Source organism: Arabidopsis lyrata (assembly GCF_000004255.2).
Source record: "Arabidopsis lyrata subsp. lyrata unplaced genomic scaffold ARALYscaffold_4, whole genome shotgun sequence".
Lineage (NCBI taxonomy): Eukaryota > Viridiplantae > Streptophyta > Magnoliopsida > Brassicales > Brassicaceae > Arabidopsis > Arabidopsis lyrata.
In genome coordinates this window covers 17,723,665-17,777,861 of record NW_003302552.1, presented here as the reverse complement: position 1 = coordinate 17,777,861, position 54,197 = coordinate 17,723,665, and the positions used below count along the sequence as shown (strand labels likewise).

The following is a 54,197-nucleotide window of genomic DNA, read 5'->3' as shown; positions in this document are numbered from 1 at the left end:
GTGAAGCGACGCCGTTTCTTTTATCATGTCCATGCTTAGAGCTACTACTGCTTAAAAGACTTTTATCCACCTAATAGATTTGATTTGTAACGGTATGAACATAATAAGTCGATTTAATCGTTATTAATCAAATTCAAAAGAACTAGTAGAACTTAAAACGGTATTACTACTAACTTTTTTTAACAGTTAACTCTGACCTCTTTAAACTATTTTGTTATTACCTATCGTTTTTTTTTTGTTAATAAACTTTTATCGTTTTGTATCATCGATTGGATAGTATAAATAGGATTTAATTAGATAAAGTTCTATGTGGGAAAAAAATAAAGCTCCTTTTTTTTCTAGAGAGTGTTTGTAGATAAAAGAATAAAGTAGCAAATGAAAGATGGTAGAATCTAGATATCGCAAATTTTACCACTGATCAATCTAGTTATCTCAACGTTTTAAATATACGTATAACGTTATCGCATTTTATAACCAAAATGTTCAAAAAAGAACTTTCAAGTCTGCCCAAATAGATAAGGTTCATACTTCATATAATAGTATATTTTAATGTGTAAAAAGAGTGACAGACTATATTATTCTAGGGGGAGGACAAGGCTCATGACACAGGACAAGAGAAAGGAGCATATAGATTATTAGGGTCGGTCCAAATGAAAACAACGTTTAGGTATGGGGCGGCGTGGCTAAGTTAAATTAACCATTAAACTCCATTATCTACCATAATTTTAGAATTAAAAGGTCGCTCTTCTTATTGATAGCCCCACAATCATTCTTTTAAATAATCAGAATTTCAAATAAGTTCAGCTTTAGTTTAAAGAATTGTAAATTTAATTGAAACCACAAAGAAATGTGAGTTCTGATTTCGTCAACAAAACAATAACACTATACATCAACTATCATCAGTTAATCTTACAATCATTTTGCTACGACAAATACTAATTGAGATGAAAAGAGTCTCTTTAATTTGTGCAGGAGCTAAACGTAAGGTCCGTAACTATATATCGTCAGTTAATTTTACTAATAACTTTTTTTGATCTTTCCTAGTATTTAGTAAGAAGCAAGAACTAATGGATATGAAAAAATCTGCTTTAAGAAAATAATAGTGGAAACTTCAGGAATATATTAAGCAAAATCAGTTTTCTAGTATTAATTATGAAGCAATGATTAGATTGGTTTAGATTATATATCATCAAGACAGCTAGCTAGGTAATTAATTAGTGAAAGCAAGTTCCCACGAAAATAATCATAATCGTCATTGAAACGAATAATAAAAACAACCATAAACCTACCAAAAGGAAAACATTATTGTAACATAATCAAATAATGAATACGTATACAATTATTAACGTATATGGATAAGCAAAATTAATAAGAGCACTCACTAGGAACTAACTCTATACTCTCTATATAAACAACTTTTGCTATGTCTCTTCAGTCTTCACAATCACACAACATATCCACAAAACACAACTTTCATAAACAAAAAGTATAGAAATGGCGAAAGATGTGGAAGGACCTGAGGGGTTTCAGACGAGGGACTACGAGGATCCGCCACCAACACCGTTTTTCGACGCGGAGGAGCTTACGAAGTGGTCTTTGTACAGAGCCGTCATCGCCGAGTTCGTAGCTACTCTCCTCTTCTTATACGTCACCGTTTTGACTGTTATCGGTTACAAGATTCAGTCTGACAAAACCGCCGGTGGAGTTGACTGTGGCGGCGTCGGAATCCTCGGTATCGCGTGGGCTTTTGGTGGCATGATCTTCATTCTTGTCTACTGCACCGCTGGTATCTCAGGTATCATATCGAACCGGTCCGGTTTTACCCGGTTTAGAATTTTGAAATTGTTGACTTTTCAAATCTGTCCTTTGGGTTCTTGTTTATTTGAATTTGACTCCAAAACTTTATGTAGGTGGTCACATAAACCCGGCGGTGACGTTTGGTTTGTTCTTGGCACGGAAGGTGTCGCTGATTAGGGCGGTGCTTTACATGGTGGCTCAGTGTTTGGGTGCTATTTGTGGAGTTGGGTTTGTGAAGGCTTTTCAAAGCTCTTACTACGTTCGTTACGGTGGAGGAGCCAATTCTCTAGCCGACGGTTACAACACTGGCACGGGACTTGCCGCAGAGATCATCGGAACATTCGTGCTCGTCTACACAGTCTTCTCCGCCACTGATCCCAAACGCAACGCTAGAGACTCCCACGTTCCGGTTAGTATTTATTTTTATCAGTTATAAGATCGTTAGTTGATTACATGATAACATTAATTAATACTTTGGGTTATGAATTATGAAATGAAAGGTGTTGGCGCCACTTCCGATTGGGTTTGCTGTGTTTATGGTACATTTGGCAACAATTCCGATCACCGGAACCGGTATCAACCCGGCTAGGAGCTTTGGAGCTGCCGTAATCTTTAACGAGAGCAAGCCATGGGATGACCACGTACGTTTCCATCTCTTAATTAACTAAAATTAATCAAATAGTGGACTATTGTGTAGTGGAAAAATAGTAAAATGTTTTTTTTTTTTCGTCTACTTAATAACAGTGGATATTCTGGGTGGGACCATTCATTGGAGCTGCAATAGCTGCATTTTATCACCAATTTGTCCTAAGGGCTTCAGGTTCCAAGTCACTCGGATCCTTCAGAAGTGCAGCCAACGTCTGAGTTTAAGCCACAAAAACAACAATCATAATAACAACAATTATAAAATGCTTGTGTTATTATGTATGTATGTACAAAAAATTGGCAACTTTGCTTGTAAAACTATGCCCTGTTATCTTATTTTGTTTTTTCTGCTTTCATTGTGGTGTAATACTTTGATATGTGCCAATGCCAAGGTTTGTGTACTCTGGTAAAACAGTTAATGAAACCAAATTGTTTTGCCTTCGCTCTCCCTCTCTTTTTCTTTTGACAGATAAAATGTCAGACAATATTATCAGCTAAAAGCATATCTACATTAATAGTTATAATTTCTAAGTTTCATGTGATTTAAGTTATCCTGAAGAGGATTAAGACAGAACTTTGTTTTATGTTTGGCACTTTGTTGTCCATCACCGAATTAAACTGGATTTGATGAAGCCTTAAGAGAAAAAAAAAACTAAACCACAAGTCAATTGGTGAGATCGTCTGAAATTCAATTAATCTACACCATAATTGAAATTTGGTGAACACTTTTTGTTTGAGTTGACTTTCCACTCACTATTTTATGCTCAAAGAATTTGTAATGAGAGCTTACGCAAGAAAGCTGATGGTTCAACTAATTTCCGTCACTTTAGTTAAAAGTATTCAAAGGTCATTTTCACAAATAACAATATCAAGAAGAGTCTGAACATATATAAAAACCTACAGATGGACACATGTTTGGAAGGATTATACATACAAATAAATACCGCTAAAGTTACTTTAATCCAATGTCGATTATCCAATATTCCAAAATGTGCCTCAAAAGTCAAAACCATAAATCGAAACAAAGAATAGGAAAATTTTAATTATTTTTATAGCAATCGTTGCAACTGCAAGAAAATCTTGGACTATTGGTTTTTGGTTAGTATTTGTTGGATATAAACCCTAAATCCAAAAAATCTGTTTTCTTCTAATTACATTTGAAAACTGTCTTCGTCTCTTTCATCTCTTTCGTCTCCAGCAATCCCCAGAAATGTCTCAGCCTCTCCCACACATCAATAGAGTCAGATTCAGTTCCGAGGAGAGATATTCAGAGGGATTCCTTTCGAAACCAAGACCTGAAACAATATGATTTAAATGGTGACGGAGTTAACTGGAACTACCGACCTTGCTGGTCAGCAACGGTTTGCTTGTAGTTGGATTTGTTGCTTCTGAGCTGCTAGACTGAGTGTCAGGTCGTGTCCATATCTTTAAATGGCCTTCTCTGCAAGCTGTTATCAATGATTCTTGCGTGAAGATCAAGCCCGAGAGGGGCTCGGTGTGAACACGGTGAGCCACTACTGGTGAGAGCTTTGGGACGTCGCGCATGCACAGCGCTGGCTGAAGAGTGCCCATTGGAACAATGTTGTCCCAGTGAGCGGATTGACTCCCTGTGCTGTAAGTGGGCGATCCTCCTGGAGGTCGCCGAAGGGGAACAACAATCTCATCCATTTCTAGGTCCCATAGCAGTAACTGTGTGTCCTGTTCGGCACAAGCAGATAGAATAAAGACATGGAAGGCGAGCAAAATCACACAAATGATCATAGGAGAAGAAACAGAAGATCAATGTATAAGTTATTAACACAACTTTCACAGGGCATGCCAAGTCAATGGAAATGCTCACTTTCTAACAAAATTTCTACAAAGCAGATTAACGATTATATGCCCTTTAATCTGGCAAATGCCAAAATGATACACTATATGGACAATGCTATCACCCGAGATGACCAAAAGAAATTCCCATCAAAAGATTTCATCTTACTTCCCTCACTCTTTATCGCTCCCATATACTAGAATCATTCTACAATCTTTATCCTGTTTATCTACTAGAAATAGAGGTATTAACACTGTTCAGCCAACAGAATATAAGTCAAGGCATACTCTCAAAGTTAAAGCAAAAAGTGTTTAGCTGGCATCACATAACAGAAAGGAGAACCCGGAAGAATGGACGTAGCATAACTGAATACCTGACCAACGGAACCAAACCGATACATGACATTCTCACCAGACCCCTCAGTATTTGGTGACGACCAATACGAATCAAACGCCACACCACTTACCTATGAGAAAGCCTTCACATTAGTCAAGTAGTGTTTGTCTTACATACGAAATTCACTATACTCCAATTTGAAAACCTTACCCACGAATTGTGTCCCTCACCCCACGCCACAACCTTTCGATCTTCCATACTCCACACTTGAACCAAGTCATCTTCACCTCCAGTCAAAAGGTACTTTCCATCCATACTGTCAGGCCGATCACAATGTTAATATACAATAACAATGCATGCTAAAAGCAACTTGAGTGAACAAAAGTTGACATAAAATATTATTTTCCTTCAAATGCAACAGGGAAGATCATTTTTCAAAGGATTTAAATCCAGTCACCTCCAAGCACAACACAATAGAGCACCATAATAACTTTTTACACCACACACTAGCTTTTGGGTTGAGAAATCAAAAATTCGAAGATAACCTGTACATGGTCAAAAGGAGAAAATTAATGCTCAACTGAAAGACATATATAGAGAGGAAGAATTGGAGCCGGTGATGAAAGAAAAACCCATCATACCATCTCTTCCAACAGTTGCCAAGTATGCTCCATCATTTGAAAATGCAATGCAATTAATCGCACCTTGCCCAATATGCCATCTTGCTACTGGATTACTCTGCAGGAATATTTGTGGGAGTGAACAAATAATAGAAGAATGCAAGAATTGTAGCATCACGATGTCTGAGAAGATATTCGTGTGCAGGTGTACAGAAAAGAAATAAGTATTCTCATCTTGCCAGAGCTACACATAAAGTCCTTGACCCAACATCAAATGAAAACACTACCAAAAAACTCAGGTACCTTGCTATATTTTGCTTTATCAACTGAAAATTGTGTAGGATCCCTTATAGCAGAAAATGAAGAATCAGTTGCACCTTCTTTATTCTGCAAGTATAATAATTACTCTGGTCAAAAATTTGACAAAATTAGGTAAATGAAAGGTCAATTTCTTTTTCAATATCTGCACTTGCCTTCTCATATACGTACAAATTTCCATCGGCATGAGCAGCAACAAAGGATCCATCACCTCCAGGCACCCAAGCGATACTAGTACAGCGGCTGTTAAAAGCAACAAACTTAATCTTATTCTTGAAGTGGACACGAAACATATAAAGTAATTTTCTTTTCTGAAAAGGAATTTCAGCCATGTTTCTGTTAAGTCCTTATCCAAGAAAAAGTGTTCTCCTCTGAGACTACATCCTATTCTGTAATCACAGTATTATAGATATCTTCTGGTCCCCTAGACTGACTAACTGGAGAGTTACCAAGAGCATACACCTAGTAAACTGACAAAAACGAAGATAACTGCGCAAGCTTGTGTCATTTGGCATAAATACACAAGTTCAAAGGACAACAACAAGTGAGAATACTGATGATTGTTACACCAACAAATGGGAACCAACAAGATTGATTATACAATTTCAAACAATGTTAACAAATACTAGAACAATAAAGCAGAGAGGAAGGAGAAAAAAAAACACTCTTGCCTGTTATTTACAGAACCATCTTTGTTATAATGCTGAGCACTAACAAGCTTCTTACCAACATCCTGCAACTGCTGTCTTAGTGATACGGTGTAGACTACAACAATTCACCAAAATAATAAATAACAAGACAAAGTTCGATCAAGCACAGAAGTACCAAACATGATTTCAAAGTTGTACATTACCATCCCCAGAATTCAGCCCAATAAGTAGATCATGTCCATCCTTAGCATCTGGATCAAATGCGTGGCACATAGGGTTCGAATTGCTGATATGTATAGACTTTACTGGATCCTACATCAAAGAATTTCTCTTAAGTGTGACAAGAAACCAGCACATCAAATTAAATCTTCAGAAAACAAAAGGGGTAAGAATACCTTGTCTTGTGAGTTCAAGTCACTAATAAAAATAGCGTCACCCACATTGAAGACTAAGTAAGTTCCTCTCCCATCGAAATTTGTATTAGTAGCCGAGGTACTAGAACTAGAAGCAGGGAAGGAGGCACCAATTCTTGAACTAGCACCCACATTTTTGGTCCCTCCATTACTTCCAACAAAACTAAGCGCACGGTTACCATTCCCACCACCCAACAACCTTGCTGTTGCAGACCGGAAACCGCTACTAGCAGTGTAACTTGACGAGGTACCAGTTGGTGTCGATGGAGCAGGTTTATCCTTAAGGTGAGCTAGAGTAACCTGACACCGAAATTTCCCAAATCCCATCCTCAGAAACATGAAAATGAAATGTGCATTTGATATTCTTACACAAAACCTTGTGAGGTGCAATTTCACATTGAGCAATGGTAGGGAAACAGCGATTCCGATTTCACAAAATTCGGATTCAAATTTCACAATCGAAACGCGATGAAATCAGATTGGATTAAACTTGAATTCAGAGATAAACACCAAAAAAAACGAATCAAAGAATCACCTGAGTGACAGTTTTGCCATGAGTATAGTGAAGAAGCCCAGAGGGATGCGTCTTCTCGTAGTGGAGCTTGTACTTCCCTTCAGGCGTCTTGAAATACGTTTTGATTCCCGGAGACTGAGGATTCGCAGACGAAGAAGAAGGCGCAGAGATCATACCATTCGAAGAGTTCATCATAATTGTTCACAAAGCCACTTTGAGCATCTGATCATGTCCCTCCCTCCCTAGCTAGGGTTTTCTCTTCTCCCACTACACAAAATCCAAAACTCTTCGATGCAAATTTCTCTAAACTCTGTTTATCGTCGCCAAAATCAAAATGGAACGTTAATACTCTGGATTCTCCAATGGCTACTGGATCGAAAGATTAATACAATGTGGATTCCGATTCGCTTCTTTTATTGCTTTCTTAATCATCATCCATCAAATTGACTATTAATGGATAAAATAAAAGTCATCCCTTGGATCTCTGTGATTCTCGAACACTTTCGATACGCACGGGATTTCCATAGTTGAGGCCCAAATATAAGCCCATTATTGAAGAAAAAAGACAGTGAACGGGTTTTACCGGTAGCCGGTGAAGTTGGTCAGAGAAGGGATTAATGTTCCGGCAACGTACTCAACCGCTTTAATTTGATTTCCTTAAATAATAAACCGATCCTCTTCATCGCCCAACAAAAAAAAAAAAAAAGCAATTCAATTTGTCTTCTAAACACATTTCTCTCTCTCTCTCTAAAACCTCTTTTTTTCCAAACAAAAGTCGCGTCATCTATACGAATTCATACGTCTCTTTGCTTTCCTCCGATCGGTCTCTCCTTCTCTCATCGCCGGAACGCTTTGGTAATGTTTCTCCTTTCTCCGATCCTTGTTGAGCTGATTATTCCGTGTTCTTATGTGTAAATAAAGCTGAAAATCGATTGCAATTTTGTCGTTATTTCTTACTTTTTTGTTACCGATCGTTGTTTGCTTTTTTCTTGGGATTGTGTGATGATGATTGTTTGCGTTTGTCGGTTTAATCCGGTTATTTCCCGGTTTTGCTGCTATATTTTCCCGCAATCTTCGTGTATGATCGCGATCATGTCCATAAATCGGAGTCGGTTATAAGGATACCGGACTTCAAATTTGTTTTTCTTTCACGTAGTTGTTAGCTTTTAAGATTCCGATGCTGAGAAGAGACCAGATCGGTGATTAGGAGATTTTGTAAGCTTTGTGTTGGTTAGCTTCAACGACGGGTAAGCTTAGCTAGTTTGGGATATAGTCTATTAGCATAACCTAGGCTTAGCTGGTTTGTATCCTGCAGGTTTAGGGGCAATGGTGGTTTCTAAGTCTCTATCATACCTTTCTCCACCACGAACCTCCTCGGGTAGTTGAGAAACTGGAGAAAAACCTTATCAAGTATTTGGGAGATTTGAGAACTAGCACGGCTAGAGTTTCAGGTCAGAATTCATCTTCCTCTTTGAGAATTTTTAGATTGTAGCATCATTCTCTTCGAAAACTGCATGATTAACACATTTCAAACAAATGTTAGTTCCTCATGCTAGCCTTTAAAACATAGGATCGGTGGCTGGCCTATCCTTGATGTATGCAGATTGTGTTGTGGACCTTCTTGGTTGATTGGGAAGCAAAGTGAACTTGAACTCAGTTAATTCATCAAGAATTTATTAGCGTGGTTAGTTCCACTCCTAATCTTATATGAACAATGACCAAAATTATGGTAGTATAGGCTTTGTGAAGTTTACTCGGTCCAGTTTTTAGTGGCGTAAGATTTATTCTGATCCATGGGCATAAGCAAATAACCACAACTAGTCTGCCATCACGTGTGTGTTAATCAGTTAAAGATGCTTTGAGGTCTGGTATAAGGTATCCATGAGTGGAGAACTTCAATCTTCCTTACAAGACTACATCTATCCTATAATGGTTTCTAGAATGACATGCTGTCACATACAAGCCTTTGATTTGGATGCACAATGATGTGAAACATAATGCTAATTTTAATAAAGCACCATTTCACACAATTGTTTTACAAGCCCCTGGGCTCATAAGTCCCGAATTCAGGAGTCTATTAAGGTGTGCTGGTGGGTTGAAGACAATAAGAGCGCATAAATAGTAATGAGGTAGTAAGGCTGGCTAGCACTTTTGGGGACTACACCCGTTTACCTAAGGAAGCTGTAGTGTATTCAATTTATGGATCCGAAGAGAAGCGATTAAATTTAGGTGTTCTCATTGTATTAGTGAAGTCAAGGCCCTAAGACCTTCCGGTTGGTCTACTTGAAAAGTCTGTGGAAATGGTGAATCAGTTTCTCAATCAAGCACGACGGCTTTTTCATTTGGATAGTGTAGTGTATTTGTGGTTGGGACTTCCAAACCTATATCCTTCTAGGATTATTTGCCTGCAGGTGCACTTTTGAGGGTTTTGGTTCAGAAAATATTCTAAGCTTATGTCCTGCTATTGGATTCTCCATGTAATTTTCTTGCTCATGTCAACCATGGTTTTAAGTTTAGTGAAAGATGTACAAGGCCTTTACTCGAGTCTCTTTTGTTTGAATTTGGAAGTCATTGTTGTTCGTGAATATAAACGAAGAAGTAGTGCATTTGTTGAAGCTGAAAAGATGATATCAAGTGTTACCTATTTTGCATGGACTTGTTCTGATACTCTTCTATGCGGATACAATATACGATTATTTGCCAATTGTGCCTTATTCTTCCATCATTTTCCATTTCCTAATTGGTTCCCATAGACTGCTTCTGTAACTTTTATTGACTTTCTGAAAGTGTGTAATCTAGAGAGATGCTTTAAATGAAAAGGCTTCTTAATTTCCCAATCTTGCTTGTTTTCTGTTTCTCTTTTCTTTTGGCTTAAGTAAAAAGAAGTTTGCCTGTTGATATTGACAAACTCTTATCTGTAAGTTTTTCTTATGAACTAATATATCTGTACTAGTTAAAGTTTATTTTTCCATGTATAAGCATCATGAACTTTCCTGCAGCACAAAGCCTAAGTCCACAAAAACTTATTTGCTTATGATTTTCTTGAGATCTGAGGTATAATACGGTAGGTACGGGTAACAAAGGTAATGGTACTAGAGCTGGAAACTATGGACTGATTTCTTATATATTTACTTAGGAAATTTGGCTATCAGACTGAAAGTAAACTGAGTTTGGTTGGTAATTACAAAAATATATATTTCTGAGCTTGCCAATATTTTCCTGGGATGTTGAATGGTGAGAGAACTTTTTGTGCAGGTTTAATGGGGCACCGAAATTTTCTTGGTTCGTCCCAATTTTTTGATGATGAACATGATCAAGGCTGGAATCATACACATCCAGAACATCCATATACGAGTCTAGGTAATTAGTCCTCCATTTCTATAGATCTTTAATCTGTGTTTGATTGAAATCAATCTTTCAAACTCATTCTCCATCTATAGAGATTGATATTTAAAATTTGGTTTGATGATACATGTTTAGTTTTAGGTTAAGATGTTCCATATTTCTGATTAATATTGTCCACTCCACATTTTCTCAGCAAGATCTGGGACCAGTGAGAACAGATCGCATGTATATCCAGCTGAAAACATGTTGAATGAAGGAATGCCAGTGTCTTCTCATTGGAACTCTTCTCCAGGAACAAATGCCTATACTGCCTCAGGTCATAGTGTGGAGAGACCACACTACAATCCAGGGGCTTCGGGGCCATCCCATGATCCTTTCGTGAATTCAACTGTTCCAACTTTCTCTGCTCCAAATGAGGATTATTTGACATTTGCATCTTCGTCGAACTGCAACAGCCAGGCCTGGACCAATGCTAGTTATGTTGATCAATCTATGGAAAATGTGAGAGGAGCACAAAAGCGAAAACGCCCTTGTCCTTCTTCCATCTATGAAATGGGTAGTTCAAGCCAATATCACAGGGACAGAACTCCTACAGACACCCATTTCCCCTCGGAATTTCACCTAGGAAAATCAATAACGCATGATCATGATCCTCATTACATGCCATGGCTTATGAACCCAACTTACAGTAGTAATAATCTCTCGATCAGGGGAGAGAGTTCTTCAAGGAATGTCCGTAGTCGTTCTACACTTGATTTAGAAACCAGCTTAGGAAGAAATAATTTGCCAAGAAGCTTGAGCCTTGATTCCCATTCTACACACCGCCACAGTGTTGATCATTCTGGCTCAGGTCAATTTGCTGGTCAGACCTCTCACGGAAATAAAGACTGGAACTGTGCTAGATTGTCCTCAGTTCCTAGAGGTATGCAAAGTTCACATTGTCTTGAGATCTGAATCTTTTTTGTTTCTATAATCACATTAATTCCCACCTTGCAGATACAAATGGCTTTAGTTCAGAGACAAATAATTTTCTTCCTGCGAGAAGTGTTGTCAACAGCTTATCTGTTGATACTTCCGGCTATCACCATGGGCTCACCGGAAACAGAAACCATACAGTTTCCCACGGTTTTCCTGGAACTTCAGCACAATCTACAAGCAGCAGCCGCTTCTCTCATCATAGGTCAACACCCACCTATAGAACTTCTTCACAGGGTTCGCGATTGGGACATGTAGCATCTTCTTCTGGAGATAGGTCTCATTTGGTCACTGAGACTTATCCTTCTAGGCATCTAAGGCCACCACCACACATTTCATGGCGTAGCGGTGATCGCCCAGGGAGACGCAGGAGTTCCTATGAGAGGTTTCAGCCTCCTTTCGATGAAGTTTCCCTCCATGAACGGTTTTCATCTGAGGTATAGTTTTCCCTTACAGCTGCATTCTTTTGGGTGGAAGTCTGTCAAAATTATATCAATCATTAATATAAAGATCAAGTCGAGATGATATAATACATATCTGAGTATTAACCGAAGGGACCAGCTCCACAAACATAGATTTGCAATTTTATCATTTTCTGCTGACCTGTTTTCTGTTATTGGGGGCTGTGTAAAAGCAGGGATTCATGGTCGTAGATCGCCAACCACACTACTACGAATCTAGAAACATGCTTGATCACCACAGAGACATGAGGCTCGACATCGATAACATGAGCTACGAGGTTAATAGCCAAACACTTGTGTTTTGAAGCCTCACATAGGCAAAACCAAAAGTTTTGTAACTGATATATATCCATCCAGGAACTCCTTGCTCTTGGGGAAAGGATTGGGAGTGTCAACACTGGTCTATCCGACAGCGCAATCTCCAGTTGCTTGTTAGCAACAACATATTATCCAGCGTATCAAAAAGAGGACCAAAGAAAATGCGCTATTTGCCTGGTAAGATTTAGTTGTCTGAAACATTATATGTGCAATATAAAGTTAGAAATAGGCTAACTTATGGGTGATGTGGTACAAATAGGAGGAATACAAGGAAAAAGAAGAGTTAGGGGAAGTTAAAGGGTGTGGTCATGACTACCATGGGAGGTGCATCAAGAAATGGTTGTCTATGAAGAACTCTTGCCCTATTTGCAAATCCCCTGCTTTACCTGATGCTTCTAAGAACTCATCATAAAATATAGATATCTTTTCTGTGTGTGCATGTTATATTATATTCATTTGTCTTTCTAAAGGAAAAAAATATGTGATAGAATATAACATATAGTTTTCTTAGTAATAGTTGTAAATAGAAGGAAGTCCAGGATCTTTCTTAAGGTTAATTATTGGAAAATCTGGATTTGTTACAGATGCAAAAAGTTACACAATAGTTCACACAAGAACTAAATTCAATTCACACTATATAGCAATTGATCTTCAAAGAGAAATAAGATTGACAAATAAAGAGGTGATATAGTCCTTGAATTTTCCTTGTGGATGGTCACACACTATACTTGAAGATGGTTTTCATATCATCCGTGTAATTTGAAGCCCATCTACGCATTGTTGGGGACCTTACGGTGATGATATATGACAATTATGTTGATATATTTTACTCTGTTTCAATTTACTTTACATTTTTTAAATCTCTAGGACTCATCAACCTCTTCATGTATTCAATTAAAATTTTACACAACAAATTACATTTTTTTATAATCAAAAATGAAAAGGAAACCAATGTTTTAAATGGAGTTTATTGCTGTGCAAATAAACAAAAAAATTATTCAAAACCGTGAGAACAGTGGAAAAGGATAATCCTTAATTCCTTATGATCATTTGAACTTCTATAATCACAAGATTATAAAATAAAAAATAATAAAAATAATTATTATTATAAATTCATAAATACAAATATAGCCATACAGATTAACAGATACTTGGTGTACGACACACTCCAAATTAAATACAATAAGGATATAATTAAATTTATGTACCGGATAAGGCCCTTTTAGAGATATTCATAAGGTCAACTCAAATAAGTCACATTCATATTCCGAAAAATATAAACTAACTTAAAAAGAAATATATTATACTTGAAATTATAGAGCAATAATGCATTACATGTTAACACATCTATTTTATTGAATTTTTTCAGAACGAAACGAAAGGAATTCAGAATTATTTCCGACACACTTGCTTTCGAGTCCAGCATTTCGCGGGAAGAAGCAAAAGGTGGGTCAATATTTTTGGAAGCCAGAATCCAGATCCAATTCCACATGCATCGTAGATTTTAAGGGCTAGCATAAAATAGTTTTTTATTTTATTTTTTTACACTAAGTAAATATAGTATTATTCTTTCTTTCTTTTTTGTTAGTCCATCTCACACAACACAAGTATAGCTTTACGATTTTTTCTTCAGAGGCCGTTTCACTATTCCAAGTAAATGAAGCTTCATTATAACAAAATTGTGTTTTATTTACAAATTATAAAAAAATAGTGACATTATATGGCTACAAATGACGTCATGAATGGATAATATGTAGCCATCTAATGTCTACTAATTATTTTTTTATTTTTTGGGTTTAATGACTACTAAATTTCCGTAGCCATTTCTTCTCCAGTGGCTATTGTTGTTATTCATATATATTAGCCAATCGTGGCTAACTGGCTATTAAAAACGTTTTAGTTATTCCATCCCCTACGTACCATTTAGTTATGAAATACGAATACCATCAATCACCAATTGGCTACGTATACTTTAGTCCAGTTTAATTTTTTTTTTTTTCTTGTAGTATATTTGTCGATTTTCATCTAAATTTTTTTGAGTTACATATGTTTGTAGTTGTGGGAATTCTTATGAAAGTTCTCCAAAATATCTATACACTTTCATTATTTGATACTATAGAAAATCAAATGAACCTCTTTTTCTAATTTCACCCCAGACATCATCACTAATTTGAAATATTACATAAAATTACTATCCTAGAAAGTAATGTCGTTTTTAGGTATCATAGAATATAAGTCAATGGTCATGATCATTTTTTTGGATCATACATCTCCCCAACTAATTCAGACTTTGCTGTTGATATAATACATGTGACAAATCGACAAATTTAAATTAATCGTCTCTCTAATCAAAACTTCTTATACGAACTCAAAATCAAACTGACTATTATTAATTTATTATCACATAACCACGTTAGCTTGAATATCTAATAGTAGTAAATTAATTGTGATTGATGAGAAAGAGGATCATATACTCATATACGCAACTAGATAAACCACATTAACTTCTAGATGTAGACTTAAAGAAAAATAAAAATCATTACATAAAGAATATTGAGGATAAGTGAATTGGCAACAAAGCATTATGTCTGCAAGTGAATGGATTGGACGGTAGTTAATGGCAAAGGAAGTGTACATGTATTTACAGCCGCCATAATTAAGAAAGTGGGATTGATTTTATTAGTAGTGAGTGGTTTTTGCCAATGCGAATATGCGCATGCGATTACGGAAATGCCTAAAAGGTCAAACTTAATGGCTTTCAATTATTCATATATATATATATACACCAAGGAATCTTAATTCTTCTTTGGATTTTTCTTCTTAAGAAGATTATCTTTTTTGCTAACATACAAAAATGTAACCTTTTTGCTTTCCAAACTAACTAAAACTTTACGATAATTTTAAAATGCATAACCAAATTGACGAAAGAATGATCGTTAAACAGCTACGTAAAGGATCTTTCAGACCTCTAGTTAACATTTCTATCAAAGATCGGATCCCCAGCCCCAATTCCCAACAGAATATTTAAATTATTGCTAAATATACTGTATTAAAAAAAAAAGCCGTACAGAGAGAGTCTTGAACTTTATCTGAAATAAACTTTGAAACATAATCTTAAAACTTTAAGGTTTTTATTCAAGAATTTTTTTGCCATGCATATAAATATTTTTATGAGTGGGCTAATTCTTTTGTTCAATTTTTGTTAAAATTTAACAACTCTAACAGTACTGAAAGACATAAAGTTTCTGAAGTGAGCTTATGATTCCAAATTGGCAACGATATCTTAAACGGAAGTAAGTCTGGTAGAACCTGTTATATATTGCGGTCGCAAAAACTTTACCAGAAGGAAGCAGCAAAGTATTATAAGATTATTTTTAAAAGTATATTAACTTAATTATATTCGTATTTAAAATTATATTCGTATTTAAGATAATAGGCCAAAAATAGTAGTATAAGAGATTAGCATTGTGGTGAAGTTAAGAGAGTTGGTTATGTAGACGTTGACGTGTAGTATTATTCATAATCATTGCAGGCAATTAGTTTTTTTTTTAATCTATAATTCTTTTATTTTAAGAACTTTTTCAAATTGTACACATATCATTTATGGTGGATCAGGAAATTGTTAATAGATTGCTAATTAATATATGAAGAAAATATAAAAGAGGAAATAGATATATACTTGAATCGGTTTGATATATAATGGAACAAAAGTGAAAAAGCCAAATTAATTAACTAGTGCTACTATCTATATATACATTTTTGGATGCCTTTTAGCAAATAAATCCTGGGGTTGGGAAGTATTTACAAAGAATGCCATTGGTTGGGTGGGTTTTTTGCTCCCAATTGACCCGAAATTGTGGCAATCGGATCTTTGCCAAAAACAAAAATTTTAAACGGCATTAATTATTCAGTTACCAAAATCTCGCATTAAACCTATATGGGGTCACTTTGTTACCGCATATCTTCCTCAAATCTTCCTCGAATCTTCACTTAAGCCTTTTGTTTCCCTTATGGATAGATCAATCTTTTATGGTAAGATTTTTCGTGATAAGGAGAGTAACAATGACGATTGATAATTGGCATATTCCTTACCTAAATTCTAATTCCTTTACATTATTCCATAATTGTGATATTTTCTTAAAGATTGTATACTTGCTCAACAAGATTTTCTCTACTCACTCACACATATCCCTATTATCTTCTTAAACCACTATAAATACCTCTCATTCACAGCAACTAAAATCACCAAATCCAAAAAAGAAGCTACTGTGTTTCAGATTCAACAGAGAAATCTGTTTCAATACCAATCTCTTATTCACAGACAATTTACGAGTTTGATGTTCAAATATAGATAAAAATCCTACATGAAGAACAAGATTAGCTTGGGAAGTCCTTACCTCTCCGAAAAAAGAAGGACGCTTGGTAGTGAAGAACCCAGTGGATTGGAATCAGACATGTTTCCTCAAGGTCTCTAAAGATGTTGCTGTTCAAACTGTAAACAAAAGACAAGAACTTTTGGGTATCAAGCTATCTCAGAGTCAAACCTGGACATTCAAGAAATTAATAAAGCTGTTGGAGACTGCATCGAGAATTTCCTCATGGAAGGGTGACGATCAAATTTCCATCTGGCACTGCACTATTTGAATAGCACCCAAAGGGCTAAGCTTGCTAACAATCTCACCAATGCATTTGATATCTACAAACACCAAAATTCAACACTTCAATTCCAACCCAATTTCAAGATTCATACTTTTTAACTGTATCAAACAATGTCTAAAGCTTTAGCCTTTATCCAATTAAGAGTAATGGGTCCTCACAGTGCACAAGCGAAGAAGACGATGAATAACGTAGTGTAATTCCTAGCGAATCGTTTGATTTACTCATGAACTCTAATTCTCGCTTGCTGAGAAGACGTTGGAAACGAATAAGAGTCACAATTGCCAAAGAAACCGGTGGTCCACGGTGGCGTATCTCCGGAAAAATCATCGGAGAGCTTGGAGAAAGGGTTAATTGTAAGAAGAGAAGAGACAGTGACGCGTCGAGACAAAAGAGAAGCGAAGAAACCACCGGTAATGGATGTTCATCGTCAGACGCCGCAGAAGTTGCGGCAGCTGAGGATGAAACGGAGGCGGAGGAGGAAGCGGTGGCGGCTGCAGCAGAGGTGCGGTGATCGAGGAGCTCGAGGTAGCTGGAATCTCGGAGCCAAGATTCGAAAGCAGGATCGAGGACGCTTAGAGAGAGAGGATTAGGAGAGAAAGCCATTGTTGTTGTTGTCGCCGCGATTATCCGTGCCAAACCAGTGACGATCTCCATCGTTTAGTCTCCTCGGCCAAATGGGCTTTATTACTAATATGGGCTTCTTACATTGGTTGGATTTTATTCGTATGGGATCTCTAAATATTTGGGCCCATAAAATTTTTTGCAACGCTTAGCAAAGTTTCGAGATCTCTAAATTATGAGATGTTGTGATCTGTGGAACCCGTTATAAAATACAATAAATATGCAATTTTTGGTGTTGGATATTCATAGTAAATTAAGATATGTTTTTAGTAATATAAATAATTTCAGAGTGACAAGGAAGAATTCTCTACTTTTTCTTTATCTTTAATTTCTCGTAGCGCTAATGTAAAAGCGGATAATCTGGCACGAAAAGTTCGTACAGAACCGCAACATATCACATATGTAAACAACATTCCTCAGAAATGGCTCTTTTGAATTTTAATTAATTTCGGATGACAAAAAAAATAATTTAAAATCTAATAGATATAAAATAAAACTTAACTAACAATATACACATATTTAGACATAATAACGAATAACATTCTTATACATTCAACAAACTATAATACTTTTTATTAAAAATATTCCAAATATATTTAACTGCGACAATCTTAATAAATTTCAAAGCAACTCAATCTATATCCTATAATATTTACAAAAGCATAAATATTAAAATAATATATTTCATAAAAAAATAGCCCCGCGGTACACCGCGGGTGAATTTCTAGTTCTACTAATATTATCGAATAAATTTTGAAATCGAGTCTCACTGAATATGAGTTTAACAACTATTGAGTTCAGATAGCTAGCTAGTGGTTATAAATTTGAGTATTAATATGAGTTTAGAATAATTAAAAAATCCCCCGATTATTGCAAAAATGAATAATTAATAGCGACAGCAACCACTATTACTAAGAAATAAAGATACTTAATTAGTATATATTACACGATTAGAGAGGTTCTCAAACTCTATATAACCCTACATTGGAATACATAGAGAGACACACCAATAATTTAATTAAGTAGAAAAAGATAAGAGAGAAGAGAGAGAGCAATGGCCAATGCGAAGCACTTTTGTCTCTTCGGCTTCTTTTGTCTGTTATTACAGTTATTCTCCATCTTCCATATCGGTAAATACATTCTTCACTGATGCAATCATGTTATGCCATGTGTCACCATGCTTCCAATTATCATTTACCTATAGACTAGTAATGAATTTCTTTCACTAATACAATTTCCACCGTTAAATATCAACATTTTTTTAAAATGTTAGTATTCGCTAGTAAACACACATCTAAATAAAGTAAATATTCTATAAACATTGTAGGAAATGGGGAATTGGAGATGAACTATTACAGAGAGAGTTGTCCAAAAGCGGAAGAGATTATAAGACAACAAGTGGAGACGCTTTACTACAAACACGGCAACACAGCCGTATCTTGGCTCCGTAATCTCTTCCATGACTGTGTCGTCAAGGTAATTAAATCTCTTTGATAGTTCTATAAATTCACCAAAATTAATACGACAAAACTATATGTAGTATTAACGTTCATGTGTGTGTTTTCTTATTGTGTAGTCGTGTGATGCGTCGCTGCTTCTAGAGACAGCGAGAGGTGTGGAATCTGAGCAGAAATCGAAGAGGAGTTTCGGTATGAGAAACTTTAAGTACGTTAAGATTATCAAAGACGCACTCGAGAAAGAGTGTCCTTCAACAGTTTCTTGCGCTGATATTGTCGCTCTCTCTGCTAGAGACGGTATTGTCATGGTGCGTTTAGGCAAATATTTACATGCATTTTAGTTGGGAATTTTTTTGTATTTGTGGTAATTAATATTTGGTGAAATTATTAGTTGAAAGGTCCAAAGATTGAGATGATAAAGACAGGAAGGAGAGATAGCAGAGGGAGCTACTTGGGAGATGTTGAGACTCTAATCCCTAACCACAATGACTCTCTTTCCTCTGTTATATCCACCTTTAACTCCATTGGTATTGATGTCGAAGCCACTGTCGCTCTCTTAGGTATACCATCTTTTATTTAGTTATTGGGTTTGGTATTGATTCGGTTCGGAGATAGAGACGGAAGTATAAAAACTATAACATAGAAATTTTCTTAGAGAAATAAATTCTATTTTCTTAATAAGAATGATATTTGTAATTGATCAGTCAATATATACTACTGTAGGTGCTCACTCAGTGGGTAGGGTCCACTGCGTTAACCTAGTGCACCGGCTATACCCAACGATTGACCCGACCCTCGACCCAAGTTACGCCCTTTACTTAAAAAAACGTTGCCCAAGTCCAACACCGGACCCGAACGCCGTCTTGTACTCCCGCAACGATCGTGAGACTCCGATGGTTGTGGACAACATGTATTACAAGAATATCATGGCACATAAGGGGCTTCTTGTCATTGATGATGAGCTAGCCACCGATCCAAGGACCGCACCGTTTGTGGCCAAGATGGCTACGGACAATGGTTACTTCCAGGAGCAGTTCTCACGTGGCGTCAGGCTCTTGTCCGAGACCAACCCACTCACTGGAGACCAAGGGGAGATCAGGAAGGATTGCCGTTATGTGAACTAATATTGGTTATAAATTATTATGTTGTCAAGATAATAATCATATACGTATGAAACTATGAATGTATGTATGTATATGTTTTGGATTCAATAAGAAGAAATACCAAAACCGTTGTGGCTTGAGTTATGTTTGGATCACCCCCCAAGGTTTCGATGGGACTCTTATATTTTGCTATTTGTGGGTATATGTTCGTGAGTGATTGAAACAACTACCGATCCGGACTTATTCTAATTTTAGTTCTAGTAGTACCAAACATAATGTACAACGATTAGTTTATAATTCATTCTAAAACTAGATCATCAAACTATCATAAATACAAAAAATATCACTTTTTTTGGTCTACACTACTGTCAAGCTATTTTTAGTTTATGTTTATCAAGTACTTGTTGACTCCAAGCCAAATCATGACCGATTGATCGTGTTTTGTTTAGTTGTGAGATGCCAAACGAGTTGGGTACTTCTCCATGTGTCTACATTGACTCTTTTTACAATCATTTACATTATTATAAAGGATTTTAATAAAAAAATATATTAATTATCGACGAATAATTTGGCCAGTCTCGTCTAGTGTCCAATTATTAGACCTGATTATTTGTATAAGAAAGTGGCAAATATTAGCGTTTATGATTACAAAGAGATAGATCTTGACCTCTATTATAAATTCATGTTTACTATTTGATTTCAGATGTTCAAATTCATGTATACAACGAGATAGATCTTGACCTCTAGGATAAAGAGAAGTTAAATCACATGCAAACTAAACTCACGGAGTCAAAGTAATTACTAGTTTAGTTAAATTATTACCATGGATCTGATGCAACTATTACCATACGATTAGTGTAATAAACTTACCTGTATAATCTATAGAACGTATAGTCACACATATATGCTCTAAAATCATAAAAACCTAACCAAAAGTCCCAATACATTATTTCAAATGAAATCATGAGATTACTATTAGAAAGACAAACTAAATAAAGGCTTTCTCATTAATTAATGAATGTTGTACAAAGTGAGATTATATACAAATCATAATGAGACTAAACCGTATAATTAATCTAACATAACCGGATAAAGGAAACCGGTAATGTGGTATACTGTATATATCTAATAGCCCTCCTCAAGATGGAGCCTCATAAAGGTTTAGGAGCCCATCTTGGATATCAAATAGGAGAACTGAGTAGGGTACAGAGGTTTAGTAAGAGGATCTGCCAGTTGATGTTCAGTGTGAACGTGCATCGTCTTCAAGAAACCAGATTGCACCTTTTCTCTGACTAAGTGACAGTCATTTTCCACATGTTTGGTGCGCTCATGGAAGACTGCATTCTTTGCGATGTGAAGAGCTGTTGTGTTGTCACAATAAAGCAAAGCAGTAATAGGAGAAGGAATAAGTAAATCCTTCATAATCTTGGCTATCCAAACGAGTTCCTTAGTACCATAAGACATGGCCCTGTATTCTGCTTCTGCAGAGCTTTGAGAACAGACCCGTTGCTTTTTAGACTTCCAAGAAACAAGAGCATCACCAATAAAAATGCAATAACCAGAAACTGATCTTCTTGAATCAGGATCAGTGTTCCAATCAGAATCAGTGAAACCTTTAAGAGTTAAATCAGGATCTGTTGAATAAAACAAACCCTTCCCAATAGTGCCTTTCAGATATCTGAGAACTTTGTGAGCAGCCAACAAGTGAACTTGTCTAGGAGCAGAGGCGAATTGGCAAAGTTTACCTACTGCAAAGGTTATATCAGGTCTGGTAGTGCAAAGGTATAACAATTTTCCAATGAGTCTCCTATAAATTTCTGCATCAGGTAGCAATGGAGTATCTTCTTTGTGTAGAGAATGATTAGGCTCCATTGGTATTGAAGACGGCTTGCTTCCAAGAAATCATGTATCTGAAAGTAATTCTAACACATATTTCCTTTGACAAATAGAGATTCCTGCAGAAGATCTAGCAATCTCCAGGCCAAGAAAATATTGTGGTTCACCAATATTTCTGAGTTGAAAAGCAGCTTCAAGCTGAGATACCAGTATAGGAACAACATCTCCACTATTGCTTGCAATGATTATATCATCAACGTACACCAGAATGACAATGAAAACACCATCAATGAATCTGGTAAAAAGAGTGTGATCACTGTGTGTTGTCTGAAAACCCAAAGCAATAACAGTGGATGAAAATTTCAGAAACCATTGCCTAGACGCCTGCTTTAGGCCATAAATGGATTTCTGTAAATGACAGACCATCTTATCTTCAGTTTGCAAACTTGCAGGAACTTCATAACCAGGAGGCAACTCCATGTAGATCTCCTCATCTAAATCCCCATTTAAAAATGCATTTGACACATCTAACTGAGTAAGAAACCAGTTAAGTTTTGCAGCAATACCTAACAAGATCTTCACAGTGGTAAGCTTCGCAACTGGGGAAAAAGTGTCTTTGAAATCAAGTCCTGCCTCCTGTGTATATCCTTTAGCTACCAATCTAGCTTTGTATCTCTCCACAGTACCATCAGAATTATGTTTGATTTTGAAGACATATTTGCAACCAATAGCCTTCTTACCTGATGGTAATGGACAAATCAACCAAGTACCAGTTCTTTCCATAGCCCCAAGCTCCGCACCAATGGCATCACACCACTCTTGCATTTTCTTAGCCTCAGAATAAGTACGGGGTTCAGTAGTAAGAGTAATATTTTGAATGAAAGAGCAGAAAGAAACGCTTAGTTTATTATAAGAGAGAAAGTTAGATATAGGATAAGGAGTAGTGAAAGAAGTATTATTCATATAGTAGTCCTGCAAATGTGCTGGGAGTTTGGTAGGTCTGCGAGAATCTAGTGCCAAAGGCAAAGGATTCTCAGAAGATGACACATCAGAATGTGGAGGTGCATCAGAAGATGAATGTGCAGAAGGCAAAGATTCATCGGGGTGTGCAGGGGAAGAAATATGAGGAAAGAAGGTCCGTGTATCTTCTGTCAATGTAGAAGATAGAAACGGGAAAATTTCCTCATGAAAAATAACATGCCTGGAAATAGAAATGACATTGCTCTCCAAGTCCAATACCTTGTAACTGTTGAAACCTGATGGATACCCTAAGAAGACACATGCTTTGGCTCTAGGTTGAAACTTATGCCTTTGCTTAGGAGAGGTGGACACATAACATAAGCAACCAAAAGCTCTAAGTTGGCTGTAATCAGGCTTTTGACTAGTGAGAATCTCATAAGGAGTAGCATTGGATAAGACTGGGGTAGGTAATCTATTAATAAGAAATACTGATGTAAGTATACAATCCCCCCCAATACTCTAAAGGAACCTGAGATTGAAACATTAAGGCTCTAGCAACATTTAAGATGTGTTGGTGTTTCCTTTCTACTACAGAATTCTGTTGAGGAGTTTCTGGACAGGAATGGTAAGCAACTATGCCCTTTTCTAGATAAAGATCTATGAATTTTAGTTCAGGAGCATTGTCGGATCTAACAGATTTTACTTTAGTAGCATATTGAGTTTCAATCATTTTCAAGAAATCAGGAAAAACAAACAAGACATCAGACTTTGCTTTTAAAAGATATATCCAAGTTGCTCTACTATGATCATCCACTATAGTTAAAAAGTATTTATATCCATCATGAGTTTCTTTTGAAAAAGGACCCCATGTGTCTATATGCAAAAGATCAAATGAAGAAGAACATATGTTTTGATTTGCATTAAAAGGTAAATGTTTTTGTTTTGCTAAAGGACAAACTGAGCAATGATGAATCTTATTCTTATTTATAGGTTTTGTTAAAGACAGTACATCAGTGAGCACATCAATTCTAGATTGAGATGGATGCCCTAAACGAGTATGCCATATATGAGAATCTACTGAAACAGCAGAACAAGTAGGAATAAGACTACCTGAAACTTCAAAAGTAGAATGTTGTTGACTAGACTCCAGAATATAAAGATTTGAGACTTGACTACCCTTTCCAAGCATCAATTCCCGAGTAAGATCCTGAATGAAACAGGAAGTTGCAGTAAAACTGACTATAGAATTCAAATGCTTAGTTAACATGCTAACACTCAAGAGATTAAATCGGAAAATAGGAATAAACAAAACATCATGCAAAAGAATGTTTTCAGACAATTGAATAGATCCTATTCCGACAATACTCACAGTAGTTCCATTTGGCAAATTCACATAGGTATTAACTAGATCCTGGAAAACTAGAAACATAGTCCTAGAATTAGACACATGATGAGTAGCCCCAGAATCTATTACCCATGAACTTGGAGAGATATCAGTTTCAGAGTTTTTTGAAGTAAGCATGTCATAATAAGTATTTGGATAAAGTGTCAGAAATGTACCAGATATCTGTGAAATACTTGGTACGGAAGTTGAAGTAGAAGCTTGAGAAACTGCAAGTGTAGGTGTGATACTAGAGGTGTGAATCTTTGAACTAAAGTAGGAAATGATCTCTTGGATTTGATCTGTTGTAAGGTTCTCCCCCAAATTCTCTGAACCTTTGAGATTTGAATTAGTAATGCCATGTAGAGAAGTCATGTTTGCACTAGGAGTTGTAGATGGATTCAACTTCTGTAAAACAGTAGTAGGTGTAGAACCAGAAGCAGGAGCAGAAGCATTAGGTGGAGTGAATTTCTTCTTTCCTGTCCAGCCTGGTGGATAGCCATTAAATTTATAACAGCGATCCTTAAGGTGTCCTACAGCTCCACAATAAGTGCATACATGTCGAGGTCTCTGTTGATGATTCATGGCATTAATACTTCCATCTGTGACCATAGAAGAATCATTAACTGCAACTTGAAATGCAGAAGGTGCAACATAGCCTTTTGTAGAAGATCCCACAGTTCTCTGACTCTGATCTTGATCCAACATGTTGTATATCTCACTCAAACTTGGTCTATTCTTCTTGTTGATGATTTGACCTCGAATGTTGGCATAAGAGTCATTCAAACCCATGAGAAATTGTATGATACGGCTTGTTTCTGCATCTTCCAGTAACTCTTCAACTTTTCCACAGTTGCATTTGCAGATTTTCTGAGATTTAGTACTTGCTAAGCGTTGCCACAGAGTCTTCATCTTGGTATAATAGGTGGATAAATCCATTGAACCTTGACGTAATGTGAGAATATCCTGTTCCAATTGATACTTGCGAGGTAAATTACTGATGTGAAAACGCTTCAACAAATCAGTCCAGATTTCCGCAGCATCGTTGAAGTAGAGAATACTGTCATAGATTTCTTGGTTAACCACATTAAGAAGCCAAGATTTAACCATACTGTTGCAACGATTCCAGAGTTTGTAAATCGATTCAGATTCATCAGGTCTAGGGAGAGATCCGTCTATAAAACTCCACTTGTTCTTAGATTCCAAAGCTATAGTCATCGCAACACACCAACTGTTGTAATTGGATCCATCTAGTTTATGAGTAACGAGAGTTAAACCTAGATGATCCGAAGCATGAAGATAGAATGAACTGTGAGAGCTGTCGAAGGATTCAGATCCTGAAGAAATCTTCACAGCTGAATCACGAGCCATGTAAGTTCCAGAACTTTGCTGATTGACCGGAATAGCTCGAATTTCATCGCGATGTGGAGAAGGAGCTGATCGGGAAGCAATCGGAGTGTCTGGATCCGGAGAAGAAGCTCGATTTCTGGTTTTGACACCTTTCTTCGCCATTAGAAAAAAGACGAAGCTAAGAAACCAAGAGAGAAGAGAGAAGAGAAGAAGAATGAGAACAATCGATGAAGAAATCGATCGGAAAAAGCCACCGGAGAGTTTGTTACGTTCACCGAAAAAAGTTTGTTACGCGGAATTGCTCTGATACCATATTAGAAAGACAAACTAAATAAAGGCTTTCTCATTAATTAAAGAATGTTGTACAAAGTGAGATTATATACAAATCATAATGAGACTAAACCGTATAATTAATCTAACATAACCGGATAAAGGAAACCGGTAATGTGGTATACTGTATATATCTAATAATTACTGCCAACACCTCCACTAATCCCTTAGCCTTAACTAATGAGAAACTTCAAGCTGATTGCCTTTCACCACACTCCCACCTGATCCTCTGTTAAATTTGTGGAATATATATGTACGTTATAGCAGATTTGAGTTTTATGTAATTCAATCACCATGTGGTATGTGAAGATAAAAAATTTCCTTTTAAACTGTATGTGGTAAAGAAATTTTGAAGTCAATTGAGTCCCTGATTGTAATATATAAAGTAAATGTTATTTATTGGGATTCTCTATTTACTTGGGATGCAAATGAATTAATAATTTATTTACTTGTCCATGTACATGTCTTTTTTTTGTCTTTTGTCTGAATCTCTCGTCGGAAACACAGATCTCACTCAGCTTCTTATAGAATCTCCGACTCGTTTCTTTGCCGGCATCGGATCTCTCAGATTTCCGGATCTTATCCATGAGCAGTGAAGGTTCCGCCGGAAAGGTACGTCTCCGCATTTGTAGTTTTCGATGAAATCGAGCTGTGTTTACCTTACCAATCACGCTCCTCTCTTCCTTGATCCATAATTGGTTTTTAAGGTCCAAATCTCGGTTTATTATCGTTGGATCTGTTAGATCAAATTTTACTGAAGAAGATTATCAGTTTCACTGTTGCTTTGTTGTGTTGTCTTGATCTTGATGATCCTCTCGCATGCATTGTTTATTTTGAACATGATCTGGAATTTACAGAGGATTTCGATTGTATTCAAGAATTAGTGTCAAAAGTGTTAAGATTTGCTTGGGAATTCAGAAAAAAAAAACAGTGCCCAATTCGCTGTGATAGATTTCACATTTGTACATGCTAATGTGTATCAATTGCTGGTTTGGTTTCCCTGAATTTCGTAGAAAGATGACATTGTTAATTGCTCAAGAAAATAAAAGCTTTGCCCTTGGAATCACAATTTTGGTATCAAAAATTTCACTTTGGTATGAATTTTTGCACACATTATTGTGAATTTACAGGCGGCTGTTGAAGCTAAAGGATTGAACCCGGGGTTGATAGTGTTGCTTGTTGTTGGAGGCCTGCTTGTGACATTCTTGATAGCCAATTACGTGTTGTACATGTATGCTCAGAAGAATCTACCCCCAAAGAAGAAGAAGCCTCTTTCCAAAAAGAAGCTCAAGCGTGAGAAGCTGAAGCAGGGAGTCCCCGTGCCCGGCGAATAGATTTCAGCTTCTTTCCCTCACTTCTTCAACTGTGTCGGTACCAGTTTTCTTTTTTCTTGTAATGACAATGTCAAGGAGACTTTTGTATGGAGAGTAGAAAGGACACCCTTGTTCTGTTTTGGTTAGACCTCAAAATTTGAATCTCTTCAACTTTTGTTTTCGCTTCACATATTTGGTTGCAGTTGTAGAGTCTATCATGTTCACTTTAACTTTATTTGTCCATATATTTTTCGGCTTTCTCGATCCAAAGTTTTTGCTCGAAACTATGTTATGTTAACCATTCAGGTTTTCGTTATGCCGATCAATGCTAGACCTTACGAATTGTGAAACAATTTAACATTTCAGATCATATCAAAACAAGTGGGTAACAACAAAGATATACATGTTTGTTTTCGAGAAATAAGTAACACACAAGACAAATTACATCCATAGAAGGTTTTATTCCAAAAAAAAGTTAAGCAAAAGACAATATAAAGGTTCAAGTTCCACACACGACACTTGTTTCACCAACGTGTATACAATAACACAAGTGCTACTTAGACCACTCGACTCAAAGCAAGCTTCATTTACGACCCATGGTTTGCTCTCTAGGTGGCATCACGACCACGGTGGACTGAGCATTGAAACCCGGGTGAAGAACCTTCCTGCGGAGCTCACGTCCTTCTTGGCAAAGGGCACATGTATGGCAAAGGACATGTGTCACAAAGTCACAAGTTGTCTCCAAGTGTTCCCTTTGCATCTCGTCCTCTATGCAGCTACCGCAGCAACCACACGATCTGTTCATAGCCTCAAAGCTTCCCTGGTTTAACCCAAAAGAAAATGAAAAATAGGTTCAGGAAATGGAATTTGTCCTTGATGCAAACTATGGAATGAAAAATGGGGAGACATTTATCGTAATGGACAGCCACTTGATGGCCTACGAGACCAGGCATGCCCTTCAATGGGTCCTAAACACTAGCGAGTAGGGTGGAACCAAACTACAATCTCTTGGGGTTAAGTACCCACTTATCAGCATCCAAGCAATCAAAAAGAGAGATAAAGACAAGTGTTGATCAATCTCTCCTTAGAGGGTAACTTTTTTCTCCCAAACTCAGAAACATAAATCATTACCTCAAGGTTAAACTTTCGGCGAATAGCAGAACGGCTAGAATAAGAGAACCATGGAGCAAGGCAGTTCCAGCCAAACAAAGAATTACCAACAAAGTACAATCCCAAATACGTCAAGCAATGGTTTGAAAATGTTCCCGGAGCAGACCCAAGTCTCTCTGCATTAGTTCCATATAACACACATGGAGCCACACTTCCAAGAAGACCTACACAGAATAAGCCATCATCTCATCAAACACATAACAAACATTTCTAAATCCGAATCATATCTCATCTTTAACCCAATGTATCTCTGAACTTAATAAGATCCAAAGATTCAATTTTTAACAACCCAACCAAGTTTATCGGATCAATTTCGGATAAATCAACAAACCCATTCAAAGAGAACCCAAATTTCAAAACAAATTTATACAAATTCAACGAAATACTCACAAACTTCGAGATCGCTGCTGCAAAATTCATCATTGCGGCCTAAACAGGTAAAGAGACCCGAATTCCACTGGTTTCTCCTGATCGGCTCGCCAATCACGCTCCCCTGGCTCACAGGCAATCCATCCGCCGTCCAACCGTATTCCTCCGCCGCAGGAGGAGGCACAAGCGACGCCGCCTTGGCATCTCCTTTCGAGCAGATCTTGCCGTCGTTCTCTTTCCCCTGCAAGAGAGGACTCGATTCCTCATGTTCGTCGCCTCGTTGAGCTTCACGGCTATCTTCTGCCGCCATATTGTGTTTAGAAATTAACGCAAGATCAATCTGGACAAGACGATCTCTCTCTCTCTCTTTGATCTAAAGGAAGAATGTAGAAGAAGAGGTAGAGAAGAAGAAAGAGAGAGACTTTAACCAATTTATTGACCCGACCCGTACGCGTTAAAATAGTCAAAGACACCTTCGTCCTCATTTACTTAACAATTAATTAATTAGGAAATATTGAGCTCATTAAGATCTGGGCCTAAAGGCCCATGAGGATTTATTATTGTGAGCTAATAAATGGGATCATAAAAATAAAGGGTTTGAAACTTTGAATACAAACTGGTACGAGTATTATAGTGGGTAAATAAAGTGGTAAGCAATACCGAATTGGTTGAAAACGGTAAAAATAACGATCCAATCAAATTAAGAGTAACATTTTTGTGATTGCACAATATTTTGTAGTTTTGATAACTCATTAATTTATGGGTAAACCATTTTTTTGTATATTGGGAAAATATATCTGCTTTAGAGATCTAGGATTCTAAAAACACAAATACGTTAGCATAACAAAGAAATTAAACTATATCAAAGACTTTTTTTTATTTTATTTTGAGCGTGTAAGTGTACGAACAAAATTGTTTGTTTAGTTACAATGTCATAGATAGGACAATTGAAAAACATTACAGGTCAGGGAACCACAAGATTCTCTACGATAAAGAAAGGTTTTAAAGCTCTAAATTTCAGAGAAACTTCCCGAAGTAAACTCAACAAAGAATATAGAATTCGTTTCAATGTAAATTTCTCGAAAAAATACAAACAAATTTTTTTAAAAGAAAATGTAAACCCATCACGTAAATCCCAACCTTGGGTTCTGTCGATAACCCATATCGGGGACGAGTTTCTCTCCGATTCTCGCTGGCTCCGAGTTACAGCGCGTGAGTACCAGACACTGTCGTGGTGATCCCAAAACGCTCCGTTTTGGTTCTTCACTCGCCGCTGCTGTTGTTTCTGTAACGCTCGTCTTCGGTTCTTCCGAAACTGATACATTTTCCGACGAAGCGTGTCGTCGGAAAGGAGCTTCCTTCAGCTCTTCTTGATCTTCAAAGAAACTATTAGCTAATGAAGGAGATCTATACGGTGCAGATCTGCATCGAGTTAGTAAAAAAGCGTTTCTCGGTGGTGTAGCTGTGAAAGATTTACATGAACTTGCTTCTTCTTCTTCTTCTTCTTCTTCTTCTTGGTTTTCTTCTTTTCGAGTCTCTTCTGGTTCCTCTGGCTCCACTGTGGAGCGGCCAAAGATAGGTTCACTTCTAGACGAGCTTGATCTCTTCTCTGATTTTCTCGAGAAACTAGCATGAGAAAATGATTTCCATTTACGCCACACAGGGCTAAAACATGTCGGTTTGATTTTTCCGGTGAAAGACTGACAGGAAAAAGCGTTCTTGACCCACACCCACCCGCACCGACGACTCCGGCGACGGCTTTCCGTTGCACCTCCGGAGACTCGAGCACTTCCGGGTTTGGGTTTCTTTGATCGGTTTATCCTTACTTGACCCATGCAAGTTACTTTAGGTGAAGTTGGTTCTTGTTGTGTCTCCGCCGCAGCCGCAGCGTTTTTCCGACGGAAGAAGATAGGTCTTCTTGAACGAGAACGGGTTCTGCTTCTGCTTTTGGTCCGCAAGAACCGCATGAGTAGAGGCGGGTTTTCGGTTCGACCCGGACTCGAAACGGGTCTTGATGAAGAAAACCTCATCTCTTTTTGTTTAAGGATTTTTTGGTACTGAAACTCCCACTCTTTTTTTGGTTCCTCTGGTCCCTCTGGTCCCTCTCTATATGATTTAGATCGAACACTGCGGTTTTATATTTTTAATGTTTTTGTTATGTTCACACGTTGGGTTCAGAAAAATAGACGGCTGTGATCTTTTCTATAAGAGGAAATCGGTGGCTCTACTTAGCTAACTAATCCTTTTTACAAGAAAAATTTAATATTTTGTACTTTTTGTCTGTATGCTCTCTAGTTGTTTGTTGAGATCTCGTACCGGTAGATTCACTTTTTGGGACATCTTACTTTTTATTTGAAGCTATAAAGTTTATATCAACATGATCTAAAAGTCTTCGAAGTTAATAAAAGAATTAATACATTGAAGTAGTTATAACATCAAGAATTTTATACAATATACATGGTCATTGTATAGAACATTGCACAATGCACAGCATATAAGATTGATAAAAATGCGAAGAAACTTGAGATTTGTATGTATATTTTACTAAAACATAATAGTATAGCTAGCTTTCTTCAGATTTAACGATGAAACCATACAAAACTTGGACACGCAAAACAAAGAGTACATGTAGTCATGAATCTAGATTGCTTCTGCTAAAATCTGAGTTTCGCCTTCGTATCTGATACGGCAATAACTTTGGGACCAACTAATTTGCATATCACATATTCACATGTTGATATCTCATTCAGTTCTGTTTTTTTTTTTTTTTTTTTTGAAACAACAAATTATTGGCTGTAAATGGTTTTGGTCTAACTAGTGCTTCTTTAAGTATCTTGGTAATTATTAGAAACTAGAAGACTATCGACAAAATCAAGCTTAAATCTCCTTATGGATGTCTTCGTTGTCTGCTTACAGCCTATTTACTCAGTTATCTATAATATGTTGATTTTTTTTCCCCAATTTTTTAGTTGTTGTTTCATTACATCGAAAAGCTTTTGCTAGCAATAATTTCATAATATGAATTACATGCGCTAATACGTACATTCATTGACAATTGATTTTGAGTTGGAGCGAAAGCCTATTGCGGAGAGACACATGTTTGATAAAATAAAAATCAAACAAGCAAACTACATTTAAGAAAAGCCTATAGCTCTAGGTTAAAGTAAGTAGACTAGCTATATGAGATGTTTGAAATACAAATGAAGTTTCGTTAGAGACCTTGATCACCAATCAAGAAAGCCAAAATATGACCGTGAATCATATAGCATCGAGCAATGTGATCCATTGCCAGGTTTAAACCAAAGTAGGTTGAAAACTTTAGTCTCAAAGCTTTAAATAATTTTCTAAAAACCCACAGAAAGCTAGAGCTCCATTTGACTGCCCACAAATTGTTGTTCCAAAGGATTTAGAAACATATATATATTGGAAAAAAATACCTAGCTACACGAAGTATGCGACAATATATGGCGACACATCCGAAGTTTAAAAATGTATCCCTAACTACACAAACTATATGTATCGCATGCCCACATATACGAACTATATGTAGTCATGTCGCCAACATCACGAACATTTTTTTCCGGTACACTTTTCGCCGGAATCCGGCATTGACCAGTTTGACCGGCGTTGACCAAAATAAATATTCAAAAAAAAAATAATAATAGTTTTTAGAAATTTTTTGTAAAATTATTTAATTTTTATTTACAATATTATATAAAAGTTTTATAATTAAAAATTTATTTATAATATTATGTTATTATGATTTATTTAATTTTTTGTAAAATTTTTTTGTAATTTTATTTAAAACTTTTTTTGAAAATTATGTTATTGAATCATTTATAATAATCTATAATTAAAAATATATATTCAATATTCAATATAAAAATATTGTGTATATACCTATATTCAATGCATTGATTTTTATAATTATGTCACCTAATTGGGTTTTATTTTATTTTTAGTTTAGTTTTGAAATTATTGAAACTAACTAATTATAAAAATCAATGCATTGAATATATATACAAAATATTTTTATATTGAATATTGTATATATATTTTTAATTATATATTATTATAAATGATTCAATAACATAATTTTCACAAAAAAATTTTAAATAAATTTACAAAAAAAATTTACAAAAATTTAAATAAATCATAATAACATAATATTATAAATAAATTTTTAATTATAAAATTTTTATAATATTGTAAATAAAAATTAAATAATTTTACAAAAAATTTCTAAAAACTAATTTTTTTTTTTTTTTGAATATTTATTTTGGTCAACGCCGGTCAAACTGGTCAATGCCGGATTCCGGCGAAAAGTGTACCGGAAAAAAATGTTCGTGATGTTGGCGACATGACTACATATAGTTCGTATATGTGGGCATGCGATACATATAGTTTGTGTAGTTAGGGATACATTTTTAAACTTCGGATGTGTGGCCATGTATTGTAGCATACTTCGTGTAGCTAAGTATCTTTTTTTCTATATATATCTCTAGTCCAAGGCTCCAAGCAATCGAATCGAAATGGATCCAGCTTTGAAGAATAACAATCAGATCTAAGTTTAAGAATAGTAACTTTATTCTTGATTTTAAGAGCATTCTCATCTGTAAAGTTCTAAAAAAGTGTATCTGATGAATAAAATATATTATTTTAGTTATGATTTTATTATTTAAATAAGTATAAAATAATTAATTAAATTAGACTAATAGAATTAAATAATTAATACATCTGGCAAAATAAAATTGTCAAGGTATCTCAGAGTTTCTCTCTCTCACTCCTTTTTCTATTTCTTTCATTATTTTAATTATGAGAAACTGTGAAACATCTCTCCAATAGAGATGTTCTAAGAGCAACCCCAATGGTAATAGATCTAATTTGAGTTTTTAAAAACTAAAATATTAATATTTTTATAGAAATAAATTATTGAATTAAATTTTAGTTTTGAAAATAAGATAAACCACTCATAGAAAGACAAGTACCTTCAAATGTCTCTTATGAGATTCTGAAAATCCTTAAATAAGAAATTATGTCTAGAGTTTTTTATTTTTCTCACCTACTTTTCTATTTTTTTCAATATTTTTATACTAAAAAATCTATGAAGAGTCTCCCATTGGGGTTGCGTACTAATTTTATACTAAGGGCTTGATTGGTTCTCCCGCTAGCACCCTCCTAGCGGTTGCTAGCGGTCGGTTGCGGTTGTTAGCGGTTGGAACCAATCATAGAAACTGCTCCGTCCCGCTTCGAACCGCTCGAAATCGCTGAATTTCAAAAGCTCTTTCCCGCAAGCGTTTGCGGTTGCGGGCGGTAGCGGTTGGATTAAAAAAGAAAAAAAAAAAAAAAGTCAAACATTTACTTATAATTATTATAATATATATTAATCCTATATATATCTTTCATCTTTGTATCACGTTCTCATCAGAAACCCTAATAATATTCTAAAACTCTATTCTCTCAATGTCTTCCACCCAAACTGATGAAAATCAATAACCAAATGTAAGTATCATATATCCTTTTATTCTTTCATCACCTCATGTGTAACTTGAATATTTTTCATGGCATCGTTTTTTTTATTTTCATTACGTATTGCTTTGCTTTTTGATTGAATATATGTTTCGATTTGTTTTCTCGAATAGAAACTCACTTTCTTTTTTATTGAATTCAACGTTATTTAAAGTTTTTCCCATTACTTAATGCAAATTTTTATGTTAAACCAGATGCAGAAAGTACTATCTTGTTACAAAATTTCTTTATTTTTGTATAATTATTTAGTACTTTATTTATGGTTTTAATTATTAAGCATGTTCAAATTTTTCTAATATTATCATAATAATATATTGGTGTTTTTTTTTTTGTAATATTTTTTATTTATTTTGGTCATTCTTTTATTTAACTGTTATCGCACCCGCTGGTTTACCAGTCATAAAACTCCCGCAAACGCTCCTATTTTCAAACGCTAAACCAATCGTTCAAAACGCTTGATAACGCTTAAAGCCGCAACCGCCCGCTTCCGCAAACTTCCGCAACCGCAGTCTCCCATTGGGGTTGCGTACTAATTTTATACTAAGATCCTTACAAAACCTCCTTTTCGATAGGAAAGCGTACTAATTTTCAAGTGTTTAATTAGTGGAGATTCCGTAAATTTATTTAGAGTTTCTATCCATTAATATTAATAGCTCAATTAATCTATCTATACTATATCTAAACATCGATTTATATTTTTACTTTTGAGACCAAAAAAGTTAAATGATATAACGTTGCATAATTTCTTATTAATTTTTTTAAACACTTTTCCTTTTCAAGACTATTCTTCACATTAGGTAATCTCAAGAGTTAAGAAAATAGGTATTTTTACAAGGTAGTAGATAAACTACCGCGGCAAAATAATAAATCATGAAATATATTTTACTGTTCCAATCTGGCTTACTGCTTCATACATCCACCGCCAAAATGAATCTATGGTGGCATTAAGATTCATTAGTAAGCAACGATTATTTTTATATATTTGTTATTAGCAATGATTCTTTAATTACCCAAATATGTTTTAGTTAATGTGTTCCAATCCCAACAACTGGTTGTTGCAAAAGACCACCAACGCAAGCAATCATCAACCATCAAAATAATCTTACCTTAGCTCACCGGTTTCAATCACACACCAAAATTACAAACAATAACTACAAAATTCTCATCAAGTTCTTATATATCACTAACTTCACACATTGTTTTTCCCAAAAATAAAAAAAGAACTCACTCAAGCAACCTTCTTCCTTAAACAGAAGGTTATGGGATCTCTAGAGAGATCAAAGAAGAAAGCTCAAGTATGGAAGAAAGCTGTGATCCAATTTTCTCTTTGTTTTGTAATGGGTTTCTTCACTGGCTTTGCTCCTGCTGGTAAGGCCTCATTTTTCTCTAATTCCGAAACCACCCCCTATACTTCTACAAAATCTCAGATTTCTGCTCAACCTTTTGAAAACTCTACCTACACATCTCATTCCCTCCTCAATAGAACCTTGACCAATTCCCAAGGCCAAGCCCCAGCTCCCGCAGAGTGGCGAGAAGCCGAAGCAGAAACCAGATCTCTCTCCGAGACAGAAGATGAGAACCAAGTTAAAGTGACACCAAGAGGACTAGTGATTGTTGTTACTCCAATAATAACGAAAGATCGCTACAAAAACGTTCTTCTTAGGAGAATGGCCAATACATTGAGGCTAGTTCCGCCTCCATTACTGTGGATAGTCGTGGAGAAACACTCAGATGCTGAAGAAAAATCTTCATCTACAATGTTAAGAAAGACCGGTATCATGTATAGACGTATAGTCTTCAAGGAGGATTTCACAAGCTTGGAATCAGAGCTTGATCATCAAAGGAATCTGGCGTTAAGACACATTGAACATCACAAATTAAGCGGGATAGTTCATTTCGCGGGACTAAACAACATATATGATCTTGATTTTTTCGACAAGATCAGAGATATCGAGTACGTAAATAAAACAACATTTTCTTTAACCATCAAGTTATAAAGTTTTTTTTTTATAAATGTTTTCTTCTTGTGCAGGGTATTCGGTACTTGGCCAATGGCATTGCTATCGGCTAATAGGAAACGAGTGATAGTAGAGGGGCCGGTTTGTGAATCTTCACAAGTATTGGGGTGGCATTTGAGGAAAATTAATAATGAGACAGAGACAAAGCCTCCGATTCATATATCAAGTTTCGCTTTCAATAGTTCCATACTTTGGGACCCTGAGAGATGGGGTCGTCCTTCTTCTGTTGAAGGCACCAAACAGGTAACTTCAGCTTCAAAGTTTGTATTATCTATACAAATTTTGTTTCTATTAAATTTGCTTGGTGAATGTGAAAATAATAGAGCTTGAAGATAATTTAAATGTAGAACGGGTTGGTATAGTTAAGCACAACCTCCTGGTCATTTAAGTGTTTGTTGCTAAATTATTCTCACCAAATTGATTCCGTTAATCATTAGAGTAAATAGGCTTATTAAACACATAAACATAGATTGTCTGTCTTTAGCAGAATGTCCATTTAACATAAGGGTAGTTACGTCTTTCTTTCTCCCGTCCATAAACACAAACTACCCTTTCGGCCAATCAAAATCAAGAAAGTACATTTTTCCTAATAAACCCTCAATTATTTTTGGTAACGAGAAAGATAATCCAATTTGTCTCCCTATAAATATTTCATATTAGGTAATTGTTTTTTGGTTTGTTTAATGTTGCATAGGATTCGATAAAATATGTGAAGCAAGTAGTTTTGGAGGACGATACAAAGTTGAAGGGACTTCCGGCACAAGACTGTTCCAAGATTATGCTTTGGCGTCTCAATTTTCCCACAAGAACACGTTTAAGCCCCTGATATGCTTTATTTTATTCTAATCTCCTTCAAATTAGACACTTTTCCTTCTTTTTTTTTCTTGATTTATACATCGCAGTAAAACAAACACTTAAAGAGCATTAAGTAGAAAAAAGGATTTTTGTGTATGTTATATATAGCCAAAGCTGAGACTTGCAAAGAATTTAACACAGGAATAATTCAAAATCTACAACACAAAGGGAAGATAAACAAATCCGTAATTTTGTATATGACGAGATATATAAATTGTCCGCAATACGTTACGTTCTATCAAATTTGTTGTATACACGAGTTTCTAGTGCCCGTTTTGATCAAAATAAATTTGAAATTTTTTCATCCAAGAACTCGTAAATCTTTTCAGCTAATTGTGAATGAGTAGGAATATATATAACTGGTGGCAATCATGCCATTTACGGACTAAATAAAAATTAACTGCAATGTGTTTTCATACTTTTTTTAGGTTATTACTAATGTGAGTCTCAACTTAGCTATCTTCGTATAAATGATAAATTTCGAAAGACTCTTAAACCAAAGTAATTCAGAGACAAATGTTAATAAGCTATGTATACTTTTTTGTTTTTGTTTTTGTTGTTGGCCTGAACTTTCTAATTAACTGCGAACTTGATTAAAATTTAAATGATAATGAATATGAATCTTCCAAGCGAAGTAACAAGTACATTAGTCTAATCTTAATAAGACACATGCATATCCTGACTTGTTCATAGGGCGACATTGATCCATCGGTGTCCATATATTTTCAAGTATGGAGGGTAAATCATTTACATGCGATCCTGAATAAAATAATTCGTAGAACCAACTTCTTACTAGATATGACCCACTTCTTATGATTTTATTGGATTCATGTAACTGTAAAATTTATTTTAGTTTAGTAAGGTATCAATTTGGTATCCATTTTACATTTAACATAATAAGATATAGTAACATTTTTACATCCACCATCCACAAGTTTTAGAAATAACACATATTGTCATGTTTTAGGGGTAGTAATTTTAGACAAGTCTTCTTTTTTTAATAACCGGATAATCCTACAGAAAAAAAATAGCTTGATTCAGGGCATTATAAGGTTAAGTATTCTTTATACTTCTACGCAGTGGAAAAAACATAGGAAAATGTTAGGTAGTGTAACTCAATCCACAAAGCCAAAACTCGACTGATATGATGGATGTTCAACACCTAAATCGGACACTACTAGATCATCACCTCTTAGTCTCTTATTTTGATCAACATGTTTGGTAACACATGTTCCTATAATTAAGTTGAGTCACATTACAAAATAAAAACATGCTTTTAACATTGTTTGTGTAACGACCACTAACGTCAGACAAAACACTATTACAAAATAGTTGGTTTATAAAGCTAACGTCAATCTTAACCGAAATACAAATAAATACACTATACTTTTTTGGTCAAGGCAAACAGATGTTTAAAAATTTAAAATCAGTCATCTAGAGTGTAGATTTAAAATGCTAAAAAATATAGTCATTGTACATTAATTATTTAATTTACATAATAGTCTTGTAAGTCGCATGTACTAGCCGATATTCATAGGGAATCAATAAGAAATAATTTCAAACATTTTGGTCATTAGATACAGTCAAGGTCAATAGCGTCAAATTAGCTTGTGAAGATGGAATAATAGTCTCAATGAAACTCTTTAATTAAATGTAGTGTAAGGGACATGGACCGACATAAATTTTGGGATATCAATGTCCATCAATCTAATTACATACTACGACCATATAGTATGCATGTATATGCAGGTTGCATTTAACTCCCGGTAACCTATTGCGGTGGCAACTGGGAATTCCTAGGATCCCCGAAAACTGAAAAACAATAATGGCCACACAAACTATATTAACTATGATGAGTATACAAGATTTAAAGCAAAAGAACAAAAACGTTACTCGATAAACCGTTTAGGTATTTGTTTCTTCCAACCTAATCCTTTAGGTTTTACAAGTCCACTTTTTGAATTTCAACGGCAGTTACGTGTGGTTGTTAGGTCAGTGGTAGTCTATTTTGACTTAGTAGTTACTAGTTAGACAAAACTTAGTAGTACATGGCGGACTCCAGTTATATATATAATGTGATGCGCAAAAACTAGATAGTTCTGTCTAAGCTCGGTGTTAATAACCCCAACTGGTGATACTAGTTTACTATCTAAAATAGAGTTCAAAATTAGGATTTCGAATACCGGTAATAGAGAAAGAACTACTGTTTTTTTGTTTTTTTTTTTTTTGCGTAGGAATAAAAAACAGATCATGGATTTAAGGTATAGAATATCTTGTTTTGTTTTTGTTAAATACCTATAATATCTTGGTTACATAAATAAAAAATTTTGTTAAGAAAGAAGCTGTACTGAGGGATTAGGTGCATCTTTTCGCAAAAGAAAGTGGAGTATGGGAATTAAAATTTATAAAGTATAGAGAGAAATGCATGCTTAATCTTCATTTCTACAAAAACAATAAAAAGATAACTAGAAACCAAAAGAAACATATATGACCGTTAGCAATTAAGTAGCAACATGAGGCAGAACAATGGCACGTGACTCTGGCGTCGACGCCTCTCTTTCTCTTCATTTGTTTTTTTGTATTTCTTTCTTGTTTCTATTTTACATGGATCCTCTCGTTTCTTCAACTTGATGCAATTATCAATCCCACGAGAATTGTTTTCTTCTTTCAAAGTGAATATTTAAAGTAATACTGTTGAAGAAGGTAATTAACAGTCATGGTGTTAAAATATTTTTCTACATATTTTAGACACTGTTTTGGTAGTGTTTTTAATGTTTTCAGACAAAGTGTAACAACGTTTAGAACGCCTATTTCATTTTTCTGTTATTGTTATTCTTTAACTTCTTAAGAGTGTCAATGCATGCATGCTGGTACGTTTCAAGCGCAAAACTGTAAGAAACTCATGTTTTGAATTACTCTTTGTTAATGTATTAAGACTATTAAGACTTTTGTTTGTTTGTTTGTTTGGTCTTATAGTGGAGTTGGAATTAAAGAAAGAGGTGGACGTTACATTTCTTTGAGGCTTTGAATGGTGGTTATATGTTAAATTAAACAATTATGGTTATGGAGTTACTGATAGATAGTAGTAACACATTGATTTTAGGCGTCACTTAATTATGCTACATATGTGTTGGCATTCAACTTTACTCATCCAACCCGCAAGTTACAAATCTGCAAAACCTAATCTTTTGACTATTTCCACTAATTCAAAAATATAACATGATAATTTTTTTTTTAAAAGAGAAAATAGAGAATTATTTTGTCCATTGAACAATACTGGCTATTTAATTATTTTTAACAGCTGCAAAAGCCCTTTTTAATTTTTAATTAAAATATACTCCATTGTAATTTACGAAATTAACTCATATATTTACCATAAAAATTACAGTCTCAATCTGTTTCATAAGGAACGGTTTGGTTTATACTTTAATACCAATCCGCAGACATTAATGTATTAAACCATAAATCATGAACGAACATCACCTGACCTTTTGGTCGGAAAGAAAAAGTAAATAAAAAAATAAGGACTCAATTAGGGCTGGGCATTCGGGTATGCGGGTTGGGTTCGGGTAAAACCCGATCGGATACGGGTCTTTCGGGTAGAGGAGTTTAGGACCCAATAGGATAAATCTAAAATATCGGTTCGGTTTCGGTTCGGATCTAATCAGGTTCGGATCGGTTCGGATTTAGATTTTTAGAACCGCTAAATACCCAAAAAAAATCGGGTACCTATCGGGTTCGGGTATTTTATACCCAAATACCCAAAATTTTATCAAATACCCGAATTTTATCCGAAATTTTATCCTAATATCCGAATTTTATCCATAATTTTACTCTAATATCCGAGTTTCACCTGAAAATTATCCGAATAACCGGAATTTTTTCCAAATATTTAAAAATTTTATAAGCATCTCGCGTATAAATATATTTTGTCTTAAATATTTAAATATAAGTGCATTTAATTTTTGGTAACTATTCTAGGATATTTAGGTATAAATGTATGTAGCTCAAATATTACATATATAAAAAGTTTTATATGTATAAGTATATGTAATTTCGGGTAATCGGGTACCCGTTCGGGTATCGGGTTCGGATCGGATTTTACCCTATACCTACGGGTACGGCAATACAAAATCCAATAGGATAAATAGCTAATACCCGTACCCGCCTCGAACCGGTTTTTTCGGGTCGGGTACTCGGGTTCGGTTTTTTTGCCCAGAAGACTCAATTGACATAAAACAAAAAGTATCGGGGCAACATCATGATTTCTCAATTTAATCTATTTTTTTCACAGTCCCTCTCTTTTCTCTTTCTGGATATTAATGTGTAAACAAATAGACAGTTCACTGGAAAAAAAAAAGGAAAAAGAAAAGACTTGGGAAACGAGCAGAGTCAGTGAGAGAACAACATTAGGGACAAAGAGAGAGGAAGAAGATGATGTCCAAAGCTCAATTGGTCTAAAAACCCTTCCGTAGTTTAGCTTCTGCAATCTTTCATCTTTTCTTCATTACATTTCGATTTCTCTGTTCTCAAACCATTTCGGACCAAAAGAGGAAAGCTAAAGCCACAGTAGTTGCAGGTGAAGAACATCCAACACCACCACTCCTCTCTCTCTCTTCTTTATTTGTTTGAAATACCTAAAAATTAGGTTTTTATCTGTTTCTTTCGTTGATGGGTTCGAAATACCTAAAATTTTAGTTCTGTTTTTGAGTTATTATGTTGCAGAAAGTGTTAATCTTTTGAGGGTTTGGGTTGGTTTTTATGTTTACTCTTTTCTGGGTTTGTTCTTGAAGATTCAGCTAATTTATTTTAAATATTTTTAGGAAAAAGCAAAGTGTTTATGTTGTTTCAATGAAAGGTTTTTTTTTTCCAAGTTTTGATTTTTCTGGAAAAATGTTCTCGGTTAGGTTTAAATGGAAATTTCTAGCTTGGTTAGTTTCTTTTAAGATCTGTTGTCTATTTTGGGGAAGATCCACCTAATAAAACCAGAGCCCACGTTAAACTAAATGACATAAATTGTTAATGTTATTATCTCCCCCTTCAAAAGATTCCAAAATTTTGAAGAGAAAACAAAACTAAAATTGATGACTTGACAACTAAAAAAAAAAGATTATGTGGAATATATATGTACTTTTTTTGCTTGTAATTGGGTTTATCTTTGTGATTAGATTGAATCACATTGATAAAAACTTCTCCTTTTTGTTTTTTTGTTTTCCTTTGACTGTGAACAGTTTCTTTTATGTTTGTCTTGTTGCCTTGGTTTGGTGGTAGTGGTAGTAGTTTCAAATGGAGTCTCTTTGAAGCTAATATCTTTGTATAGTTTAGTTTGTTAGGGGTTTTTGTTTTTGTACACTTGCTTAAGCTTTGTACTTCTGTTGAGTTTGTTGTATATGCTTGCTTATGATAATCTTATAATACTGATTTGTGTTTCTTGCTTCTTTCTCACACACACAGTTTCTCTTCATGTTCTTTTTTCAGGTTCTTCTTCAAAGGACCCAAAAAGGAGTGTTTTAGAACTCTAATCCCAAGCAATGCAGACTCCAAAACCTAGGTGATAATATTCACTTTTGTTCAAAGTTCTCTTTTGTGTGTCTTTTAGAGTCTTTGATGTGGTCATTGGAGATTTTTGGTTATAGTTATTGGAGTCTTGATTTGTTTCAATGGTTCTTGGGATGTATATTAGGTGTTTTCGATTCTTCCTTTCGTTTGTTTAATTACGCGTTATTGTGATGATAGGCCTGGATCGTTGGAGGTGCCTCAGAAGAAATCTCCTACACCAACTTCTAAAACTGCTCGTAAGCTCAAGACTACAGAATCCGACCTTGTCTCGTCTCCTAACCCGAAAATCAGGACACCAAAAACTCAAAGCCCAAAAGTAGTTGCTGATCGACGTTCTCCAAGAACCCCTGTTAATGAGGTACTAGTAGCTTTGCACAATGCTTTGTAAATCAATGCCTATATGATTTGACTCATACTTGTCTCAGTTTGTGTTGTTGTCTTTTTGAGAGCCCAAAACTCACTCATGGTGCTGCTATGTATTGTTTGTCTATGTATTGTTTCATACAATAACTAATAAAACCTTTAAAGTTGTTGATTCTGGAGTCTTTGCAATAACTAACAGAGAAATGTACCATTTGTTCTGATTGTTAGTATTATGGCTTGTTGCTTGATATGTGTTTATGTGATTTGTGATATGTGATGAATCCGTTGCCTAATTGAGTTGTTTATATTTATTGTTGCTTTTGTGTGCAAGATTCAAAAGAAACGGACAGGAAAAACATCCGAAGTGGCATCTCAGATATCTCAGCTTCAAGAGGAGCTAAAGAAGGCAAAGGAACAGCTAAGCGCTTCAGAAGCTTTGAAGAAGGAAGCTCAAGATGAAGCAGAGGAAACAAAGCAGCAGTTAATGGAGATTAATGCCTCTGAGGATTCCAGGATCGATGAGCTTCGTAAGCTCTCTCAAGAACGAGACAAAGCGTGGCAGTCTGAACTTGAAGCAATGCAGAGACAGCACGCCATGGATTCCGCTGCTCTATCTTCTACCATGAACGAGGTCCAGAAACTGAAAGCACAGCTGTCTGAATCTGAAAACGTTGAGAACTTAAGGATGGAACTCAACGAGACTCTGTCACTCGTCGAGAAACTAAGAGGTGAGCTGTTTGATGCAAAGGAAGGGGAAGCTCGGGCGCATGAAAATGTGTCGGGAATTGAAAAGCAATTAGAGATAGCGAACTTGACGCTTGAGATGTTACGTTCAGATGGTATGAAGATGTCTGAAACTTGTAATTCACTAACAACTGAGCTAGAGCAGTCTAAATCCGAGGTAAAGTCACTAGAGCAACTTGTGAGACAGCTTGAGGAAGATGATGAATCCCGAGGAAACGCTAACGGGGACTCGTCGTCAGTGGAACAGCTCAAGGAAGAGATAAACGTTGCAAGGAAAGAGATTAGCCAATTGAAATCTGCAGTGGAAGTAACTGAGAGAAGGTACCATGAAGAGTATATCCAGAGCACGTTGCAGATCAGAACTGCTTATGAACAAGTCGAGGAAGTAAAATCCGGATATGCGCAGAGAGAGGCCGAGTTAGGGGAAGAACTGAAGAGAACCAAAGCTGAAAGAGAGTCTTTGCATGAACGGTTAATGGATAAGGAAGCTAAGCTCAGGATACTCGTCGATGAAAACGAGTTACTTAACTCTAAAATCAAAGAAAAAGAAGAAGTAAACTTAAACTTGGAGAACAACTTGAACCAGAAAAAGCCTGAGGATACGGGTGAACTCAAGAAGCTAGAATTCGAGGTGATGGAGTTGAGAGCGAATCTAATGGACAAGGAGATGGAGCTGCAGAGCGTAATGTCGCAGAACGAGAGTCTCAGGAGCGAAATGGAGACTATCCAGAGCGAGAAGAACAAGGCTATCGATGAGGCCTTAGCGAAGCTTGGGAGTCTGACAGAGGAAGCAGATAAGAGCGGGAAGAGAGCCGAAAACGCAACAGAACAGCTAGGGGCGGCACAAGTCACCAACACCGAACTAGAAGCTGAGCTGAGGAGACTCAAGGTTCAGTGTGATCAATGGAGGAAAGCAGCTGAAGCCGCAGCTACAATGCTCTCTGGTGGTAACAACAACAATAACAGTAATGGGAAGTACGTGGAGAGAACAGGATCGCTAGAGAGCCCGTTGAGGAGGAGAAACGTCAACATGTCGCCTTATATGGGTGAAACGGATGACGAATTGTCATCGCCAAAGAAGAAGAATGGGAGTATGCTGAAGAAGATTGGTGTGTTACTGAAGAAAAGTCCGAAATGATCATTGAAGTTCAGGAAAAAAAAAACCACCATTGTCTGTCTGTAATATTCGCTTGTTTTCTTTCGTAAGTTTCAATGTGTAGACATGTTTTTGTTGCCTAAAACTGTATTGTGAACTACTTTTGTTTTTCCGTCTATTGACGTAGCTGAAACTCTGATCAACATTTATGAAGCTGGACTTGGTTGTTACTTACACCATCTTTGCTCTTCTTGTTCTAATCGTGATTGCTCATCTCGCTATTCGGCAAAGATGCAGAAATATTTCAGCTAATACATATGAATGAAAATATACTGTATTGTTCAAAAGAAGGTTTTAAAACTCGATATACAAGTTGATATTTTTTACTTTAGAAAATCGATAACGAACCAGACTGCAAGTACAAATCAAAGCTATACATGGCAGAGCACTTGTCCATCTGGTCTTTTACCTAAAAACTTATGGTAAATCATAAATTTTTTGATTTGGCTTCATCACTGACGCTATATTATTCGAGTTGTTCCTCTGCACTGACTTTTGAATACCTTTTGTTGGTAAGCTTTGGTGAAGCCGAGACAATCAGCCTTGAACTCCTTGAAACAGGACGGACCTTTGCTTTAGACATTGTGGGTTGGGACTTTGCAGACTTGGTTCTACTTGCAGTTGATTCATTGGGACTAAAGGCTCCATGTTTTGCCAAGCCACTTACCGGACCAGTACACGATCCCGTGGGTGTTCGTGCAACGCTGCTCCTCGCCTGTTAACAACAACCATTCATATACGTAATGAGATTCCACATAGATATGGATTAGATATAATTCTTTGTCAAATGTTACTCTGATTACTTTCTAGTTCATTTGCAAAGGATTTCATGAATTTGGGAACTTACTCCGTCAAAGTAGCCGATTTTTGGTGATGGCACACGGAGTCCCGTTGGTTTCATCATGGAAGCAGAAGGCAAATCGCCACCACTGACAACTGAACCACGTTTTGTGCCTTGTTTATCCGGCTTAGGGTCATCTTGGACAACAGATACATCTTTAGAATTGTTCAGAGGTCTCAAAGTTTGTTTTGTATCATCAGCTGCAGGACTGCTATCACCATGGACACTTTTCTTGGTACTTTTAGCCATTTTATTAGGTGTAGAAGCTCGCGGTGATCCTGATGACCAGTCAACGCTAGAACTAAGACGTGATCCATTGAACTTGTATTTCCTACTGGCCGAGAGGGGTGGAACTTTAGGCTGGTTTATATTTCTAGATCCACCGCTGGATGTTGGTCTATTTGCCAAAGAATGGGAAGCTATTCTTAAACTCTGATCTTTCTTCCGCTTTACTGAATCTAAAGAAGGCTTGTGAGAAGCGTTTGACGAAACACTGAGACAGCTCTCAATAGAAGAACAAGAAGATGTTAATTCATTCTTGGAGGCGACTGAAGAACGTAAAGCAGATTTAAAAGGCACTACAGGTGTTGATACAATGGGTCGAGTTCTTCTTGAAATTGGAACTCTGGAAGCCAAAGGCTCTTTACCTGTAAGATCACGGTAAGATGCGGAAGTAAAGAAAGAGATAGTTTGGAAAGACACGTAAAGACATCTTTAAAAAAGAGTTATGACTAACCTCCAGATAAATTAGGATTAGTTTCTTGTATGGCTTTGTTAGTATCTACCAAAGCTCTTATAGTTTTGCCGAGTCTACTGGATGGCCTGGAAATGGATGTGTTGTGTTCTTTTGAAGCGACGGGCTATAGAAAATGTACCACAACCAAACAACCAAAAAAAGCTTAATATCAGTTTGCTTCCACTTTGAATTCATTTGTACAGCTCAACATTTTCTACCACTTTTATCATGTCAGTTGCTTTAACAAGACAAGCACATATATAGAGAGTCATCAACATACCTGCTTTGTCGACATCCCTAATCCTTGTGCCCTAATACTTGGCCTTTTACGAATAGGATTGGGTTTCATCTGAGAAACAAACAAACCAAAGACATGGTTAATCAGAGAGGGAGTGCAAGATTAAACCATAGCTTAAAGTTTTTTTGGCACTTACATTATCCTCAGAGCCAGGGTCGTCTAGTGTACTTGTAGCTACATATTTCAAATGAGAAATGTAAAAAAGATGGTCAATTTGAGATTCATAACAGAACCTTATATATCTGCTAAAACAAACAAAGCTTACTTGGGGTAGGTACTGCCTCTGTGGCTCCAAAGTCCTTACTCTTGTCAGGTGTTGCAGCATCAAACATAACAAATTCCTGACCAGTCTCCACAGTGCAGTCACTTTTCAATGTAGATATGGACTCTGTTGATCTAAGCAAATCCTCTTGAACCGTTGGTAAACTTTTCCTCCCCATCATACTAGACAGTTCATCCGGTTCCAAAACACCTAAATTCAACAACATATCTCAGCAAAAGTAAACAAATACACACTAACTAAATAAATAAAAAATCTACCGAACACACAGCAAAAGAAAAAAACTTGCCTGCATTGGTGAAAAAGGCTTTATCCCAAGCAAGACTCTTGCGTAAGTTAGTCTTCATCATCTTATGAGGCTCCTTCTCTTCTAAATTAGTAGATACCAAAGTCTCTTCATCACAACAATTATGTGTATCGCCAAATAAACAAAGACCTCTGTCTTCCTTATCAGTCTCTAAATCCATCATCATCAGAAAAAAAACGTAATCATGAACCAAACCACAAGATCGCAATGAGAATTAACAATTTCCAGAAATTGAAGATGGAAATTGAAATTACCTGAGAATTCAAAGGTGGTGGGATCGAGAGAGGAAGAGAAGAGGAGGTTATCATCTTCGACGGAGATATCAATCAGACTAAGCCCATTGATATCGTCGAGCTCTCTTCTCCAGTTCTCGTTCTCTTCTCCCATAGACAATCCACAGATTCGATCAAAAGTAGCTTTATCGCTCGAGATTTTCCAAGGAGGAGGATTCGCAAAAAAAGATGACAGAATTTGAAACGAAGCAAATCGGCGGTTTCTTATTTATTTATTAATATTAATATTATCAATGTTAAGTGAGCCCGAAATGAACGTGATCCGTTGATTTGTGAAATTTTGACCGTTGGATTATTCCGACTAACTTTTTTTTTTTTTTGGTATCTCTAATTTGGTTTAACAGATAACGCCGCGATTAAAACAACTGTAACCAAATAACAACAATAAGCATCTAATTTTGTTTCGTTACTATAAGAATAAAGATAACGCAGGGAATTAAAACATCAAATTTCGGGTTCCTACTATTTTAGGTAGGGTTGTTTAACAGATTCTGGATCTTTCCACGTTATCGATGATGTTCCAAATATGTATTCATTCTTTAGACCGATGTTGAAACGTTTATGATGAAATAATCAACAAACCAATTATAAAAATAGACTGAATTGATGACATATTAAGAACAAATCCAAGGAAATAAAAAACAAAACAATGAGATGATTATTGTCACAAGTTGTGCATAGCAAAACTCTTACACAGCACAAATAATATACAGATAAGATTAACCTCTTTTGGTGGAACATGCCAAAGTTGAATACTCCTTATACTAGTCTGTTCCCGGCATTGGAACCATCATATGCTGCTGAGCCTACAATTATACCGAGTCATATGTAAAATTAGTTCAGAGATTTTTTCAGCTTTTAAAAGTGATGCTTTACATATTTTCAGTTCTGTATAGGTCTAATAGTTCATCAAAAACACGATTATTGGGTTCCACAGCGCTCTTAAGCTATGGATACGGAAGAGAAGAATGAGTGTGAAAGAAAAGCGAGGAAACGTTACTTGAGAGTTCCCATAAGGACCTTGTGAGAAAGAGCCTTGGTGAGCGAACTGCCAAATGGTAAACCAAACCCGTTGGTGTCATAGCTAAAGCAGAAGAGAGAACACACGCAGATAAATGCAAAGACAAATAAAATGTAAAAAAAGCATGAGATTTGAGACATCTACCTGGCCATTTTGGCTTGATTGCCCATCTTTCTTTGCATTTGCATCCCCACCTTTTGCTGATCCCTTTGTGTCACCCTATCGATAGTTTAAGACAAGAGGGAAGCATCAATAATTTAATACACGAGTTGCCTAAACGATAATATTCAATGGATGATTCTCGAAACTATCAAGATAGTTGCAAGTTTTAGGAATGAACAAGAAATAGAAGATGAGGAACCACTGACCTCCATCTGCGATTTTCCAGTTCAGGTAGTAGAAAAAGAAACAAGAAAAGGAAAAACAGAGTAAGTGAGTGAAATTCAAAAACTTTCAGCAAAACTAATTAACATCATACTCAAAACTGAATCTTTTGTTCTTGGTATGGAAAATAAAGTTAGGTAACTGATTGGATTGAAGCTGAAAATATGGAAAAACCAGAACATACCTCTCGATATCTCATCAGGTAAACCTTCAGGGGTTCCATGTAGTCTTCAAATCCTAAAGTGGCCATTGCCCAAAGTAAATCATCTCCATTAATGGTCTTCCTTTTCTCTCTTTGACATTTATCACTCGCTCTGCTCATCAAAGTTATAAAAAAACCATTGCATCTTACAAACGAATCTTTGTAAACCTAACCTGAATGATTTAATATGCAACATCAAAGCCAAACAAAGCAGAACAACAACAAGAAAGAGCAACCAATGTAAGGAATAAAAAGGCCTCAACTTTCACTAGTTAAGAAAAACCCAAAAATCACCATAAAGTTTAAGACTTGAAACTAAATCTCAACATTCCCACCAAGCCTCTAAACATTCAGCAAGAGCAAACACAACACAGAAGTGTTAAAAGGTAAAGGACATACTCGCTGGTGATGAAGCTGATGAATTCAGAGACACATTCCTGCACAATCTCCTTAGCATCTTTAGCAATTTTGCCATTAGCAGGAAGACCTCTTTTCATGATACGGCTTATGTTAGCAATCGGAAGAAACCTATCTTGCTCACGAACATGTAACGACCTCGGACTTTGATCTCCACCACTCTCATGGCTTCCACAGCCTCCGGGACTCTTGGCCTGTGACTCCGCCATCTCAGAAAAAAAACCTAACTTTCCGACAATTAACACAAAATAGACAAAACCCATCAACAAAAAACGAAGAAAATCATAGACAAAACACAAAAAATCGAAATTTGAAATGACCCTATGACTCAGAGAAGTTGAGAGAGAAGATAGATTACCAGAAGAATTCGAAAAAAAGGGCGGGAGTGAAACAGAGAGGTGTTTGTTGATTGGAGGAAGAAAGGAGGCAGAGAGGGAGAGAGATCGAGAGAAGAGGAGAGATTGATCGGACGCTTGAGAAAAGAAGAGAGATGACAACGTCTGCGATTGCGAGATTAGGTTTTCACTTTTATCAGCACCGTTCGTTTTTTTCTTCTCTTTATTATTTTCTCTCTGGTTCATATTCTACCAAATCTAGAAACGCCACGTGTTTTCCTTATCTTTACCATTAAGGGGAATTTTTATTATTCAATCCATTACTTTATTCATTTTTGTTAAATTTTGATTGTTATTGAATAGTAGGGAAAGTAATTTAAACTTTTTAAAGCTTATTGTTATTGGGGGTTTAAAAGGTATTTAAGAAATCAATTAACTAGGAACATTTTAAAATTTACCAATTTTAATTATTTTTTACACCAAAAATACAAGAAAAAGGTAAAATCTCTAAAATACAGTAAATTGTAAAACTTTTATTAAAAAAGTATCATATTTTTTCCTATTCTAAGAAAGAATTACAGTTAAGTATAATTTAAAATATTTTGTTTCTAAATACACAACATCTTTCAATTTTTCTTGTACAAATTCACACCATATTTGGAGAAATTACTCAATTCACACCATATTTGGAGATATTTCATATGTAAATAAAATGGCAGTTTTTTTGTCTTTGGTTATTGAAAGATGACGAAAATGTTGAACAACTGAACAAGTGAGATTTGTTGAGAACATGGTCTTCCACAACAAAAGCAAAACATGCTTCAGCATTTACATCTCCATTTCGGATATAAATGACGAAAACGAACAAGATGATTAAATAGCTGAAAAACAGAATTAATAAAACAAACACTACAATTTTAGGCTTACAATAAGCAACTAGAAATTAGAATAAAACTGATCGTTCTATATATAAATCCGCTGCAACCATGTTTACTTGTCGAGACATTAATGTTATTACAACGGTTATGATCATCTCTGTACTCATACCAGTAGCAAAACGGGTATATGCACCGCTCTTCTGCTGCCTTATGTTTCTTCTTCCGCTCAATGGAAACAACTATTGATTGCGCGGCAGTAAATATCTGATTAGACCGATAGGCTGTACTAAGAGGTTATTGTAACCTCCATGTAATAAGTATCTTGGCCATTCTGAGGTCTCTGGTTTTTCAGTAAAACCATTCTGAGGTCTCTGGTTTTTCAGTAAAACCATTCAGAATGGCCAAGATACTTATTCTGAGGTCTCTGGTTTTTCGGGTGCAGCCTCATTAGGCTGTACTAAGAGGTTATTGTAACCTCTCGAAGCTGAACAATTAAGACATTCGATGAAGTCAATGTCACCTGGGATGTTGTTTGAGATGACGATCACAGTTGATTCTGTAGGATACCTCAGAGGTAATGTATCTATTTTCCACAATTGAATGTCATGTATCATCCTATAAAATCTCGCATTCTTATCACCTGTAAAAATAATAAAATATACATGCATGATCGGAGAAAGAGATTACATATACATATATGTAAGAGAGACAAAGAGTTGAGAGAATTCACCTCCGGGAAGAAAGTAAATTTTGGCTTTCCGATATTCATCCACTAAGTCATCCGATCCGAGAACGTCATCTTTGCAAACCGGATAAGGCATGCATAAACAAATAAAAATAAAAATAGATCACGTAGTGATATTGTCAACACCTTGTGAGCTTACGCTTTGGTCCATAATACTTCCTCCATCTAATAGGTTTGTACAATCAGATACTGAGCTTGAAGTATGAAACAGCTTTTCTGATGATGCGGCCTCACCATGAGGCTGTACCAAGAGAACATTGGACTCCTCCTCTTTCTCAGTATCAGTATCAGTATCAGTTTCCCAGCTAGTACAAGAAGAAGTATAGTCAACAATTTCGTCTATACGCTTTTCTCCATTTAAATATCTTGTACAGTCAGATATGGACTCTGGAGTAAGAAATAGCTTTTCTGATGCGGTCTCATCGTCAGGCTGTACCAACAGAACATTGCGACCTCTGGATTTCAAAGCCGAAAGAACCCTCATGGACTCATTGTCTTCAGGGATTTTTTTGGAGATTACCATCAAATTGTGTGGCTTATCAGAATAGTTAGATTCTATGTTCGTAATGTCCCGTATCATTAAATTAACTGAACCTATATACATATCAACAGAGATTTAGGTAGGTCATGAGTCATGACTGACATACATAAATATAAGTAGAAAAAGTGTTAAGATGTTTAGGTAAAGGAATATACCTTTGGGGTTAACATTGTACATGATCATTCCGTCTTCGATCAATTCTTCAGATAAGGCTTCGGGGATCTCCTTCATACCATAAGCCTCGATTCCCAAAAACGAACCACCAAAACCCAGTTTCGAAAGAGCTGAGTTGATATTCTTAAAAATCAAACGAGGTTCGAAATCTTGAGGGATTGGGTAATCCTCGACGTCCCAGAGACGCATATGTAACCATCTATACAAAACGGAGAAGCATATAAACAATTACGAAGATACAATAGAATTACGTACATCCATTAACCAATAATTTACAATATAACATTTATATCGATTCAAGCAAGATATCGAAAGAGAGACCTTACCGGAGAAATCAACTTGGCTCATGGTTTCCACTGAGATAGAATCAGAGTTAGATCATGCATTGCTATGAATATCAGGGTTTGTCTATGAATAAGAGGCTATTAGAGCATGTGTAGTACTGGTACGAAATCCAATAAAATAATAGTATTATTTTTAGTGCATGTTAAAAAATTTAATGATTTTTTACCTACATTGCTATTTTTTAATTATAGTTTAATATTTGTAATGTAATTTACTTGAATATTTATTTTAAATTTTATCAAATTAGAAGATTTCTAATTAATAGGAGTATCCTTTAAATCATATTAAATTACATTTTAAATATATTCAATTTTATTAATTAGTTATATATGTTGATAAAAGAAATATTTTTACTTGTTTATATAATCTCTAATAGTTATAATAATAAAATTCTCTCAAAATTAAGTATAAAATTACATAGCATGAACTCATAAGAGATAAACTTTCAAATGCAACAACACATAAATAATAGATAAAACCATGATCAAAGATATAATTAACATAGCATAAACTCATAAAAATGTTTTTTTTTTAAATAAAGAGATGGAGTCATTATACATAGGGAACTAGGATCGGACCCGCGGTCCACCGCGGGAGAATATTGATTTACATACGTTGATTTTAATATTGTGCGTGTTTTTAGTAGAACGAATTGTGTAATGTACTTATAAATATTCCTAATAACAAATTGTAAAGAAAATATTAAATTGTTTATAATTAAGGGAGACTCACAAAAATGCCCCTTTTTCAATACCCCTTTTCAAAAATGCCCCTTTTGGATGTCCATTTTTAAAAATACCCCTTTTATGTACAAAATGACTAAATTACCCTTCTTTTAATAAAAGATATCATAAATATATAAGGAAATATAACAAAATTAGGTCCACAAAATACAAAATATTTTTTGGCGGGAAAAGTGATCCCCCAATTTTTCCCGCCAAAACACTTGTAAAAATTTGTAAAACCTTTAAAATACCTTGTAAAATTTTCCCGTAAAATTTTTTCCCGCCAAAAAATTTTCCCGCCAAAAAAAGTTTTTTGCGGGAAAAGTGATTCCGCAATTTTTTTGGCGTTAAATTTTTGGCGGGAAAATTTTTCCCGCCAAAAATTTACAAGGTATTTTAAAGGTTTTTTACAAGGTATTTATAAGGTTTTACAATGTATTTTAAAAGGCTTTACAACGTATTTACAAGGTATTTATAAGATATTATAAGATTTTACAAGCTATTTTATAAGGTTTTTACAAGTTATAAGGTTTTACAAGTTTTTTATAAGGTTTTACGAGTTATAAATACCTTATAAAACCTTAAAAGTACATTGTAAAACCTTTTAAAATACATTGTAAAACCTTACAAAACACTTGTAAATACCTTGTAAAAAACCTTTAAAATACCTTGTAAATTTTTCCCGCCAAAAATTTTCCCG

At 35.7% G+C, this 54,197-nt stretch overlaps 12 protein-coding genes and 1 long non-coding RNA gene across 25 annotated transcripts; 6 read left to right on the top strand and 7 right to left on the bottom strand.

The window, feature by feature from the left end:
• The first annotated feature begins 1,270 nt into the window (after window positions 1-1,270).
• Window positions 1,271-2,887, top strand: LOC9315722 (aquaporin PIP2-2). The gene is made up of 4 exons (XM_002881447.2): window positions 1,271-1,795; window positions 1,911-2,206; window positions 2,298-2,438; window positions 2,542-2,887. The coding sequence occupies exons 1-4, from the start codon at window positions 1,495-1,497 to the stop codon at window positions 2,659-2,661; spliced, it is 858 nt and encodes a 285-aa protein (XP_002881493.1). The 5' UTR covers window positions 1,271-1,494; the 3' UTR covers window positions 2,662-2,887.
• Window positions 2,888-3,373: 486 nt separating this feature from the next.
• Window positions 3,374-7,581, bottom strand: LOC9317559 (dystrophia myotonica WD repeat-containing protein). The gene is made up of 11 exons (XM_021027669.1): window positions 7,125-7,581; window positions 6,572-6,889; window positions 6,380-6,488; window positions 6,198-6,291; window positions 5,682-5,769; window positions 5,512-5,595; window positions 5,230-5,326; window positions 5,046-5,133; window positions 4,799-4,904; window positions 4,626-4,718; window positions 3,374-4,140 (listed from the first exon to the last, which is right to left on the bottom strand). The coding sequence occupies exons 1-11, from the start codon at window positions 7,296-7,298 to the stop codon at window positions 3,769-3,771; spliced, it is 1,623 nt and encodes a 540-aa protein (XP_020883328.1). The 5' UTR covers window positions 7,299-7,581; the 3' UTR covers window positions 3,374-3,768.
• A 203-nt stretch (window positions 7,582-7,784) lies between these two features.
• On the top strand, window positions 7,785-12,779 carry LOC9315721 (probable E3 ubiquitin-protein ligase RHG1A). Of its 11 annotated transcripts, none has more exons than XM_021027659.1 (8): window positions 7,785-7,958; window positions 8,260-8,350; window positions 8,419-10,463; window positions 10,642-11,370; window positions 11,445-11,860; window positions 12,061-12,162; window positions 12,242-12,379; window positions 12,462-12,779. In XM_021027659.1, the coding sequence occupies exons 3-8, from the start codon at window positions 10,328-10,330 to the stop codon at window positions 12,612-12,614; spliced, it is 1,674 nt and encodes a 557-aa protein (XP_020883318.1). In that variant the 5' UTR covers window positions 7,785-7,958; window positions 8,260-8,350; window positions 8,419-10,327; the 3' UTR covers window positions 12,615-12,779. The 11 variants fall into 11 exon arrangements, with proteins under 11 accessions (XP_020883318.1, XP_020883326.1, XP_020883322.1 ...); XM_021027667.1 differs by having other exon boundaries at window positions 7,785-8,350; window positions 8,419-8,554; window positions 10,359-10,463; XM_021027663.1 differs by having other exon boundaries at window positions 7,785-8,350; window positions 8,419-8,554; window positions 9,174-10,463.
• A 3,649-nt stretch (window positions 12,780-16,428) lies between these two features.
• Window positions 16,429-17,340, bottom strand: LOC9317558. The gene is made up of 2 exons (XR_002332740.1): window positions 17,020-17,340; window positions 16,429-16,898 (listed from the first exon to the last, which is right to left on the bottom strand). It is a non-coding gene; the product is annotated as an uncharacterized LOC9317558 (long non-coding RNA).
• Window positions 17,341-18,392: 1,052 nt separating this feature from the next.
• LOC9317557 (peroxidase 21) lies at window positions 18,393-20,186 on the top strand. Its single transcript, XM_002881445.2, has 5 exons — window positions 18,393-18,612; window positions 18,810-18,958; window positions 19,059-19,247; window positions 19,331-19,499; window positions 19,663-20,186. The coding sequence occupies exons 1-5, from the start codon at window positions 18,537-18,539 to the stop codon at window positions 20,061-20,063; spliced, it is 984 nt and encodes a 327-aa protein (XP_002881491.1). The 5' UTR covers window positions 18,393-18,536; the 3' UTR covers window positions 20,064-20,186.
• Window positions 20,187-26,323: 6,137 nt separating this feature from the next.
• LOC9315720 (DNA-binding protein S1FA2) lies at window positions 26,324-27,478 on the top strand. The gene is made up of 2 exons (XM_002881444.2): window positions 26,324-26,511; window positions 27,030-27,478. Exons 1-2 carry the CDS (start codon window positions 26,485-26,487, stop codon window positions 27,231-27,233), a joined length of 231 nt encoding a protein of 76 aa, XP_002881490.1. The 5' UTR covers window positions 26,324-26,484; the 3' UTR covers window positions 27,234-27,478.
• A 120-nt stretch (window positions 27,479-27,598) lies between these two features.
• Window positions 27,599-29,212, bottom strand: LOC9315719 (cell number regulator 8). The gene is made up of 3 exons (XM_002879606.2): window positions 28,773-29,212; window positions 28,344-28,546; window positions 27,599-28,032 (listed from the first exon to the last, which is right to left on the bottom strand). The coding sequence occupies exons 1-3, from the start codon at window positions 29,059-29,061 to the stop codon at window positions 27,796-27,798; spliced, it is 729 nt and encodes a 242-aa protein (XP_002879652.1). The 5' UTR covers window positions 29,062-29,212; the 3' UTR covers window positions 27,599-27,795.
• A 397-nt stretch (window positions 29,213-29,609) lies between these two features.
• On the bottom strand, window positions 29,610-31,721 carry LOC9317556 (G patch domain-containing protein 8). Its single transcript, XM_021027954.1, has one exon. It carries the CDS (start codon window positions 30,779-30,781, stop codon window positions 29,876-29,878), a length of 906 nt encoding a protein of 301 aa, XP_020883613.1. The 5' UTR covers window positions 30,782-31,721; the 3' UTR covers window positions 29,610-29,875.
• A 3,693-nt stretch (window positions 31,722-35,414) lies between these two features.
• Window positions 35,415-37,331, top strand: LOC9315718 (probable beta-1,4-xylosyltransferase IRX9). Its single transcript, XM_002881443.2, has 4 exons — window positions 35,415-36,234; window positions 36,313-36,541; window positions 36,993-37,126; window positions 37,215-37,331. Exons 1-3 carry the CDS (start codon window positions 35,540-35,542, stop codon window positions 37,122-37,124), a joined length of 1,056 nt encoding a protein of 351 aa, XP_002881489.1. The 5' UTR covers window positions 35,415-35,539; the 3' UTR covers window positions 37,125-37,126; window positions 37,215-37,331.
• A 4,056-nt stretch (window positions 37,332-41,387) lies between these two features.
• Window positions 41,388-45,149, top strand: LOC110229127 (interactor of constitutive active ROPs 2, chloroplastic). Of its 2 annotated transcripts, none has more exons than XM_021028221.1 (4): window positions 41,388-41,732; window positions 42,632-42,704; window positions 42,890-43,070; window positions 43,407-45,149. In XM_021028221.1, the coding sequence occupies exons 2-4, from the start codon at window positions 42,685-42,687 to the stop codon at window positions 44,955-44,957; spliced, it is 1,752 nt and encodes a 583-aa protein (XP_020883880.1). In that variant the 5' UTR covers window positions 41,388-41,732; window positions 42,632-42,684; the 3' UTR covers window positions 44,958-45,149. The 2 variants fall into 2 exon arrangements, with proteins under 2 accessions (XP_020883880.1, XP_020883879.1); XM_021028220.1 differs by having other exon boundaries at window positions 41,470-41,733; window positions 42,636-42,704.
• Window positions 45,150-45,233: 84 nt separating this feature from the next.
• On the bottom strand, window positions 45,234-48,201 carry LOC9315717 (TRIO and F-actin-binding protein). Its single transcript, XM_002879604.2, has 8 exons — window positions 47,692-48,201; window positions 47,420-47,587; window positions 47,116-47,322; window positions 46,987-47,024; window positions 46,833-46,901; window positions 46,553-46,676; window positions 45,823-46,463; window positions 45,234-45,690 (listed from the first exon to the last, which is right to left on the bottom strand). Exons 1-8 carry the CDS (start codon window positions 47,822-47,824, stop codon window positions 45,442-45,444), a joined length of 1,629 nt encoding a protein of 542 aa, XP_002879650.2. The 5' UTR covers window positions 47,825-48,201; the 3' UTR covers window positions 45,234-45,441.
• A 91-nt stretch (window positions 48,202-48,292) lies between these two features.
• On the bottom strand, window positions 48,293-50,351 carry LOC9315716 (nuclear transcription factor Y subunit B-8). Of its 2 annotated transcripts, none has more exons than XM_002879603.2 (7): window positions 50,113-50,351; window positions 49,737-49,981; window positions 49,320-49,449; window positions 49,120-49,125; window positions 48,896-48,970; window positions 48,731-48,778; window positions 48,293-48,536 (listed from the first exon to the last, which is right to left on the bottom strand). In XM_002879603.2, exons 2-7 carry the CDS (start codon window positions 49,961-49,963, stop codon window positions 48,495-48,497), a joined length of 528 nt encoding a protein of 175 aa, XP_002879649.1. In that variant the 5' UTR covers window positions 49,964-49,981; window positions 50,113-50,351; the 3' UTR covers window positions 48,293-48,494. The 2 variants fall into 2 exon arrangements, with proteins under 2 accessions (XP_002879649.1, XP_020883881.1); XM_021028222.1 differs by having other exon boundaries at window positions 48,301-48,536; window positions 49,737-49,977; window positions 50,113-50,350.
• A 1,017-nt stretch (window positions 50,352-51,368) lies between these two features.
• LOC110229570 lies at window positions 51,369-52,621 on the bottom strand. The gene is made up of 2 exons (XM_021030168.1): window positions 52,409-52,621; window positions 51,369-52,306 (listed from the first exon to the last, which is right to left on the bottom strand). Exons 1-2 carry the CDS (start codon window positions 52,614-52,616, stop codon window positions 51,816-51,818), a joined length of 699 nt encoding a protein of 232 aa, XP_020885827.1. The 5' UTR covers window positions 52,617-52,621; the 3' UTR covers window positions 51,369-51,815.
• Window positions 52,622-54,197: the final 1,576 nt, after the last annotated feature.

Bases quoted from the DNA above. Each gene is read 5' to 3' on its own strand.
- LOC9315722 (XM_002881447.2), top strand. From the start codon at position 1,495: ATGGCGAAAGATGTGGAAGGACCTGAGGGGTTTCAGACGAGGGACTAC. The intron at 1,796-1,910 runs GTATCATATCGA...AACTTTATGTAG, and splicing joins CTGCACCGCTGGTATCTCAG to GTGGTCACATAAACCCGGCG. The intron at 2,207-2,297 runs GTTAGTATTTAT...ATGAAATGAAAG, and splicing joins CTAGAGACTCCCACGTTCCG to GTGTTGGCGCCACTTCCGAT.
- LOC9317559 (XM_021027669.1), bottom strand. From the start codon at position 7,298: ATGATGAACTCTTCGAATGGTATGATCTCTGCGCCTTCTTCTTCGTCT. The intron at 5,770-6,197 runs GCAAGAGTGTTT...TGCTTTTAACAG, and splicing joins GATGGTTCTGTAAATAACAG to CCGCTGTACTAGTATCGCTT. The intron at 5,327-5,511 runs GTACCTGAGTTT...ATATTCCTGCAG, and splicing joins ATAAAGCAAAATATAGCAAG to AGTAATCCAGTAGCAAGATG.
- LOC9315721 (XM_021027662.1), top strand. From the start codon at position 10,328: ATGTTGAATGGTGAGAGAACTTTTTGTGCAGGTTTAATGGGGCACCGA. The intron at 11,371-11,444 runs GTATGCAAAGTT...CCCACCTTGCAG, and splicing joins ATTGTCCTCAGTTCCTAGAG to ATACAAATGGCTTTAGTTCA. The intron at 11,861-12,060 runs GTATAGTTTTCC...GTGTAAAAGCAG, and splicing joins ATGAACGGTTTTCATCTGAG to GGATTCATGGTCGTAGATCG.
- LOC9317557 (XM_002881445.2), top strand. From the start codon at position 18,537: ATGGCCAATGCGAAGCACTTTTGTCTCTTCGGCTTCTTTTGTCTGTTA. The intron at 18,959-19,058 runs GTAATTAAATCT...CTTATTGTGTAG, and splicing joins TCCATGACTGTGTCGTCAAG to TCGTGTGATGCGTCGCTGCT. The intron at 19,248-19,330 runs GTGCGTTTAGGC...TGAAATTATTAG, and splicing joins CTAGAGACGGTATTGTCATG to TTGAAAGGTCCAAAGATTGA.
- LOC9315720 (XM_002881444.2), top strand. From the start codon at position 26,485: ATGAGCAGTGAAGGTTCCGCCGGAAAG. The intron at 26,512-27,029 runs GTACGTCTCCGC...GTGAATTTACAG, and splicing joins GTGAAGGTTCCGCCGGAAAG to GCGGCTGTTGAAGCTAAAGG.
- LOC9315719 (XM_002879606.2), bottom strand. From the start codon at position 29,061: ATGGCGGCAGAAGATAGCCGTGAAGCTCAACGAGGCGACGAACATGAG. The intron at 28,547-28,772 runs GTGAGTATTTCG...TATTCTGTGTAG, and splicing joins CAGCAGCGATCTCGAAGTTT to GTCTTCTTGGAAGTGTGGCT. The intron at 28,033-28,343 runs GTAATGATTTAT...GGGTTAAACCAG, and splicing joins GCCGAAAGTTTAACCTTGAG to GGAAGCTTTGAGGCTATGAA.
- LOC9317556 (XM_021027954.1), bottom strand. From the start codon at position 30,781: ATGAGGTTTTCTTCATCAAGACCCGTTTCGAGTCCGGGTCGAACCGAA.
- LOC9315718 (XM_002881443.2), top strand. From the start codon at position 35,540: ATGGGATCTCTAGAGAGATCAAAGAAGAAAGCTCAAGTATGGAAGAAA. The intron at 36,235-36,312 runs GTACGTAAATAA...CTTCTTGTGCAG, and splicing joins GACAAGATCAGAGATATCGA to GGTATTCGGTACTTGGCCAA. The intron at 36,542-36,992 runs GTAACTTCAGCT...AATGTTGCATAG, and splicing joins CTGTTGAAGGCACCAAACAG to GATTCGATAAAATATGTGAA.
- LOC110229127 (XM_021028221.1), top strand. From the start codon at position 42,685: ATGCAGACTCCAAAACCTAG. The intron at 42,705-42,889 runs GTGATAATATTC...TTGTGATGATAG, and splicing joins ATGCAGACTCCAAAACCTAG to GCCTGGATCGTTGGAGGTGC. The intron at 43,071-43,406 runs GTACTAGTAGCT...TTTGTGTGCAAG, and splicing joins CAAGAACCCCTGTTAATGAG to ATTCAAAAGAAACGGACAGG.
- LOC9315717 (XM_002879604.2), bottom strand. From the start codon at position 47,824: ATGGGAGAAGAGAACGAGAACTGGAGAAGAGAGCTCGACGATATCAAT. The intron at 47,588-47,691 runs GTAATTTCAATT...TGATGGATTTAG, and splicing joins CACCACCTTTGAATTCTCAG to AGACTGATAAGGAAGACAGA. The intron at 46,677-46,832 runs GTATGTTGATGA...CATTTTCTATAG, and splicing joins TAGGGATGTCGACAAAGCAG to CCCGTCGCTTCAAAAGAACA.
- LOC9315716 (XM_021028222.1), bottom strand. From the start codon at position 50,335: ATGAACCAGAGAGAAAATAATAAAGAGAAGAAAAAAACGAACGGTGCT. The intron at 49,450-49,736 runs GTATGTCCTTTA...TTTGATGAGCAG, and splicing joins ATCAGCTTCATCACCAGCGA to AGCGAGTGATAAATGTCAAA. The intron at 48,779-48,895 runs GTAGATGTCTCA...ACCATTTGGCAG, and splicing joins AATCAAGCCAAAATGGCCAG to TTCGCTCACCAAGGCTCTTT.
- LOC110229570 (XM_021030168.1), bottom strand. From the start codon at position 52,616: ATGCGTCTCTGGGACGTCGAGGATTACCCAATCCCTCAAGATTTCGAA. The intron at 52,307-52,408 runs GTATATTCCTTT...ATATGTATATAG, and splicing joins GTACAATGTTAACCCCAAAG to GTTCAGTTAATTTAATGATA.